The sequence below is a fragment of the Gossypium hirsutum genome, chromosome A01, assembly GCF_007990345.1.
Source record: "Gossypium hirsutum isolate 1008001.06 chromosome A01, Gossypium_hirsutum_v2.1, whole genome shotgun sequence".
In the NCBI taxonomy this organism is placed as follows: Eukaryota; Viridiplantae; Streptophyta; class Magnoliopsida; order Malvales; family Malvaceae; genus Gossypium; species Gossypium hirsutum.
The window spans coordinates 107,583,728-107,655,816 of NC_053424.1; the positions used below are offsets into that span (position 1 = coordinate 107,583,728).

At 33.4% G+C, this 72,089-nt stretch overlaps 2 protein-coding genes and 2 non-coding genes across 4 annotated transcripts; 2 read left to right on the forward strand and 2 right to left on the reverse strand.

Moving 5' to 3' along the window:
* Nucleotides 1-7,542: 7,542 nt before the first annotated feature.
* On the reverse strand, nucleotides 7,543-9,565 carry LOC107947209 (monooxygenase 2). Its single transcript, XM_016881791.2, has 5 exons — nucleotides 9,240-9,565; nucleotides 8,982-9,128; nucleotides 8,673-8,889; nucleotides 8,360-8,588; nucleotides 7,543-8,277 (listed from the first exon to the last, which is right to left on the reverse strand). The coding sequence occupies exons 1-5, from the start codon at nucleotides 9,311-9,313 to the stop codon at nucleotides 7,724-7,726; spliced, it is 1,221 nt and encodes a 406-aa protein (XP_016737280.2). The 5' UTR covers nucleotides 9,314-9,565; the 3' UTR covers nucleotides 7,543-7,723.
* A 4,732-nt stretch (nucleotides 9,566-14,297) lies between these two features.
* Nucleotides 14,298-16,708, reverse strand: LOC107958301 (monooxygenase 2). The gene is made up of 5 exons (XM_016894063.2): nucleotides 16,367-16,708; nucleotides 16,115-16,261; nucleotides 15,808-16,024; nucleotides 15,067-15,295; nucleotides 14,298-14,977 (listed from the first exon to the last, which is right to left on the reverse strand). Exons 1-5 carry the CDS (start codon nucleotides 16,438-16,440, stop codon nucleotides 14,424-14,426), a joined length of 1,221 nt encoding a protein of 406 aa, XP_016749552.1. The 5' UTR covers nucleotides 16,441-16,708; the 3' UTR covers nucleotides 14,298-14,423.
* Nucleotides 16,709-40,042: 23,334 nt separating this feature from the next.
* Nucleotides 40,043-40,149, forward strand: LOC121206409 (small nucleolar RNA R71). Its single transcript, XR_005901463.1, has one exon. It is a non-coding gene; the product is annotated as a small nucleolar RNA R71 (small nucleolar RNA).
* A 4,231-nt stretch (nucleotides 40,150-44,380) lies between these two features.
* LOC121207823 (small nucleolar RNA R71) lies at nucleotides 44,381-44,487 on the forward strand. The gene has a single exon (XR_005902938.1). It is a non-coding gene; the product is annotated as a small nucleolar RNA R71 (small nucleolar RNA).
* Nucleotides 44,488-72,089: the final 27,602 nt, after the last annotated feature.

A 72,089-nucleotide genomic window follows, 5' to 3' on the forward strand; every position in this document is an offset into this window, starting at 1 on the left:
TAAGACAAAACCTTGGTTAAGGGAAAAAGAGTACAACGTGTATTTACTCCCCTTCATAAAAAACATCACATACTTTCTTATATTCTATGTATTCAATCTTGAATACTAGTTTTTCAAATGACTATTTGAATGTATTGCTAAGCATTTATATCATCATTCTTTTGAAAATCATGAGTGATGGAAAATTTTGGGGAAATATATTTTAATCTCTTCAGGAGTTTCAACAATAATCATAACAAACTTTAATCATGATCCTTCTATAAAAATACAAATTGGTATTTTGGATCATTTTATAATCCTCTTTCAACTACTATCGACTATGTCAAATTTACCACATATGTTCAATTATTTCAATTCATATAAATGAATAATTTCCCGAGAATTTCAATATACTTCTAGCATTCTAAATCCTTCAAGAATTTTAATATAAACTTTACTATATAGTGATTTATAAAGGTTGTAACAACAACCATTAGACGCAAGTTAAATCTTTTATGAATTGTCAAAATAATATGTCTAAAGGTTATTGCATCCACCACAAAAGAATATTATATCTTTTCATAATCAATACAAGTACTTTGCGAAAAAATTCATATTTTTATTCCGCTTTTTCAAAACTACTTCATTTGCACCCTCACTGGCTTTATACCTTTAGATATTTTTGAATACTAGTCCAAGAATTCCACGAATTTAATTGTACTTGAGTTGCATCTTTCTATTTTGATCAATTTATTCTATATCTATATTTCTCAATAGATTTATTCAAGATATTCCTTTTATTTCATTATTTCAATAATAATATTGCATGCAAAATCATTTTCGACTATTTTTATTATTCCGTTCCACATTTTCTCGAATTGACATAACTTATCAAGATCTCTTATTTTCATTATTTAAAAATTTAGTTTTAGGTACCTGAATCTCTTCTAGAATTTTACTTATTAGTATGTTTTGGGTCTCTTCTAGAGCACCTATCTTCACTATATGACCATCTAGAAGAATTTTCATCTTTGGAACCGATCAAACTATTATTTATTATACCTGATTGTCCTACTAGGACTTTTTGTTCAAATTAAAATATTAACTTTTTTATTCGCATTAATTTTGTAAATATATCTTATAGTTAACTTGTAATGAGTTATCATTGTTGAACTTCTGGTTCAAATTACTCTCCTCTAACTAATTACAAGTTATTATTTCTCTCCCCCTAATGTCGGGAAAACTATCAAATCAAAATTATAATCACAAATAATGTCATAATTGAATATCCAATGCATTCAAAACATCTAATAATACAAAAAAAAACTTGTAATTAATATATATTCCCAACTTTCTTCGAGGATTCACTCAATTTTTGTGTGTTATGGTGAAGCAATTGGAACATATACGCACATACAAAATTCAAAGATGAGATGTAATGGCCTAAATTCAAGGTTATCGGAACAATGGTTTCGTAACCATAGATCCGATTTAAAGAGAAATTTATTTCAATATTTTTGCTTGAAAATTGATATGATAGGAAAATCGTATGAAAATATTGATAGGAAAATTTTATCGATTTAGTGATTAGTTGGAAAAAGAAATTATTGAAGAAATTGGGTAAAATAAGGTATCGGGACCTCTATTTCGTAAAACCGAGTCGAAAATAATTTTATAAATATTTATGAAATGTTTTTAATGTGTTATTAAAATTTCGTTAGGAAATTTTAATGTTTGGGTAGTCAATTAAATGAAAAGGACTAAATTGTAATAGGTGTAAAAGTTGCTAGAATGATTAAATAGCTTAAGAGAGTCTAATGAGAAAGGATTTAAAAGGAAATTAGACCCAAAAGTTATTTGGGCTGGACGGCAAGGGTATGAAATCAGCAGAAAAATTGATAAATTAAGGGTAAAATTGGAATATTGCAAAATTAACTAAATAAAACTAGGACTAAATAGGAAATATCTAGATTTCTCTTCATTTCTCTTCAATTCCAGCAGCTAAAAACGCCATAGGAGGGTTCTCTAAGATTTTATTTCATAATTTTTGCACCAAGTGAGTTAATTCTTGCCTTTTTCTTGTAATTTTTGTGTTTCTAAGACTTTTACAACTAGGTCCTACTATTAAATTCATTAGTTTTTGATTTCATGGATGAAATTGAAAGTCACCATGGTTGAGTGCTGTAATTTTATGATGAAATAGAATTAAATTAAAGCTTTAATTTGTTTATGAGATGATTTTATTAGGTAATTTCAATAGAAATTGATTTTTAGGACCTAATTGTGAAAATGCTTGGAATTAAAGTCTATTGCTGAAATTCTGATTCCTAAAGGTTGTAAACTAGTTTAAGGTGATAGAATAAAATGTTAATTGAGAAAAATCAGCTCAATTGAGAGGCTAATTGAGTAGGGACGAAATTATCATTTATTAAAAGCTTAGGGGAAAAATGGTAATAAACAGCTTGCACTAAAACAGTTTGGACAGCAGCAGTAAACTAACTTTGAAAAATCACCAAAAATTATAGGAATCGAATTAGAAGATGAAAAAAATATGGAATTAAAGCTTATTGAGTCTACTTTCTCATAGAAGAAATATTGTAAGCAATGGATTTGTAAATTTTGAGATATAATGAATTTTGTGAGACAAGGTCAGAATGAATTCGGGTTCCCCTGTTCTGACTTTGAAAACTTATAAAAAATTGAATAAAAAATAATTATGGGCTTAAATTTATATGTATAGAATCCTTAATGAGTCTATTTTTAATAGAAACAAACGATAACATTATGTGAATTCTGTATGAAGAGATAATTAATTTTTAGCGAAGAAGGGTCAGAACTATCAATAGCAGAATAGGGGTGACTTTAAAGAATAAACTGTACTTATTGGCTAAACCAAAAATTCTGAAAATTTTATGGTAAAAAGATATATGAGTCTAGCTTCAGGGAAAGTTAACGGATCTTAATTTGGAGTTTCTTAGCTCAATTTATAAATAATTTAGTGACTATGACTCAAGTAGACAGCTTTGAATGAACTATAAATAATAGTTGAATTATAGAGAATGTTGCATATGAACATGAAATGTATTAAATTGATAATTAAATTTATTTATTTAGATCTGGAAGATTCAAATACGAAGCTAGATCTAGGAAAGGAAAAAGTTCGGGATTAGTAGATTTTTACTGTTTACAAACAAGTATCAAGGTAAGTTCATGTAACTTGAATTATATTCTTAAATGCTTGAGATTGTATGTTATTGATGTGAATATGATTTGAGTGTTCATTGTATGAAAATTAATGAAACATTGATATATTTGATAAAATGGGAAGAAATCTCGGTTGAATGAAACGAAAATTCGATGGATCTTTGAAAAGGAATTGACGGTAAAAAGGATCTAGCCCGGACGGGTGATCCTATCCTGATATAGCCCTCCCGAAGAATATGTGTAAAATGGATTTAGCCCGGATGGGTAATCCGAATTAGGGTTTGAATTTAGCCTGGACTGGTAATTCAGATCCAAGCTCATTAGAGTAATTGTCGTTGCAGGGGATTTAGCCTGGACTGGTAATCCCGACAATACTCTATGAGTTTATATTGCAGGGGATTTAGCCTGGACTGGTAATCCCACTGCAAGGTTGAGGTTCGCGGGAGTGTGCTCTCTGAAATGGAAATGTGCGCACATGAATATGAATTGACAGACCCGGAATTGTACACTAAAAGTGTACCTCTGAAAATCTATCGAAAATTCCGATAAATTCAACGGGATAAATATGGAAAAATAACAAGGAAATGGAAATCATGGTATTGACGAGCTCATCAATCATAGTATATATTAAATATATGGAAATTATTGTACTAACTTGAATGTTGAGTTTGTGCATATTAGGGTAATAATGCATTGAATGGATATATGAATGTTTATTGTATTGTATTGAAAATATTAGGTAAGTATAATTCTTGTTACATGAGCTTACTAAGCACAAAGTGCTTACCCCATTTCCTTTTTCCCTATTTTGTAGTGTTAAGAGCTCGGAGGTCGGATTTGGTCGGAGACACATCACACTGTCAACCTCAGGATTTCGATATATAAAGAAACTTTATTTTGGAAATCAATGGCATGTATAAGCTAACAAAGTAAATGTTAACATGAAATGAATGTAAAGTTAGCCATTAGTATGGTTAACAAACCTGGCTATAGATATGTGATGACGTTATCTTATATAAATGCATGAATCTATCATGAAAATATGTTGAATTGATTTGGTTGATGTGGATTGGTCTCGATTTAATATTGCAGGGAAGGTTAGATATTTATAAAGGGGCTATATTGAATATAAAAAAAATTAATTCGTTAACTCCGGTAATGCCTCGTACCCTATTCCGGCAATGAATACGGGTAGGGGTATTACATGAGAAATATTTAGATATTGATCAAAAACCAATTGTAATGGGGAGTATTTATAATTTATTGGCTTGATGCGTACAACACGTAAATCAACATAATCTCTTGTTGAAATAGGAAATTTAGTTCTCATAAGTAATGGTTTAGACATTAATCAGAGGCGTTTAATCAATAATTTCTCTAAACCATTATGTGCAAACTTTTACAAAAGTTTTTCAAACTCAATCAATAAAAGATTAAGATATAAACTCATCAATATTAGGAAGATGAATTGTCTTAATTTCATGATCTGAAATTAATTATTTAAACAAGCAATCTTGCAAAAGGCAGATTGCAACACATATGTAATTATTTTGTAAATGCATCTACCAAAATCATATAATATCAAAACCATCTATATGGTGGATGAATGGGCCCATATTTGTTTCAGAAATGTAAGATATTAAATCTCAACTTTAGCTAGTAAGTTTCTAATAATAAATTTTCATTGACAACAAGCAACATATGAGAATTCTTTTAAATTAAAGAATCTTTTGGTTCTGTAATGAATGTCCATATCAATTCTTAATTAATTTTTGCATTATATATGATCTAGGATGGTCTAATTGGTCACGCCAAGTAGCAAATATAGTGGTATCAGTAAACTTCTGGTTTACTTTAATATGTGTTTCAATTGTACTAAATTATAACAAATTAATAATTTTACTATAATTCCTTTTACTTTGTATCCACATATAAGTGCTATTGTGACATTTACTACTGGAAATGTCTAAATCAATGTGAATATTATAATGTTACTAAGTCAACAAAATAAATATAATTTCCAGACAATTATATACAATATTTGCTTCAAGGAATATGCCAAAATCTTCAAATATCTAAAAAAAATGCAACTTCAAGTGCATCCAAACATAACGAGTTTTAGATATAATTATTATATTTTATTGCTCATAAATAGATCTTTCACAATCAAATATTTTGCTTTCAACCCCTTAATGGGGATGATGACAAAAGAAGATCACAAATATTATAAATTAATTATAAATTAATAACTCAATCCTCTTTTTTTATCCTTTCAAAATAGATATTTATATCAATAGTGATTCATATGAAATATAATATTTTCATCATTCACAATCTCAATATAAGATCCATTATAAATATCTTTTAAAACCAATGGATTAACTATCACAAGATATTAATATATTAGCTTTTCTAGAGCTTTCAACTAGTTTTGTATTGTCAAATATTTAGAATACTATTTGTTTGTTTTAGTACCAAATAAGATAAATAATTTCTATCTATAATGATAGAATTTATCACTACATTCTCATATCATTCCTCAACAAATATTAACAAAAACAAAATATTTAGGCATATGCCATATATGTGGCTAATAATCTTTCATATCACATTGATAACATAAGTTATTTTTACCTTTTGAAGAGTTCTTGAGAACTCTCATTGTTCTATTATTTATTACCATGTTCCCACTTTTACTGGTCCATGATTATATATGTTATTTTCTTTATTTTTACATTCACTTCAGGGAATGCAATAAATTTAATGGGATAGACTTCTAAATGTCTCTATTAATTCTTTATTTCATAATCACCATCGCAAAACATGCGTAGATTTCAAATCAAAATCTATTTATTCATGTTGTCATGATTAGTCTCCAATCACGTTCTCAATTACAACAACAATCATGATCTTTATATTTTCATTTTTCATGATTGTTATGTACTGTTACATTCACTTCAGGGAATGAAGCAAAACTAGTAAGAACAATTTTATAGTTTTTTATTAGTAACTTATTATTTTTCTTAATCACTAGAAGGTATGAGATAGTTCGAAAATATTGTTAAAGTCATTTTCAAAATATTGTTACTACAGGAGCACATTAGATATTTCAATCATATAGTGTAATGTATTCCTTCGGGGAATATATATAATACAAATACATGAATATCTCATGTTATTTCTATATGTGGTTTTAATGTAAAACACATGAAGATTTTATTCAACATATATCTTCTTGATCTGAAAAGCAATATTATATTTATAAAATTTTGCATCACAAAGAGGTAAAATATTAGCTCTTAAAGATTTTTTTACAGTTTGATGCAATATTAGCTCTTCAAGAGCATATAATCATTTTATTTTAAATAATATACAATTTTGCAATTCTTCTTAACATGAATGATAAAAAAAATTTGATCTTCTAAAATTTTATTTATTCATATAAAAATAAAATAAATAGGTACAAATAAAACATATATTAAACGTAACAAATAATAAATTTATGTCACTAATAAATCATTGTGGTTAGATAATATATATATTTTATATATCATACCACAACCAAATACAAAATATTGTAATGTCAAATTAAAATAACTTTACAGATATAAAAGTTTAAACATAAACATTTTCTAACATCCACATCTTATGACAGAAATTTTGTCTCAAATTTTACAATGATATGAAATTATCACAGACAGGGTGAATATCCAAAAGTTCATGACAAGTAAGCATTTTTACTCACATCCCGCAATAATCATAAATCTTAATCAAAGTCAAAATTAAACCAATCAATTCTATTAAAAATGAAAAATTATTTATCTCCACATAAAAATCTCAATAATTAAATGCGTGAAGAGTTTTATAAATTCATAGAGACACTGATAGTGAATTATATAAATTGAACTTTTTGATAGAAATCAAATCAAATTTCAAAAGAATTTGATTAGATTAACTTATGTTACCATGGATGAGAAGTAGTAACTATAAACATCCTTTGTAATGAAGAAAAAAAGATCATCCCCAAACAAATATCAAAAGCAAACGTTGAGAGTGAATCTTACTTCTTGATTTCATATAGATAATGGTATCACACCATCCTTAAGAACAAAAAGTAAAATAAGTTAATCAAAACAATGATAACATATAATGAAATAAGAATGAAAAATAATAATTAAACATAAAACATTAAATAAAAGAATATTCCAGTAAAAACTTTGTATTTTGCCGTTAAAGATATTGGAAATCATGGAGGATAAATTTGATCGTTAGTAAAAGGAATTATCACTTTGAGCAAGATTATGCTAATAACGTGTTATAAAATAAAGAGAGATGAAGAGAATAAAGAATAAAAAAATATGAAAGTAACAGAGAATATACTTTATTGATCAAAAGGGATGATTTATCTTGATCATCATGGACATACACTCAATAAGATATTCATAAAAAAAATAATACACAAAATTATTCAATCAACAAATGCTAATCAAATTTTCATAAAAAAAATAAAAAAATTAAATAAAGAGGAAAGAAATGCTAATCAATATTTGAGCGTGCCGCAATCAAAACTAGCCTTTCTTAACAGCATCCCAGGTAAGAATCTGGAAAGGAATTTATCTCTGAGGAAGTTAATAATCTTGCCGCTGTTTTGTTGTATATAACCCACCATAAAAGCTGTGCTAACTAGATCAATACTTCTCCATCTTCTCTCTTGAGCGTAGTTTTTCAACCCCATTTCAATCCTTTTGTATTCCTCTTCTTCATCAACTATTTTTCCTTTGTTTTCTTCCCCACCTGGTTTCAATAACGCTTCAGCAATACACCTTGCTAGAACAACCCCATCTTCCAAAGCTGCACATCCACCTTGCCCAAGGTCTGGTGTCATGGGATGAAGGGCATCACCGGCTACACAAACGTTGCCTTTGCTTATACTGCCCCATAGAAGCTCCCAAGGTCTTCTGTATCTTAACGGGGATGATGCAATGGCATCTAGCTCAGTTTTTCCTACAACAGATTTCATCTCATTGGGTATATCTTGAAGCTTGCTCATTACAAATTGCTTCAGTTTAACTGGGTCGTCTTCTAATTCTTCATCTAAAAAGTATAACAGTAGAATTTTAGGGAAGATGGTACTCGATTTAAGCACAACCAGGAAAAAAGGGTGGGGGTTAGGTACCTTTGGTGGATGGAGTCCAAGTCAAAAACCAATAAACATTCTCATCATTACAAGGGAGGAAGCCTGATCGAAGACCCTTGCCAATGAACTGCCTGAATTTTAGTCCAAAGCCATGGCCACCTTTGAAATTTGCGGAACCCCTAATTGCTGATCGACCTGTGAATACAGGCTTGCCGAAACCAAGCCATTTTGCCACCACTGAGTTCACTCCATCACATCCAATCAATACCTGTCATCATTTACAATCAAGAATTGAACTCTTGAACAATAAATTTTGGTTTTCTTGAAAATTATACACAATACCCGATTTTACCTTAGTTTTGAGGATGGTTCCATCAGACAGATGCAGTCGTTTGAAGAAGCCAGATTCCTCAATGGAAACCACTTTAGAAGAGAACCTGATGGTATCACTGGGGAGTTCCTTTGCTAAAGTTTCCAACAACAATCTCCTTTGAAGACACCGAATTTCATGACCCTTATATGATATCTCTGATGCTGGCTGGTCTAAAAATGTAGAGGCAACGAGTATGCTGCATTCATGTTCAACCACCATCGACGTCAGTTTATAGCAAATGAAGCTTGGGACTTCAAAAACAAGGTTCAATGTAGTTAAATACAGTACCTTGGCGTAAGGTAATGTTGACGCCGAAGAGAGTCACCGATGCCAACAGCATCCAAGGCTTTCCAGGCATTGCTCCATGTCGTGAACGCAAAGCCGGTGATCCTTAACTCGTCTGATGATTCCAATACTAAACTACGAATTCCAAGCCTGTAATAGTTTAGATTTAGAACCAGTTACTACTATGTATTTACATTTAGAGATTCTGAATTTTAAGCTAATATGATCGTATGAAAGAACTGTTGGTGCGGGTTGATGTACCTGTGAAGTCCCAAGGATGTGGTCAGACCAGCAATTCCAGCTCCCACAATCACAACGTCTTCAACTATTTCCATCACCACGTTTTTGATTTACAGAGGCCAAGACTATAGTTGCAAAACGCTCTTTATTCTTGACAAGCCTGGTAAACAAATGATGGTGTGGGGATTTATCCAGATCCAGGTGCAATTCTATATATAATATTTTAGTCAAATTTGTGTGGTCTGGTCAGAAAATGGCCGTCAAATGTATTGTTGCGAAAGCTGGCTTCAAAATCATTGTGTGGGCTCAAATAGTGTGTTCATCAGCTTCAACTTGTAGGGAAGCAATTGGGATAAGATTTTCTTTGTTATATACTAAAGTATTTAATAAGTTTTTTTATTTTATTCTGACATTTATCCAAGAATGTAGATGTCATTTAGAGGATTTCAGGTTAAAATACATGATCTTAAAGCAAATAAAGAATAATAACAAGACACCTTACTCTGCGTGTAAGATGAAAAAACATTGAAGCCATGATGGGTAACATGCGGAAACCTAAAAAGAAGACAAGTATTCTAAGTTGCATACATGTTACCCCTCTCTCTCCTCTATCTCACTTCTTTTAATTCTTTGTTTAACATCAACTAGTTTCTTTATAATTCAATTCATATAAATATAATTCAAATATATAACAATTAATCATGATACTAGTATTACAAGTTGAGTCCTTTATTTTAGTATTTTAGTGAAAAGCAGATTTGCTCATCATTAAGTCACCTGCTTAAGTTTAAAAGTATGCTAAAAATAGGAAAATTTAAATAAAATAAATTTGGGTAAAATTTAAGGTCTATTTTCTATATGGATCGGACCTTGAGCAAAACTTTTACCTAAGTTTGAATATATTATATTATAAAAATATTATATTAATTATATATGTTAAATAATTATTATATATATTTATGTTAAACTACTAGCCTAATAAGAATTAAACCCATCACTCAAACTCTCATCAAAAAAAATTATTCAACTAAATAGCTTAACCTAAAATATAAATTTTAAAAACTATATTTAATATAATAAAATATTTATTATATTTATTTTTACTTTTTAATGTAAATAAATTTTAATTTATTTTTAATGTGTTGAAAAAAATTATTTTAACGCCTTTTAAATACATTTAGTGTATTATTTTTAAAAATATATATATTTAAATATAAAGTTATCTAAAAAGATCAAATATAAGTGGACTGAATCTAGTCCAAATTCACCTTTCTTAAATTTTAATTGAGATTGAAAAAAAACTCACTTTTTAGACAGCCGACCTAAATTTAAAAATAGAAAAAACAGCTCAAATCAACTCAATCGAAACTGGGTCCGAATTGTGAGCAAAAAGTAGTCAAGTAAGGCCTACCGATGAGGCAAATAAAGTGTTAACTACCCAATCATGTAGCAGCAGGTATCACTTGGCGGCCAAGAAATGATTAAACTATAACATTAAAAAAAGTTTTGGGACTAATTCTAAAAGGTGGAGGTTTGAATCAGGACTGTATGCAGAGTATGTGTGGTCATAGGTAGGAAATTTCGAGGTGTCCCCAAGGTCCAAATTAATATCAGTTGGTGTAATAAAGAAATTCAACGACGCCAAATGATTGAACATTGAGTTTCATGACGAGCACAGAAAATTTGAGCATTATTGAGATTCATTAAAAAAAGTCCATTATCTACAATTAAAATCTGTTCAAGCTTAATTAATGACTTATTTTTAATGTGTTCAAGCTTGGTTTGGCATACACTATGAACAACATTTTATGACACGAAGCTTGGCCGAATTACAAAACTAATATTTCCAAAATATGTGAATTTCGCACCAGATTTAAAGAGTTTTTATATGGTTCCCCAAAAATTTGTACACAAATTTAATTATTTTAAATCAATTTTTTAATATTTCATATAGTAAAAGATGTTTTTCATTTTTAATTGATTTATCATATATAGAGATATAATTAAGCTTAATTGAATAATAAACCTTCAAATTATATTTTTTGTATAACATCCCTATACCCGACTCCACTATCGAGTCAAATATAGGAATGCCACATTTGAGTGCCAGAGAATTCTTGGCTAAATCATTTAATTTGATTCCTTGTCTGTTCATATTTTAAACTTATTAATGGGCTATCTCCATAATACAACAATATTGGACTACACCGGGTGGAATTTTTCCATAAAAATTTGTTTCAGAATCATATTTTATACCAAACAGGGCCCAAGTATCAATACCACCACTAAGATATTGATACTATAGTTTAGGTATCGATACCCTATAATGTATCAATACCGTTTTGAGCTTCAAAATTAAAAAATTCAAAATAAATACCCAATGTATCAATATATAACACAAGGTATCGATGCTTACCTTAAAGTATCAATACTTTTGGCTTGGTATCGATACCAAAGTGTCATTCTTTGTTTCATTTTCAGCCTGGATTAATTTGGCACTTTAATCCTTCATATTTTACCCTTTTTCTTTTCAGCCTTAAAATATACTAAATTTATTATCCAAAATCATTACTCGACCACTTATTCTTAAACATATGATATTCTGTAATTGAACCTTATGATCATGCCATTAATTCCAAATTTGTGAAATTAACACAATTATTAATATTTTACAATTAAGTCCTTTAGAAAGCTTGCTTTAAATTAGTTTATCCTCTCTACCTATCATTATTATTAGTAATATTTGACAACCAATTTGTCAATTAGGGCCTCCTTAATTCATTTTATACCAATCACTTACTTAGTGTTTCAATAAAACATTTGCACTTCCTTTACGAATTAACAAAACTATCCTTTGTAACAATTTCTTAGTATTATAATTCTCCAAATATTTTCTTCCTCATCCACTCCAATCCACATCCTTTATATATATATATATATATGAATCTTTGACTCTTAACATATCATGTCTATGTGTTACATTAATTAAGGTTTCTTTAATCACACATATACTCTTATGAAAGTTGTCCCTTGAGTGGCAGTCACTAAAATATTTATATCTCGACCTATAGAATTCAAAATTAAGTTTCACCTTTTGTTCTTGAAACTAGACTCGATAATAGCATAAAATTTTCAGAATTTTTATTTAAGTCAATTGATACAATTTATTCTTTAAATCATCCTTAGTTTTGCTGCTAGGCAGCACTAACCATTCTTCACTAGAAACCTGCTATCTTTCAATACAAATCTTGTATTAAGATAATGTTTGCTTCCCTTGAAAATAGAGTAATTAAGGTTTTATCCATATAAATTTCATCTCTTAAACATTTTTTTACAATTTATAATGATTTTTCAAAATTAGAACAAGGAAACTCAAAATCATTCTTACCTTGTCTCACATAAATTATTATATCTCACAATATAAAATTTCATTGCTTATACCGTTTCTTCTATGTGAAACTAGACTTAATAATCTTTAATTTCATATTTTATTTATCCTCTAATTCAAACTCTACAATTTTTGGTGAATTTTCAAAGTGAAACTACAGTTGCTGTCCAAGACTATTTGGTGCTAATATTTAATTTTTCAAAATTCTTTGCATTAATTTCCATTTAGTTACACATAACCATTATACTTTTAATTATCATCCAATTTAATCTTTATATCTCACTTATCAACAACATATAGCTTCTAAATAACTTCTCTTATTTCAATTATAAATTTCACAACTTTTACAATTTAATTTCATTCATATTATTTGCACATTCACAATTAATTAGATCAATTTAGTATACTCTAAACTTGGTTTAAATCAAATAAAGTAGAAATATTGAAATACTTACCTCAATTACTTGTATTCTTTACAATCCATTATTTTCTCTCTCCTCTAAGACAACCATAGATGTTTATTTTATGGAATTTATATAGCTACTACTCCTTTCTATTAATTTCATCTACTATTTATGAACAAATTTTGAAGGTTGGAGCTCAATTAATTAAAAAATAGTAAAAAAAAAAGAAGAGAGAGACTAAATTGAAAGAAAAACAAAACTTAACTTAATAGCCATAGAAGATGACGTGAGAACCATAGGGGGTGATGGCTGATTTATAATCATTTCCCCTTCATTTCTCTCAATTTCTCTAGACTTTTCTATCATTAAAATATCTTTTTATGTTTGTTTTTTTTTCCCATTTTGCTCCTCTAGTTTCATTTAGTTACAAGTGAGACATTGCTTTTCCAAAAATATCTTTTCTTTTAGTAAATTTTCACCTCTAATCCCCCTCCTTTCTTCTCTAATTCAATTTAATCACTTTAACTCTTAATTTTCTCACATTAGCTCCAACACTTTTCACTTTTCTGTAAATTTAGTCGATACCCCTAATTAGTTTCTCTCAATATACATATTTTTCTATTACCTTCAATACTTTTGTTTACTATCTTATAACACTGATAATTCTTATTTTTTGATTTTGTCAAATTCTGACTAGTTTATTATTTATTTCTCACTATTTTAAACTCTAAAAATTTTATAAATATTACATTTTATTTAAATACAGTACCTAACCTTTTTTTTTATTTTATCAAACTAAGTATTAAACTATAATTCTGTAACTATTATGAGCCTCAACCATGATTTCCATGTAGAACTCTCGTGTATCACTAGCTCACCATCCTCAACTCCACCATCACCCTTACAAATTGCTTTTTCCATGCTATCACAGCAATAGTCATCACCTTCAAAAAAAATAAAATTAAACACCTTAAAATATTTAAATAAATTAAAACATGTTTTTGAATATATTGATGTTTGGTAAAATTTTAAATTATACTTTCACTAAATGATTTAGGGACTATAATACATATAAAATTTATCTTAAATATTATTATATAAAAAAATTTGAGACATTAAACTTAACATTATTAATACAATTACTGATATAGCATTATTTTATATTTATATATTGTAAACACAAATAACTATATTGCCTTTTTTTAACATTTTTTATTTGAGACATATTATTTAATCTAAACATATATTTAAAAAAATAGATAAAAATACACAATAGCATTATTATTTATACAAAGTTACATAACTTTAATAAAACAATTTCTCTATTGGAACACTCTAGTTATAATGTCCACTCTGTAACATATTTCTATGTTATATAAACTTAGAAATTATACATAGCTCAACAAATATTAATTAATATTTAAGCTTGCGACAATCAAAATCACCCTTTCTTAATAGCATCCCAGGTAAGAATTTGGAGAGAAAATTATCTCTTAAGAAGTTAATAATTGTCCCATTGTTTTGTTGTATATAACCCACCATATAAGCTGTGCTAATGAGATCAATGCTTCTCCATCTTCTCTTTTGAGCAAATATTTTCAACCCTATTTCAATCCTCCTGTATTCCTCTTCTTCATCAACTATTTTACCATTGGTTTCTTCCCCACCTGGTTTCAATAATGCTTCAGCAATACACCTTGCTAGAACAACCCCATCTTCCAAGGCTGCACATCCACCTTGGCCAAGTTCTGGTGTCATGGGATGAAGGGCATCACCAGCTACACAAACGTTGCCTTTACTGATATTTCCCCATAGAAGCTCCCAAGGTCTTCTGTATTTTAATGGAGATGAGAAAATGGCATCTAGTTGAGTTTTCTCTACAACAGATTTCATTTCATTGGGTATATCTTCAAGCTTGCTCATTACAAATTGCTTCAGCTTAACTGGGTCGTCTTCTAATTCTTCATCTACAAAGTGTAACAGTAGAATTTTAGGGAACATGGTATTCCATTTAAGCACAAATTTGCAATAGAAAAATAAAGGGGGGGTTAAGTACCTTTGGTGGATGGAGTCCAAGTCAAAAACCAATGAAAATCCTCATCATTACAAGGGAGGAAACCAAATCGAAGACCTTTGCCAACGAACTGCCTAAATTTTGGTCCCAAACCATGGCCATCGTTGAATTTTGTGTAACCCCTAATTGCTAATCGACCTGTGAAAACAGGCGCCTTGAAACCAAGCCATTTTGCCACCACTGAGTTCACTCCATCACAACCAATCAGTACCTGTTGTCAGGTACAATCAACATTGACAGTTCAACTCAATGTTACATAGGTATGATACATTTAATGTTGTAACGTGAGTAATACATATCTAATTGATCATATTTATTTGTATATTTTTTGAACTTTGAAATAGGCAGCAAATTCAACATTAATTTGTAAAAAAAATTAAATAAATTTGTGAATTGAGTATTAGTTCAATTAGTATAGGTATTATTGTTAATGTAAGAAGATGAATGTTCGAATATGAGTTGGGGAGGCACTATGGATGATTCTAGACATTGTTTTAAAAAAGAACAAATATGATCAAAATTTATAATAAATTTGTTAAAAATAAATAAATAAACTTGCACAAAATTCTTTATAATCCAGATCTCATTTTACACTTTAATTACTTTGTTATACTGTTCACAGTTATGTGAAAACAATTATCACTTTTTCAAAATTCTAAGAAAAATAAAGTTTGGTTTTCATGTGACAACCATAAAAAATTTCATAAATTAACTCGATTTTACCTTGGTTTTGAGGATAGTTCCATCAGATAGGTGCACTCGTTTGAAGAAGCCAGATTCTTCAATGGAAACCACTTTAGACGAAAACCTGATGGTATCGCTGGGGAGTTCATTTGCTAGAGTTTCCAACAGCAATCTCCTTTGAAGACAACGAACTTCATGGCCCTTATACGATATCTCTGACACTGGCTGGTCTAAATTTGTAGAGGCAAAAAGTATGCTGCACTCATATTCAACCATTCACGTTAGTTTAGAGCAAAATGAAGCTTGGGACTTCAAAAAGACGGTACAACGTAGTTAAATACAGTACCTTGGCGTAAGGTGATGTTGATGCCGGAGAGATTCACCAATGCCAATAGCATCCAAGGCTTTCCAGGCATTGTTCCATGTCGACAATGCAAAGCCAGTGATCCTTAATCTGTCCGATGATTCCAATACTAAACTACGAATTCCAAGCCTGCAATAGTTTAGAACCAGTTACTACTATGTATATTACGTTTACAGATTCTCAATTTCAGCTAATATGATCGTATTGAAGGACTGTTGGTGCGGGTTGATGTACCTGTGAAGTCCCACGGATGTGGTTAGACCAGCAATTCCAGCCCCCACGATCACAATGTCTTCAACTATTTCCATCGGCACGCTTTTGGTTAATAAAGGCTAAACTATAGTTGCAAAATGCTCTTAATTCTTTACAAGGCTGGTAAACATGAAGGAAGATATTTATAGTGCAAGAAAGACAAGGACAAATGATGGTGTCCGGAATCCAAATCCAGGTCCAATTTTGTATATGGTCAATTTGTCTGGCCGTCAGCAGATTAAACTTCGTCCACAATATTGAATTGGATTATGTTGTCTTTTCTAGTAAAACCAACCATTCATACGATGTAAAAAGTATTGCATATTTGAGATAAAAAGAGGGGTTATCACAAGTTATGTAGCTTGTTTTAGTATCAAACACGAGGTGTGGTTGCAGGAATTGAAGAGTAGCAGTCAAGTAAGGCCTGCCGATGAGTGTTTATTACCCAATCATGTAGCAGCAGGTATCATATGGCGGCCAAGAAAGAACTAAACTGTAACATTGGAGAAGTTTAAACGAGACTTAATCTTTTCTTCTGACTAATTTTCAAAGGTCAGGACGTTTCCTTGTCTCCAAGAATGAAGATTCTAGATTACTTAATTCTCATGCAGATGCAGGGTATGGAAGGATGTTCCCAAGGTCCAAATTAATCAGTTTTGATATTATATGCTTTTTTATATATATATATATTTTCTAAATTCACTCCTAACATTCGAATGTCATCTTACCCTTATTTTTTAAAGCATTTAAGTCCTTAAATCTTTCAATTTTTGTTAAATAAATAATTTTTGAATGAAAAAGCTGACATAACCATTAGTTAACTAACGGTCAACCTTAACAATTGTTATAGTATTTCATGTATACTTAATTACTCACATTTCGTATATGTAAAATTATTAAAATTATTAGAATTTAAAAGAAAGAAAATTTGAAAAAATATATATAATTTTTCTTGTCAAATGTTGATTCCGTCTACAGAAGAAAATTATAAAAAATCTAGTAAATGGACCTAACCAGAAACCCAATAATTTTACAAAATGGTTCTTAAAACAATTAGTTGGAAATGAAGAACAAAAGTGATTCGATCTGATTGCTTTGAAAGGAAAATTTTATAAAGGGGAAAATAAGAGCCCTAAATCGAATGTTACGGGAAGATTATTCAACAGGCTGCTATAATCTTTGTGGGTTAAACGCTACGTTTTGATGTTTTAGCGTTAAGTAAATAAAACAGTGCGTTTTGGTCGAGTTGTTTAGTGGCCAAAACCACACGTTTTAAGTCCGTATCCATTAAATGAAACGATGCGTTTCATAAGCACAGCTATCAACTAACAGCTTAACTGATTTTCGAAATCGTTAATTCTTTCTTTCTTAAGCAGTTGTGGCCTGGGAGGGGAAAATGGTTATGGAATTTCAAAACTGAATTCTGCTTCTCTGATTTTCTTCTCTTTCCCTGATTTCTTTCTGTTATTCCTCACTTATTCTACTGTTATTCTGCTTCAGTTGCGTCCATATCATCGAAATCCAAACAAAAATTTATAAGAGCCCTAAATTGAAATTGGAACATTTAACCTATGCAAAAAAAAAAAAACAGGGGGAAAATAAGAGCCTAATTCGAAATCAGAAATAAAAAATTATTATTTTAGTCCCTAATCTTTTAATAAAAATGAGATTTAACCCTAAAATTGAGGACATTTACATTGCTAGCCCCTTTTCTCTGGTGTAAGAAATCAGAAAGTAGCATGGAACTGCTAATCTTGAAGCTTCCAGATTGATGAGGGAAATTGCTCAAGATTTCAAGACAGATTTGAGGTGAAAAGATATAATTATAATACATATATATATTAAATTTATTTAGACATGCAAAATCTAAATTGCCGTAAAGATCAAATAGTAAAAATATAAAATATTATTGCAACCTTCATAAATTTAGTAATTAATAATAAAGAAAAAAACATAACCGGTAAGTAACATTTAATCTAATTAAATACAATTGAAACTCCTCTTATAACCAAAAAGAAAAAAAAATTAGAAGCATTTAAAACTAATTATTTCATGGAAAAAAAAAGTAAAAGAAGGGAAAGGTCTATTTTCATCCCATTTAGTTCTATAGACCCTTAGGAGTTGAAAAATATAATATATAGATCAGTATTTTATGTCAAATTCTACTATATTAAATAATTTAAATTCTGAAAATAACATGATTACATCAATATTTTGACTAAAGTTATGAAAAATATTGATGGTTAAACAAAAAAATTTTAAATTGGATTATAACAACATTTAATTTTTAAATATAAAAAATTAAATTTCAAACTTCATTAGAAAAAGGAAATTGCTCACGATACTTATTACATTGTTTTTATTGCAAAATATGTGTGGATGTTGATGGAAAGACCCATAACAAACTCATTTCATTACATCACAATTCCTATTTATGTTGAAATTCATCATAATTTTGAAGGATATTTTTCAACTAAATCCTATCATCTTTAGTGATCTAAAAGTATTTTTTTCCCATTGCACCTGTAAAATAAGTATACTTCGAACGCGGCATGATTGTTGTTAGACGTCATGTAACACTAGAAAAATGTATTCATGATAATCTTTAGTTTGAATTTCTACATGAAATCATCATCAACGGTGAGATTATAAATGCTCAAATCGTTGTCCCCAAATTTGTATGAGCATACCATGTCCTATAAATCTCGGCACTATTGATATCATGATTTTCATTATGATGAAGCTATTAACGAGGTTAAGGCTATTGAATCAACAAGTATGAATAACAAAACATACTTACAAAAACAACTTATGTTTAGTTTAGTTATGTAATATGTTGTCTTTTTTATGTTTGAGTACCATTGTTATATATAGTCAAAATGTATGTGAAAGTGGAAAGAGATAAAAAATTTATAAGGAAACAAATTAATTATAACTAGATAATGATGGACACACTATATTAATGAAAAAAATTATGTAATTTTATAAAATAAAATTATATAAAAATTAAATACAACTTTCATTTAAATGAAAAAGTTAGCTGGTAAATATAGTAATGTTTAGGGTGAAAAATATATATGTAATGAATTTATAAAAAAATTATATAAAATTTAAGTATGGTTTTCGTTGAAATGGTAAATTTAAGAACTTAAAATTTATGATTTATCAGGTTCAAATCTTATGATTTTCATTATGTGTTTATATTTTTTTCTAAATTTATCCAAATATAAAAAGATAAAATATCCTCAAATTTGTATTTGTTGCTTTGTAAACTAATTAGACTTATGGTAATTTCACAATTGGATTGGGACCCGGTTAGATTTATCAAAATATAAAAAGGACATAAATACTTTTAAATTAATATTTTTTATTTATAAAACGAATTAGAATTAAAAATTGATTGATGGTAATACTAACTCAATTAAACTCTTTATTATTATTATTATTAAATATATAGATTTTTGAGTTAATATTTGATAATTTTATGTACAATCAGTAAATCTTAAAAAAGAAAATCTACTTACCTTCCTTTCTAGTGATGTGTTATTATTCACTAATAGCTTAGAGGCAGTTAAAGCTATTCAAGATAGGCAATTGACAGTTTTAAATTCTGCTTTGGTGGGGAGAATCCTTCAAGTTTTAGAGCATATTGGACATTGGAGGTTAAGGTATGTTCCTAGAGAAGAAAATAAAGCTGTAAATTTCTTAATTAAGATGGGTTCAAACAGGAAGGAATGTGTTCAAGTTTTCGACGAAGTCTCTAGTGGTCGCTAAATTGACTAAAAATTCGACTAAGGCAAGCGCACCTATCAAACAGTAGTATAGTTATGGTGAGACCGGAAATATCGTATCCACAAGGACTAAAAGTACTAGTAATTACTATCTTTTTATTATCTAGCCTAAGAATTAAAGGGATATTTTTAAACTAAGATTAACTATCTAATTAACTAAGAACATGACAGAGATAAAAGTTGGAAAGTACTTTTGGAAAACTGATGAAGAAGACAATACCCAAGGAAGAATCCACCTAGACTTCACTTATTACTTCTGAATTAGACGATTTATTCACTTGACTTAATCTGTAGAAATCCCTAGCTTATGTTAATATCTCTCTCGAGACTAAAAACAACTGACTCTAGGTTGATTAATTAAAATCTCTTTCTAATTAAAACTCCTATTGTTGCATTAGCTCGATCTATGGATTTCCTTATTAGATTTGACTCTAATCCGATAGATTTATGTCGTCCTATCTCTAGGATTGCAATCAACTCCGCTTAATTATGGAAGATCTTCTCTTATACAGGGACTTTTGATCCACTGAATAAGCACATCAAAACCTGAATTAATATCTTGAAATATTAAAGCAAGAATTAAAAATCATAATTAAGAATAAGAACAAGTATTTATCATATAATTCAAAAGATAATAAGATTCATCTCAGGTTTCATATTCCCTAGGTATTTAGGGAATTTAGTTCATAACAATGGGGGAAAACATCTCAAAATTGAGAAAATAACAAAACATAAAGAAACCCAAAAACTTCGGTAGAAATTGAATAGAGATCTTCAGTCTTGAGGTAAATCCTGCTTCTGAGCTAATTCCAATGGCTGTCTTCGAGTATTTTCTGCCTTCTACTCTATCCCCCCTTTTGATCCTCTTCTTATGTGTTTAAATAGACTTTGGAATGCCCAAAATAGCCCAAAATTAGCCTTTTCCAAGTAAAATTAAAATAGGTCTCGATAGGGACACGGCCGTGTAGCACGCCTGTGTGATGGTGCTCAGGCCATGTGTAATTCTGACATGGTTTTAAGTCGACACAGCCATGACACACGGGCGTGTGGCCTACCCGTGTGTCTCACACGGGCGTGTGGATTACCCGTATGGAAGTGTCTAGGCCATGTAAAGTACTAAAATAAACCCATTTTGTCCATTTTTGGCCTTTTTCTTGCACTTTTCTCTTTCCTATGATCGTCTAGATATAAAACATGAAATTAAAGGATTAGGAGCATCAAATCAACTAAATCTTATGATAAATCATCCAAAAATATGCCAAGCATAGGATTAAAATATGTTACTTTTGAAGTTTATCAAATATCCCCACACTTAAGCATTTGCTTGTCCTCAAGCAAAATCCTCAACTCACAATTAAAATTAATTCTTCTCAACTTATAATTCTTATCAAATAATGTTTCAAAATAATCCACAAATAATCATTCATTCAGAATTCAACTAAAAGAATATCAAAGTTTCAAACAATCCAAGTTGAGCATTTTAATCATAAAATCATAAGTATTTCTCTTTATCTAAATAATTACCTTTAATTCCAAATCGACAAGAGTTGACATCCTCACTAAAGATTCACTCAAATCACTCAAAGTTTTTAAGGTTCAACAATTAAGTACTCAATAGTCAAACATGAAAAGTTATTACTATAGGCTTGCATGAAAATCAAATCTTCACCACTATAAATGAGATGATACACAAATCAAAAGGTCTTTAGCAGAGTTGTAATGGGGCTTAGGTTAAAGGTGTGAATAAAGGCTGAAAAAGAGGGTTAGAATCGAGATCAATTTAATAGATTACCAAACTTAGAAAAATAAAACTAATTACTGAAATACAAACAAGTGCCAAAATTGAAACTATCCAAAACTAATGAAGTGAACTTTTTCTCAAAATAGTAACTTTAACTTATCCAAGCTTGTTATGAAAGAATAACAATATGTAATTACATGAATATATAAATATATATATTTTTAAGAATAAGAACAGAAAGTATATAATAAGAAATAATTTAGCAACTGAAATGAATGAACATAGTTAGGTAACTAATCAAATCAAATCTCGATAAAAAGGGAGTCAATAAATAGGGAGAAATTCTTAACGAATCAAAAAAGGTTAAGTTGTGGGTTATCATTAAAGGGAAATCAAGAAATGATGTTCAAGGCTCAAAAGGGTTCACTAAAGGTTAATTATGTGGGTAGGCTTTTTATGGAGTAAGTGGGTTAAAACCTAAGTGCCTTCATCATCTTAGTATATCAAATCAAAGGTGTGGTCTCGATATGTATAATCAATGCAAGTTCTAGAATAACAAATCAGTATTGACCCACTCATAACCATCAATAAAAGTGTGCAAGAAAGATATATGCTCTAAAAGGCTCAAAATCTCACAAAAATTATGGGTTTTTGATGTCAATCCTGTAAATTTAGAACTTCAAGATAATACCTCATTTCAGGGAAACAACCTAACAATTTTAATTCTTAAAAATTCAACTTATCATGCTTAATTCTCAATTGTCCTAAAGTTTAAATAATCAATGCACAATTACCTATGTTTTAATCCAAAACATATCAATAAAAATTATAAATCAATTAAAATTCATTCTAATAATAATATGAGAAAATTATTTGAGAACAACTTATAATTTAGGGTTTTTTTATAATCATATAAATAACCTCCTCACACTTAAGATGTACATTATCCTCAATGTACAAAGATAGATAATAACAATATAAGCATAATAGCATAAATGAGGGGGAGAAGCGAAACTACCCTGAATTTGGATGTAATCCATGGAATAACGAAAGCGTATTTATAGACATTGGAAATGAAGTGCATGCATAATTAGGTAGAGTGAAGGTGGGGCAGGATACTCTAGTGGTGGTAGAGGTTGGGTTCCACAATTACAGCGCCAAGCGAAGAGGTTATCGTGGTGGTCGGTGTCGTGGTGGCTATGGTTGTGGTCGAGCAGAACATGGCAATCATAGATTATCTTTCCCCAGAGGGTTGTTTGTATATTCCTGAGTAGCACCAATCGACTGAACCTTTTGAAACTGCGATATCACTAGTAATGTTGTAGGGAGTTATATCAATAGGGTTGTTATGGTTACTCATAAAAGAATAGCCATATAATTAAGGGGTTCAAAATATACTAATAAAAGTCTTTTAGAACATGAAAAATAAAAATAAAAATAAAAACAAAAGGAAAGGAAAGGAAAAACAAAGTGAAAATAAAAGGACTCAAAAGTCCTCATCGGCAGCTGGATCATGAGGTGGTGGTGCTGGAGGCGAAATGTAAAAATGCTAGCAAATCTGCTGTAGAGTCGCCTCTATACTGTCGAATCGCTGAGCGGAGCTGTTGAACTGCTGAGTGCAATATTGCTCGAATCGAGTCAGGTGGTCAGAAATTTCTGTCAATGAAGTAGCCGCATGAACTGGTCTGTGACTCGACGGTGGCTGAGAAGGTGAGTTCTCATGAAAGGAAGGGATATCGTCAGTAATATCCTCGGGGTCATCCTGATCGGTGGCTCGTGTTAATCGGTATTGAGGAGGATCAAACCTACGACGACGCTCTATCACCCTCATGTGGAGCATACTTGAGATGCCCTGTTGGGACATCTAACCGATGAATGTGAGTGATGAGGATTGCGCCAGTGTGTTCAGGAGCCCAAAGTGTCGAGCTAGACGAGTCACGTAAGGGCCGATGCAGATGACTCTTTTTCTGTGTCGTTTGGTCTGATGGCGAAAGGCGAGGGTGATGAAGTATGCGAGATCAAAAACATGCCCTTACCTCATACTCCATAAGAAGTATACGTTGTGAGTATTAACGACGCCAGTACTCTCTCGTCGCCCTGTTAAAGTCTGGGCAAGTAGTGCATGAACGTATTGTAGGGCTGGGGGGAGAGCTAATGCCTTCGAACAACTGGGATCATAGGCTCCTACTATAGGTAAGAGACTGTCCCAACAGGATGAGGGTGAATAATGAATCTGACGGTGAAGACGGGGAAAATTTTTAGCCTCCATAAATTCGTCAGTATAAAGTCCCAAGGCCACTCCTAATTCTAGGACACTCAATTAACACACTAGACCGCCAAGACAGAAATGGACTGTGCATGGGTCGTTGAACTCTGACATAACCGTCTGCAACTGAAATGTCGAACAAATTTCCAAAGTGAACTCCAAGTATGTCGGCTCAATAATGTCGAAGAAACGGTCCCAATAAGTAGTAGTGAGGAGGGCGCGAACTGAGTCAGCAAGATGGACTGGTTCCAATGCAACCTAGTTGATGCACCGACCCACGCCAAGGGGTCTTGTACGAAGAATCTGGAAAAGGTCCTTTTGAGGTCCTGGTGGGAACTGTAGAAAGGGATGGCTTATCTCAATGGTCGCACTTGAGGATGTCGCTCCTGGACCCTTCTGCTTTTTAGAAGCGGGGACTGGAACTTTGGTTTTTCCGCATGAATTTGCCATAATAATCCTGTAGAAGGGAGTAAGGAAATCAATTTTGAAAAATCGTCCATAGGCAACAAAGTAGATATCTAGGTGTAACTCCAAATCGGACTGAATGGGATGTGAAGGAAATTAAAATAGCTAGAATCCATGTAATTATTAATGAAAAAAGGGAAGTATGAAAATAATAGCCGAATGAAAAATACTAGTAAGAATAATATGCATAATAAGATTTATAGGTAAAATGTAGAAAACTAATATATGAAACACGATATTTAAAAGACTTCATGGGAATGTCAAAATAAATCATATATGAGTAAGTATGAGAATACTAGTGACTAAAATTGTGCGAATGAAGAAATTAATATCATCAAAGAATGAAAACTAAAAGTTAAGAAATAACAATGATCAGAAGCCAAATAGTGGCAAAAAATAATAAGTAAAAATAAACAAATAATAATAGAAGAGAAGAAAAAGAAGAATAATAACTGTAAAAGAAAGTGAGAGAAATAATAAACAAGTTTAACCAATGGCGATAAGGGCTGTGGCTGGGTGGTGATAGCCGAATGGTTGATACAACGAAATAGGGAGTCAGTTGGTAGGGGTGTATACGGGTGGTATTGGAGAAGGAGTATTGGCCGGAAGGGTTTTGGGAAAGGAAAAGAAAGGTAGAGGAAGGGGGAAAAGAAGGGTGGTTTTAGTGTGGTGGCTCATCAGAAAATGGTGGCCAGAGTAGGAGGTTGTTGACTGTGGCGGCTAGGGGACGTGAATAGTAAATGGGGTGAAAGGGTGAATAGTGGGGTTTAAATAAGAAGGATTTAGGGTTTGGGTTGAAAATGAGGGGGCCACGGTCGTGGCCCATGCCAGTGTGCCTCACTCCTAGCCCGTGTTTTTCGTGAAATTTAAGTCAGTATTGCACACGACCTTTAGACACGCCCATGGACACACGGCTGCATCGCACGGTCGTGTGCTCTTTCATTCGCTTCTCCCATGTCTATGGGAGTTCCAACACGCCCGGGTCTTAATTTGTGCTCATGGTCGATGATTTAAGTCAGTGTCACCCACGGCCCGTGGACACACCTGTGCGTCACGGTCGCATCGCACGGTCGTGTGCTCTTTCGTTCGCTTCTCCCACGCCCGTGGAAGTTCCAACACGCCCGGGTCTTAATTTGTAGTCAGGATTGCCCACAACTTTTGGACACGGCCGTGGGATCTACCCATTTTCCATTTTGACTTGTTGAAAATTTCAAAGTGTGTACTCAGGTTCCCACAAGACTCAGGCACGCCCGTGTTTTATGACCGTGTGGGTTATACGGTCGCATCGCACGGCCGTGCTAATTTAACGCATTCTGTGCCTCTGGCGATTTTTGGGAAATTGAAGTGCAGTTTCACCACGGTCTGAGACACACTCGTGTTTCATGACCTTGTGGTTCGCAAGGCCGTATCGTACTGCCGTGGCTAGTTATCGCAGCCCGTGTATCACTTTGACTTGAGAAAATGTGTGTCCTATTTTAACACAGCCATGGGCATGCCCGTGTGTCCGGCCGAGTGTGTCAAAAATACATGCATTTAAACTATAAAAAATGAAAGAAAAATAAACTTATTTAATGGGGTTAGCGCTCAGGTTGCCTCCCGAGGAGCGCTTATTTAAAGTCTAAGCTCGACTTTACCTTGTGGGCATATTTAGGCAGGTTCACAGAGCCATAGCTCCTCTCTATTATCTCTAAAATCCTCACCGTTATAAAGTTTAAGACGATGTTCATTTACCTTGAAAGTGTCGTGGGTTGGATGACTTACCTCTACTGTGCCATATGGAAAAACGGTTTGGACTATGAATGGACTTGACCATCGTGATTTTAGCTTCCTAGGAAACAATTTGAGCCTTGAGTTGTATAGCAGGACAAGATCTCCAACTTTAAATTGCTTGTGTTGCTTTAAACGAGCATCATGGTGACGCTTCATTGCTTTCTTGTATAATCGCAAATTCTCATATGCATTAGCTCGCCACTCATTTAGCTCATTCAACTGCATCAACCTTTTATCACTTGCAAGTTTGAGATCAAAGTTTAGAAACTTTATAGCCCAGAATGCCTTGTGTTCTAGTTCAAACAGTAAATGACAACTTTTCCCATAAACAAGTCTTTAAGGAGATGTTCCTATGGGGGTCTTAAAAGCAGTTCTATAGGCCCATAAAGCATCATATACTTTCATTGCCCAATCCTTCCTATTTGACTCTACAGTCTTTTCTAAGATACTTTTAAGCTTTTGGTTTGCTACTTCGACTTGTCCACTAGTTTGAGGATGGTAAGGGGTAGTTGTTCTGTGGTAAACTCCATATTTCTTAAGGGTTTTATCAAATTAAGCATTACAAAAATGAGTACACCTATCACTGATAATTGCTCTAGGTGTCCCAAATCGAGAGAAGAGTTTCTTAAGGAACCTCACCACCACTCTAGCATCATTAATAGGTAAAGCTTGGGCTTCCACCTATTTGGATATATAATCAACGGCTACTAAGATGTATTTATTCCCAAATGAGCGAGGGAATGAACCCATAAAATTAATACCCTATACATCAAATATTTCACATGAAAGCATATACGTTTGAGGCATTTCATCATGTTTGGAGATATTACATGTTCGTTGACATTTATCACAAGAAGTAACATACCTGTTGGCGTCTTTGAATAGTGTGGGCCAATAAAAACTTGATTCGAGCTTTTTATGTGCAGTCCTAATCCCACTGTAATGTCCTCTAGTCGGTCCTGAATGGAAATGTTCCAAGATTTTAATTGCTTCTTACTTTGTAACGCATCTTCTAATAACTTGATCTGTACATATACGGAAAAGAAAAGGATCTTCCCAAAAGTAGTTTTTCACATCAATAAAAAATCGCTTCTTTTGCTGATGTGTCAACCCTTTTGGTGTAACGTTAGCAACTAAATAATTTGCAATGTCTGCAAACCAAGGTACTCAGAGTCAGTTATAACTATAACCAGGAGTTGTTCTTTAGGAAACGAGTCATTTATCTCATGTTCATCAAGCTCCTTAAGATGTGGATTTTCTAATCTGGACAGATGATCTGTTGCAAGATTTTCTACTCCCTTCTTATCTTGAATTTATAAATCGAATTCCTACAACAATAAAATCCATCTTATTAGTCAAGGCTTTGCATCTGCTTTAGTAAGGAAGTATCGAAGAGCTGAATGGTTAGTGTAAACGACAACTTTAGATAAAATTAAATATGGTCTAAATTTATCGAATGCAAAAACCATAGCCAACAACTCTTTCTCAGTCATCGTATAATTTTCTTGTGCAGCTGTCAATATCTTGCTAGCATAATAGATCGATTGAAAATGCTTGTCTTTTCGCTGTCCAAGAACCGCACCTACTGCAAAATCACTCGCATCATACATTAGTTCAAAGGGTAAATTCCAATTAGGTGCCAATACAATCGGAGCATTAATTAATTTGTCTTTCAAAGTATAAAATGCTTCTAAACATTCCTTATTAAAATCGAAAGGCACATCCTTTTCTAGTAAATTCGTTAAATGCTTAGCTATTTTAGAAAAATCATTAATAAATCTTCTATAAAATCCAGCATGTCCTAAAAAGCTTGGAATAGCCTTAACTGAACTAGGGGGAGGTAATTTCTCAATAGTTTCAATTTTCGCTTTGTCAACCTCAATCCCTTTACTAGAAATTCTGTGGCCTAACACAATCCCTTCATGAACCATGAAATGACATTTTTCCCAGTTCAGTATAAGGTTCGTTTCCTCACATCTCATTATAACTTGTTTTAAATTTTTAAAGCAAAGATGAAAATAGTTACTGATACCGAGAAGTCATCCATAAATACCTCCATAAAGTCTTCTACGAGTTCATCAAAAATAGCCAATATGCATTGCTGAAAAGTAGCAGGAGCATTACATAATCCAGAAGGCATTTGTCGATAAGCAAACGTACTGTATGGACATGTAAATGTTGTTTTCTCTTGATCTTCAAGAGCTATTGGGATTTGGAAGTAACTAGAGAGTCCATCTAGGAAGCAATAATACATGTGCTCAGATAATCTTTTCAACATCTGATCAATGAATGGTAAGGGAAAATGATCTTTTCTCGTGGCATCGTTCAACTTCCTATAGTCAATGCAAACTCTCCATCCCATGACTGTACGTGTTGGGATTAATTCATTCTTCTCATTAGCCACAACAATCATGCCTCCTTTCTTAGGGACAACATGCACAAGACTCACCCAAGAATTGTCAGAAATAGGATAAATAACTCCAGTATCTAGAAGTTTAATTACCTCAGCTTTTACGACTTCTTTCATGTTAGGATTCAGTCGTTTTTGAGCTTGGACACAAAGTTTATATTCATCTTCTATTAAAATTTTATGTGTGCAAAAAGAAGGACTGATCCCTCTTATGTCAGAAATCTTCCAAGCTATAGCTCTTTTATGCTCTTTCAATACTTGAAGTAATTCGTCCTTTTTGGTTGGCTGTAAATCTGAAGCAATAATCACTGGTAATGTGGAATTATTTCCAAGAAATGCATATTCTAGGTGATTTGGTAGTTGCTTCAATTCCAATTTAGGAGGTTCTTCAACAGAGGGTTTTAATTTTAATTCATTGTTTACTTTAATTCTTCTGTCTCAGTGAAGACTCATTAGAATTTAATTCAGGTTTTGTCTTATCTGACACAGAATCATTGTCATTTACCTACTCTCCTTGTGTAAGACTGGAACGGTGGAAATGTGCAAGTGTACACAATCATAACAAGTAATAAAGTGACAAGTAAATGTCGAGTTATCGTACCCACAGGGACTGTAAAAAGCGATATTTATGAAATTAATTAAAACACTTTGGTGAGGTAAAAATGATTTTGGTTTGAAAAGAGTGATTTATAAACTAAGATTTTAAAACTAAGCAAACAATTTAAATAAATTAAAAGAGTTCTAGTGCACGATTTCAATTAAGATTTAATCAAGATGATATAATTTTGTTGGATTAATTATACCTTTTTAACTTAGAAATATTAAATTCGTGCTTACGCTGTTATGAATAAATTCACGGCAACCCAGTAATTTGCTAACTTATGAACATATTTACTAATTAAAAAAATTCCATTTATCTCTTGAACATATCCCTATGCCAATTCAACCGACTAAACAGATTTAATAAAGTAAACATGCTATTGCACATACATACTTATTGAATTAAATGATCTCTCGCATATTCCTATGTCGATTCAACCGATTAATTCAACTTAATAAACATGTAAAAGATTATGTGAAGTAACAAAGTAGCCATACCTTGAAACAATTTAATCACAACAATCTTGCAAGTTATGCAAGGCATATGTATCGCCAAATACAATGCTAATTTAATTTTTAGTTACCTTAGAAGAATTAAACATGCACTGATTAAGTACTGAGTCCATTAATTGCAATTTCAATTCGTTTAAAAAATTAATTCTTTAGTTATCTAAACAATTACAATGCCAGATAACCTAAACATGATTTTACTTAATCAAGCATTTCACTGAGGCCTATAACAGCATAAACACTATTTTAATAATTCAAGTAGGCAAAATATAATCAACCCAACACGAATTAAATTCAAGCTAAATTGATTAAAATAACCATTTCAACAATAATATTTTTCATAGATATGTTCATCATAAAAACAATAGAAATTAAAAAGAAAGGGAACAGAAAGCAAATCCAGTGTTTCTCTGCGGCTTGACTGTTGCTCCGTTCTTAGTCTCCGTTGTCTTCGCCGAGCAAGGCTTCTATGAATCCTTGATCGCTGCCCAAGATGGCTGAAGCACACCTCTTTCTCAAGAGAGGAAATCAGCACAAGAGGAAGGGAAAATGGGATGGAGAAATGGAGAGGAAACTTTGAGAGAAATGAAGAGAGGATGAAGAATGTTGTGGAATGAGGGATGTTGAGGGATGCTTTAAAATGGGCAGCATAGGGTGGCTTTTATAGCTGAAGAGGGCTGCTAAAAATAGCAAATTCAGTAGCCAAGAGAGCCCTCCCATGGCCGGCCACACACATGGCAAGGTTGAAGCTTTCAACCTTGCTAAAAATAGGCTGGGCCAAATCTACAAAGCCTAAAATAAAGGTGGGGTTTGAACGTAATTTGGAGGTTTTTCAAGGGCCTTTTTGCAAGAATATTTTATCAGCTAATTTTCTGATTTGGGTCAGCCAATGGACGGTTCTGGTCAGCCCAATTAGTGGCTGGTTCGGCTCACTTCATTCGGTTCAACCAGTGCGGTTCACTAGGCCCTTTCTTTATAATTAATTAAAATTAATTCATTTAACCTAAATTAAATAGGAAATAAATTAAAATTAATTTAATTATGAATTAATACACATTTTTGGACCGTCTTGGGCTGGAAATTAATTGGCCTCGATACTTCAAATTGCTCTCAGTTTTGTTCTTCTCGCAGTGTTCACAGGACCCTTTTTCTCCAATTGTGTAATTCTGTCAAAATAACCAAATTTAATCAAAATTAACTACAAAATTAATTAAAATTCATAATTTTTATATTTTTAACATAAGGTAATTATTTTATAATATTTAATTATTTTTTTGACAAGAATTTAACTAAATTTGCATGAATTTAAGTAGAATTGGGTATGAAAAAGTATATAAATTTTTGTGTTTCCACACCCCCAAGTTACTTCATTGCTCGTCCCGAGTAATGCGCAAATTTTGAAAAGAATCTCTCAGAAACACCTTTGAAAGATTCTTTCAGAACAACATTTTTTTCAAAATTATGAACTTAAAATACTTATGCTCAAAGACAAGAAATCTGTTAGTTATGCTACTTAAGTATGCATATTGTTCAACTTAAATTCAACCACTTATTATTATAGCAAAATTTAGACTAAATCCTTTTGTAATAAAGACATGTTAATCCTTACCAATTTGATTTTTATTCCTTTATTAGAGACTAAGCTGCAATCATTAAGCTTAACATATGTCTTCATATGTTGATCGTAGCAATTTCTCTCCACTAATGTAGGTAGCATGAGGACTTTGAATCAATAGGTCTTTATCAGGGTTGTAAAGTGGCTAGGCTAGGGGTAAGTGAAAGATGGATAAATTTTGGTTTTAAAAAAAACCCTAGACTCAGCATCAATTGAACCTTCGGAGTTTTTACCTTCGATACACCAACTTGACTTTCATACGCTCTTTTTCAAATATATCTGCTTTTTTTTTTCAATTAACACGAGCACTTATTTTGTGTACTGCAATTCTCGAGCAATTGATACTTCTTGTCAACTCCCTCAAACTTATTTTCGAACAATATCTAGAATATTACCGAGTCTAGTGTTTGGGACAATTTTAAGATTATTAAGCGAAAAGTAATGGCTAATTATTATAAGGGTCGGAATAAAATCAGGCCATATAGTCTCAAAGTTGGGTTTCAATGGATAAAAATATACCATGGTGGGCTTGAAAAGCTCAAACGGTCCAAACAATAGTTGCCTAAATCATTTCCAACGTTTCATGCTCCCTAGGATTGCACCTCAAGAAACTTACTAAGTCAATTCTAAAGACTTAAACTTTCATGCATACCTAACTTTCCTAAAGAACTAAAAATTTTATGGTACGAATTTACATGCTTTTTTTAAAAACACATTCATGTCATTATTAAGCTAACATAATAATTTATTGAAATAATAGATCTTTATTCATACTTAAATTGAGCATACTTAACAGAATTCAAATTTCTGAACAAAATATATCCTAATCATAATTAAAAGAAAATTTTTATCTTGAGTGGAAATAATTCAATTTCTCGGTCCCCCCAACTTAAAATGAACAATGTCCTCATTGTTTAAAGTGAATAGATACTATACACCAGGTAGGATTTTAGAAAAGAGGAGGTGAGTCAATTTGACTGCTTAAGTACCAAGCTCTTTCTAAATCCAATCCTAGACATGTATATATCTATTGCCACACTTTAAGTTTTGTGACTTGCTCACATTTTATTAGTGATTTTCCTCTCTTATTTTATTATGAAAAAAATAGAAATAAATTCCCAATTAAACTTAATCCTAAAATGACCTAAGAACAGAGATAAAATAAAGTCAAGATCCTCCTTTTATTTATTTGCAGACCCTTCCGTATTTGACTCATCTTTTGCTCCATCACTATTGCCTTTGCATGAATCGCTTCGCTCCTTTTTCGAGAGTGGAGTCCATGGCTCGAATATGAAATCTGGAAATTCAGGCACAAAAATAAATGGGTCATTGTATATTTTCCTAAAAGCACTTCTCATCGAGTCATCCATTATTTTTGAGTATCTCCAGTAGTCTTGTTGCTGCCACTGCATATGTTGCATTAAGTCCATCAGTTTTGATAGCTCATCTCGAAGGTCTGGGCTCAACGATTTAGCTCGAAACATTGAAGTTCCAGCATCCGATTCATCTTTTGGCTCTACTGGGTCCACTTTATCAAGGATTTCAAATGATTGCATCGTGGGATCTTCTTCTTCATCAAGTTCCTCAGGCTCTTCACTTTCTTCAACTCGTTGTTGTAAAACTGAGTCTTCGGCTACTCGGTAGAGGTCCCAATCTGTACTTGTGCCTTGGGTGTACCCTGTTTTCTTGACATTAGTAAGAATTTCTGCTTTCAAGCGCAGAATAATTATTGTAAAGGGGAAGTAAGCAGGGCCAGAACGTCTAGCAGCACAGTTTCGAATTTCTTTCAGGATGATCTTTCCCACATCAATGGTCTTACCCGTTAAGATTGAGTATAGTAAGACCATTCACTCCAATGAAATTGTTGTCCCATGTGAGCTAGGCAGAAGGCTGAAACGGATAAAATAAAACCATACATTTGCAATAGGTGTTAAGTATTCCCTTCGACACGTGTGGGTTCCTTGTTTCAACACAGTCCAACTGGAACCTTCAACTGTAAGCTCCTCGAGAATTTCTCGTAGATTTTCAGGCTTGATATTGCTCATCAATGTGGAATATTCATCGTTTTAGAGATCTGGTAATTCAAAGAATTCATTAATAGCATTTGAATTTATCGGTACCTTAATTCCGTGAACTGGAACTTCTATCATCTCGCCTGAAGTTAAATTTGCATAAAACTCACGAACTAGTTCCTCATCCACACTTGGTCTCTTTTCACAAAACAACTCCTAATTTAGGGTTTCAACAACTTGACGAATACGAGCCATAAAGTCTCGGTAGTTGCTCTCCTTTAAAGTGAAGCCTTTTTCTGGATGCATCTGTTGGTTTTTTAAGATACTTTCATATTTTACTTTGGCTTCTTCACAGTGGAATTTGTTTTGTGCTTCATCAATTTGAGCGGAAGCACGAGTTTTTTTGCGAGGCATGTTTAACCTGATCATAAAATGAAAAAATTAGTTTCTCAATAAATTTTAATAAAAATTATTAGTAATTCAATGATTTGAAAAATTAATTAATTAAAATTAAAATTAAGAAAAACTAGGTCTTACCACTTTTTTTTGTAAAAATATAAAAAATCTAGGAATTAATAATAATAATGAAAAAAAAGATGGGAATTTAAAAGAAGGGTTGGAGGTTTGTGGCTTAGGATGGATAGGAATGGAATGCCGCGCAAGTAGCTAGGGCGTGCGAGCGTGTGGGAGCCGCGGTGCGCAGTAGGGCTGGTAGCAACACGGGCGTTCGGCACCAGGTGGGACTCGGGCGCGCGCAGGATGGTGCGGAGGGTAGGTACTGCGCGCGGGGTTAAGGCCTGGTGCGAGTTGAGGCTGGGGCCGCTCGAGGCAACGCGCGTGTTGTGCGCAAGACGTGCGTGCGATGGAGCTGGGCGTGTGCTGGCCGACTGCTTGGAGCTACTGCTGCTTGGGGTTTCGACACTTGGGTATTTTGGTGCTTTAGGTTTTAAGTGTTAAGTGAATGGGAAGATGGGTAGTATTTATAGGGGGAGAAATAGGAATTAGAGTAGAATTCTTAAAACAAATTAATTAATAAAAATTCTAAATTCTAATCCGATAAAAAGATAACAACAATTAATAATTAGATATATGCATATATTAAACTATTAATTGCTATTTAATTTATTAAAACAAAGATAAAATCCTAATTTTATGCTAAATTGATAAAGATTAATATATAAATAGATATAATTATATATTAAAGATTATCATCTTATTATCAAAACTTATCAAACAAAATCCAAAAATTGATAATAATTAATATATATTATAATGGGTATAATTATTTATTAATAATTATCATTTTTTTAACTAAAATCATTTATTCTAGAAGCCCTTTAAAAAATATTTACAAAAAGAGGCATTTAGATTTTATTATTTATGAAAAGAGCAATCAAATTTTAAAAATAATTCAATTTAAGTCCCTAGACTTAATGAAAATTAAAAATTGAGTTGCAAATTAAAAATTGGATCAAGTTGACCCTTTTATTTGAAAAACAAAAATTTATTTTATTGATTAGGGAAAAATTTCTTGGAAAATTATCTTAAAATAAATTCCCAGGAAAGATTGGAGGGGTCACAAATAGTCCCGCTTAAGTTCCAACCTTCTAGACAGAATTTATTTAAACATACTAAACCCGAAAAATAGACCCTAAATTATTTATTAAACAAAACACGAAAATTATTAAATATCTGACAAAATGAACGAGACGTTATCCCGTTCGGTTTTATTCCCCCAATAGTGTTTCAAACGCTGAGCATTAACTTTACCTCCCTTACCTTGGAGTTCAACAACTCCGTATGGATAGACTCTGTAAATTGTAAATGGACCGGACCAACGTGATTTTAGCTTACCTGGAAAGAACTTCAATCTCGAGTTGAACAACAATACTTGCTGACCTACTTCAAATTCTCGAACCCGGATGTGTTTGTCATGCCATTTCTTGAGTCTCTCTTTGAGTAATTTGGCATTTTCATATGAGAACATTCGGAATTCTTCTAACTCGTTGAGTTGGAACATCCGTCTTTCTTTTGCGAGCTTAGGATCTAAGTTGAGTCGTCGAAGAGCCCAGTAAGCTTTATGCTCTAACTCCAAAGGTAGATGACATGCTTTACCGAAAACTAGCCTATAGGGTGACATCCCTAAAGGTGTCTTGTACGTTGTCCTGTAGGCCCATAAAGCGTCATCTAGTCTTTTGGACCAGTCTTGTCGGTTCGGGCAAACTACCTTCTCCAATATGCCCTTCATTTCTTTATTTGCCAGTTCAGCTTGCCCATTCGTCTGCGGATGGTAAGCCGTTGCAACCTTGTGTTTCACCCCGTGCTTGTCTAGTAACCATTTTAACCACTTGTTCACAAAGTGGGACCCTTCATCACTAATGATGGCTCTCGGGGTTCTAAACCTCGTGAACACGTGTTTCTGCAAAAACTTCATCACAACCCTAGCATCATTTGTCGGATATTCCTCTGCCTCGACCCACTTGGACACATAATCTACTGCGACTAGTATATACTTGTGACTAAAAGACGAAGGAAAGGGCCCAAGAAAATCAATACCCCAAACATTGAATAATTCGACCTCAATGATGTTTGTTCGAGGCATTTCATTTCTGTTGGTGACATTTCCAACTCTTTGACATCGACACAACTTTTTACATATGCATATGCATCTTTGAATAGTGTTGGCCAAAAGAATCCGGCTTGCAATACTTTGGCTGCAGTACGAGTTCCTCCGAAATGACCCCCACTTGGGGCTGAGTGACAGTGGTATAGAATATTCGGTATTTCTTCTTCTGCCACGCATCTCTTAATCATCTGATCTGCATACTTTTTAAACATATATGGTTCCTCCCAGAAATAGTACTTCACATCGTGAAGAAACTTTCTCCTTTGTTGATATGTCTTATCATACGACATTAAACCACAAGCTAAAAAGTTAGCAATATCAGCAAACCAAGGGGTATTATGGACATGACTTACCTTCAGTATATGTTCATCTGGAAATGTTTCTTGAATCGGTACAAGTGAAGAATTCCCTTCTTGCGGCTCTAATCTGGACAAGTGATCTGCTACTTGGTTTTCTACTCCCTTTCGATCTTGAATTTCCAAATCGAACTCTTGAAGTAGTAGTACCCATCGGATCAACCTCGGCTTAGTGTCTTTCTTGGCAAGTAAATATTTAATTGCCGAGTGGTCTGTATAGACAGTTACCTTTGGTACCTACAAGATAAGATCGAAACTTGTTGAAAGCAAATACGATAGAAAGTAACTCTTTTTCTGTTACTGTATAGTTTAACTGAGCTCCTGTCAGAGTTCGGCTTGCATAGTAGATGGGATGAAAATTTTTTTCCTTCGTTGGCCCATGACAGCTCCTATTGCAAAGTCACTAGCGTCACACATCAATTCAAATGGCAAGTCCCAGCCTGGTGTGACAATTATGGGTGCCGTGACTAATCGATTCTTTAAGTCATTGAAAGCTTTTAAGCATTCTTCATTAAATTTGAATATCGTGCCCTTTTCCAAGAATTTGCATAAAGGTTTAATAACTTTGGAGAAGTCATTGATAAATCTTCGATAGAACCCGGCATGGCCCAAAAAGCTCCTAACACCCTTTACAGATGTTGGCGGTGGGAGTTTCTCAGTAACATCTACTTTTGCTCTGTCTACCTCGATCCCATGTCTTGTTATCCGATACCCCAGAACGATACCTTCTCGTATCATAAAATGACACTTTTTCCAGTTAAGGACTAGGTTTGTCTCTTCGCATCGCCTAAGTACCTTAGCCAGATTGGCTAAGCAATCATCGTACGTATCTCCAAACACTGAAAAGTCGTCCATGAAAACTTCCAAAAATTTCTCAACCATGCCAGTGAAAATAGACATCATACATTTTTGAAATGTAGCAGGTGCATTACATAAACCAAATGGCATGCGTCTAAATACAAATGTACCGTACGGGCAGGTGAATATGGTCTTGTGTTGATCTTCTGGTGCTACCGTAATCTGGTTGTACCCTGAGTATCCATCGAGAAAACAGTAGCAATCTCGCCCCGCAAGTCTATCCAGTATCTGGTCTAAGAATGGCAAAGGGAAGTGATCCTTCCTAGTTTCCTTGTTTAGCTTCTAGTAATCGATGTAGATTCTCTATCCCGTAACTATTTTAGTCGGTATCAACTCGTTATTCTCGTTCTCTATGACCGTGATACCTTCTTTCTTTGGTACACACCGGACCGGACTTACCCATGAACTGTCTGAGATAGGGTAAATGATACCCGTATCTAACCATTTGATAATCTCTTTTTTCACTACGTCCTTCATGATGGGGTTCAGCCTTCATTTTCCATCGATCATCCCTTTTTCACCATCTTCCAGGATGATCTTGTGCATGCATACAGATGGACTAATACCGCGAATATCGGCTATGGTCCATCCGGTAGCCTTCTTAAATTGTTTTAGAACTAAGATAATTTTCTCTTCTTACTCAGTAGTTAACTCTGCTGAAACAATCACAGGCAGAGTAGAAGCGTCACCTAAATAAACATATTTTAAATGAGAAGGTAATACCTTTAGTTCTAGTTTATGTGGCTCATTGATTGACGCTTTTGGCTGTATGCAATCTCTCTCCTCTAAATCTAAAGATTCAAAACAGGATTGTGGATTAAATCCCTATTGATTAGCTTCTAGCAAAGCTAAGTTTCCATCCTCCTCTTCATCACTTGGAGGGTCTGATGTCAAAATTCTTTCCAGAGGATCTTCAACAGAGTTGAGTTCCTTCTCCACTATTAAATCCTCTAAGTTGGATACTGCAAAATAATCATCTATTGTTTCAGGAAATCGCATTAACTTGAAAACGTTAAATGTTACCTGATCATCCTGAACGCGCATAGTAAGTTCACCCTTCTGCACATCAATAAGTGTCCTTCCAGTTGCTAAGAACGGTCTCCCCAGGATAATTGGTACTTCTTTGTCTGCTTCGAAATCTAAAATTACAAAAGTAATAGGAAAGATAAACTTATCTACACGTACCAATACATCCTCGATTTTTCGTTCTGGATATGCTAAGGATCGATCTGCTAGCTGAAGTGTAACCGTTGCAGATCGAACTTCACCTATCCCCAACTTCTTAAATATCGACAAAGGCATCAAGTTGATACTTGCGCCCAAGTCACATAGTGCCTTACCACAATAAGTTGCTCCAATGTTGCATGGAATGGTAAAACACCCAGGATCCTTCAGCTTAGGGGGTAATTTATCTTGAAGATATGCACTGCATTCCTTCGTCAAAGCTACCGTCTCAAATTCTCCAAGTCTTCTCTTCTTGGACAGGATATCTTTCATGAATTTTACTTAATTTGGCATTTGTTCAAGTGCTTCAACCAATGGGATATTGATATGAAGTTGCTTGAGTACGTCAAGGAACTTCTTAAATTGGACCTCTTGTTTTTTCTTCTGGAGTCTTTGAGGGTAAGGTGGTGGAGGTTTATATACTGGAGTTGGTACTGGTTGATTTGTCTTTGGCGGTAATTCTGCTGCTAACGGAATGGTTGGCTGATCAAAATTGGCTGGTTCTGAGGTTACCTTTTTAGGTATTGCAGGTTCTGGTTCTAGTGGAACAGGAACTTCAACACTCGGTTGAACTTCTTCCGAATCTTGAGCTTCAGCATGCTCCTTTTCAGCTTCAATGATGTTAGGCTCTACCGTTTTTCTGCTCCTCAATGTTAGTGCTTTACAATGCTCTTGCCCTGGATTTCTCGAATTTTCCGTATCACTAGGTAAAGCACCTTGTAGACAGTTCCTAAGTTCAGTAGCAAGCTAGCCCACTTGATTCTCCAAATTCCTTAGAGTGGCATCATTCTTCGCCATGTATGCCTTCAATAAATTCTCTAAGCTATTGGACGATTCAGCCTGAACTAGTTTCTGAACTTGCTATGAAAAACTAGGCGGCTGGGTTAGTCTAGGTTGGTCATAGTTGTTACTGCCTCCAGCCCTTTGGTTACTCTAGGAAAGATTGGGGTGATTTCGCCACGATGGGTTGTAAAAGTTGGATTGCAGCCCTTGCCTTCCTCGGTTCTGGTTCTGATTACCTATGTAGTACATGGATTCTGGGTTTGACGGACATTCTTCAAACACATGTCCTTCCCTACAATAGACACAGGCTATATTCTCATATTGGTTAGGTGGTTGAGCTACAAAACTGTTAGACCCATTAGTGGTAAGATTCTTTAACATTGAAGATATCGAAGATACCTGGGATGCAAGTGAAGTGAGAGCGTCCACTTCATGGATTCCAACAACTCGTCTTCCTAACATTGCTCGATTGGTTGGCCACTGAAAATTGTTATTGACAATCCTCTCGATGATTTCATAAGCCTCATTGTAAGACTTAATTAAGATAGCACCATTAGCAGAAGCATCTACTACCATCCTTGTGTGAGCGTTGAGACCATTGTAAAATGTCTCAAGTTGGATGCAATGCGGAATTCCGTGATGAGGGCACTTTTGTAATAACTCTTTGAATCTTTCCCATGCCTCATACAAGGACTCATCATCCATTTGTTGGAAAGCAGTAATCTCATTTCTCAGCTTAGCAATCTTGCTAGGCGGGAAATACTTCAAAAGAAATCTCTCTGCTAACTCTTGCCATGTAGAAATCGAGTTTGGTGGTAGTAAGTTTAACCAGGCTCGAGCTCTATCCCTCAGCAAGTACGGGAATAGTTTTAATCATAATGCATCTTCGGGTACTCTGGCTAGCTTGAAAGAGTCGCTCACATTCATAAACAGTCTTAAATGAAGATGAGGATCTTCAGTAGGCATTCCATTTAACTGGCCCACTATCTGAACCATCTGGAACATGACTGGCTTCAACTCGAATTGTTGTGCCTCAATCTCAGGTCTTCCAATACCTGGATTAATGTCATTAAAAACTGGCACGGCATATTGTTGTAAAGGTCTATCCCTATCATCAGCAATAAGGATAGGATTTTGTGCAAGGTTTGCTCCGTTTCTTTGATTGATATTCTCGAAATTCATCTCTTCGGTCCTTCTCTGGTTCGCTTGTCTTCTTCGTTGGTGAAAGGTTCGTTCTATTTCAGGGTCCACTGGGAGTAAGTCGATAATTCAGTCAATACTCATAAACACCTGAAATAATCAGAGAAGAATTAATTAAGTAAGTAAAATTGAATAGGAAAATAAAAGAACCAAAATGTAAAAATAAATTCACAAATAATGCTTTTTTTAAAACAGTCCCCGGCGACGACGCTAAAAACTTGGAACGGTGGAAATGTGCAAGTGTACACAATCGTAACAAGTAATAAAGTGACAAGTAAATGTCGAGTTATCGTACCCACAGGGACTGTAAAAAGTGATATTTATGAAATTAATTAAAACACTTTGGTGAGGTAAAAATGATTTTGGTTTGAAAAGAGTGATTTATAAACTAAGATTTTAAAACTAAGCAAACAATTTAAATAAATTAAAAGAGTTCTAGTGCACGATTTCAATTAAGATTTAATCAAGATGATATAATTGTGTTGGATTAATTATACCTTTTTAACTTAGAAATATTAACTTCGTGCTTATGCTGTTATGAATAAATTCACGGCAACCCAGTAATTTGCTAACTTATAAACATATTTACTAATTAAAAAAATTCCATTTATCTCTTGAACATATCCCTATGCCAATTCAACCGACTAAACATATTTAATAAAGTAAACATGCTATTGCACATACATACTTATTGAATTAAATTATCTCTCGCATATTCCTATGTCGATTCAACCAATTAATTCAACTTAATAAACATGTAAAAGATTATGTGAAGTAACAAAGTAGCCATACCTTGAAACAATTTAATCACAACAATCTTACAAGTTATGCAAGGCATATGTATCGCCAAATACAATGCTAATTTAATTTTCAGTTACCTTAGAAGAATTAAACATGCACTGATTAAGTACTGAGTCCATTAATTGCAATTTCAATTCGTTTTAACAATTAATTCTTTAGTTATCTAAACAATTATAATGCCAGATAACCTAAACATGATTTTACTTAATCAAGCATTTCACTGAGGCCTATAACAGCATAAACACTATTTTAATAATTCAAGTAGGCAAAATATAATCAACCCAACACGAATTAAATTCAAGCTAAATTGATTAAAATAACCATTTCAACAACAATATTTTTCATAGATATGTTCATCATAAAAACAACAGAAATTAAAAAGAAAGGGAACAGAAAGCAAATCCAGTGTTTCTCTGCGGCTTGACTGTTGCTCCGTTCTTAGTCTCCGTTGTCTTCGTCGAGCAAGGCTTCTATGAATCCTTTATTGCTGCCCAAGATGGCTTAAAAACACCTCTTTCTCAAGAGAGGAAATCGGCACAAGAGAAAGGGAAAATGGGATGGAGAAATGGAGAGGAAACTTTGAGAGAAGTGAAGAGAGGATGAGAGAATGTTGTGGAATGAGGGATGTTGAGGGATGCTTTGAAATGGGAAGCATAGGGTGGATTTTATAGCTGAAGAGGGCCGCTAAAAATAGAAAATTCAGCAGCCAAGAGAGCCCTCGCATGGCCGGCCACACACATGGCAAGGTTGAAGCTTTCAACCTTGCTAAAAATAGGCTGGGGGAAATCTACAAAGCCTAAAATAAAGGTGGGGTTTGAACGTAATTTGGAGGTTTTTCAAGGGCCTTTTTGCAAGAATATTTTATCAGCTAATTTTCTGATTTGGGTCAGCCAATGGACGGTTCTGGTCAGCCCAATTAGTGGCTTGTTCGGCTCACTTCATTCGGTTCAACCAATACGGTTCACTAGGCCCTTTCTTCATAATTAATTAAAATTAATTCATTTAGCCTAAATTAAATAGGAAATAAATTAAAATTAATTTAATTATGAATTAATACACATTTCTGGACCGTCTTGGGCTAGAAATTAATTGGCCTCTATACTTCAAATTGCTCTCGATTTTGTTCTTCTCGCAGTGCTCACCGGGCCCTTTTTCTCCAATTATGTAATTCTGTCAAAAATAACCAAATTTAATCAAAATTAACTACAAAATTAATTAAAGTTCATAATGTTTATATTTTTAACATAAGTTAATTATTTTTATAATATTTAATGATTTTTTGACAAGAATTTAACCGAATTTGCATAAATTTAAATAAAATTGGGTATGAAAAAGTATATAATTTTTTCTGTTTCTAAAGACATAGTTCCAATGTATCCTTATGAACGATTTCCTGTAAAGAATCTTGAGTAGCATGATCAATAGAATCAATAAAATAGCAGGAGTCATTTTGTTCTCTAGAAAATCTCATGGCATCATAAATTTTAAAGATAATCTCTTCGTCACCTCCCTAAGCTCAAGTTTACCGTCACCCACATCAATAATAGCCCTAGCAGTGGCTAAAAATGGGCGAACCAAAATTAAAGGCACCTCAACATCTTCATCCATGTCAAGCACAACAAAATCAATAGGGAATATAAATTTATCTACTTTTACTAGTACATCTTTAATAACATCCCCAGGATATTTAACAGATCTATCAGTTAGTTGAATACTCATCCTAGTAGGTTTTGGTTCCCCAAGGCCAAGTTGCTTGAACGTTTTGTAAGACATCAAATAAATGCTAGCGCCTAAATCAGCTAGTGCCTTCTCAACATTTAAACTACCAATTAAGCAGGGAATAGAAAAACTTCCTGGATATTTCAGTTTGGTTGGAAATTTATTTTGGAGTATGGCCAAGCACTCCTCATTGAGTTCTACTGTAGACAACTCTTCAAACTTCCTTTTATTTGTTAGAAGCTCCTTCAAAAATTTTACATATGTAGGCATCTACGAGATAGCTTCAACAAAAGGTAAATTAATATGCAGCTGTTTAAAAAGTTCAAGAAATTTACCGAATTGTGCATCCATGCAGTCTTTCTTTAACTTTACTGGATATGGGATTGATGGTTTATATTCCCTCAACACCGATTTTTCATTGATTTCGGGTTTTACCTCCTCATCCTCTTTCCTATCAGCTTCTTGTGGTAACTTCTTTTTAGATTCAGTTAACACTTTCCCACTCCTTAGGGTAACTACTTTCACGTGCTCTTTTGGGTTGGGTTCAGTGTTACTAGGTAGGCTCCCTTGTGGTCTCTCTGAAATCATCTTAGCCAGCTATCCTATTTGATTCTCGAGCCCTTGAATCGATGCTTGTTGATTTTAAGTGCAGTTTCAGTGTTTTGAAAATGGGTTTCTGCCACTGAAATAAACTTCGTCATCATCTCTTCAAGGTTTGGCTTTTTCTCTTGCTAGTAAGGTTGTTGTTGGAAGCATGGAGGGGGTGGTAGTCTCTGATTTCCTTGGCCTTCCCATGAGAAGTTTGGGTGGTTCCTCCAACCTGCATTGTAAATGTTACTGTAAAGATTATTTTGAGGTCGAGGATTATTACCCATATAATTTATTTGCTCGTTCTCCATGCTGGGGCCGAAGGGTAAAAATTTTGAATTGCCTATTCCACCTCCACTCGTGTCACACTATATCACCGGATGTACATGAGTAGAACCACTTAGACCGTCAATCTTTTTATTCAAGAGTTCTACCTAGTTTGATAACATGGAGACTGCATCTAAGTTGAAAACACCGGCTGATTTCGTAGGCTTTGTTCTCATAACTTGCCATTAATAATTATTCAGTGACATCTCTTCAATGAAATCATAAGCCTCCTCAGGTTTTTTTTATTTATGGTTCCACCGAAGCTGCATCGATAGTTTGCTTAGTTGAGTGGTTCAAACCGTTGTGAAAAGTTTGAACCTGTAGCAATAAAGGTAACCCATGGTGAGGGCATATTCTTAGTAAGTCTTTATACCTCTCCTATGCGTCGTATAAAGTTTCTAAATCCATCTGCACAAAAGAAGAGATATTGTTCCTCAATTTAGCTATCTTAGCTGGTGGAAAGCACTTTAGTAGAAACTTCTCGGTCATCTCTTCCCAAGTAGTGATTGAACCTCGTGGTATGGAGTTCAACCACTGCTTAGCCTTATTTCTTAACGAGAAGGGAAATAGCCTTAGGCGAATGGCATCGTAAGAAACACCGTTGATCTTGAAAGTGTCGCAAGATTCCAGAAAGTTGGCCAAATGAGTGTTTGGATCCTCATCTTACAAACCATCGAATTGAATAAACTGTTGGATCATCTGAATTGTATTTGACTTTAGTTCAAAATTGTTTGCAACAACGGTACGTCGAACAATACTTGATTCAGCCTCAGTGAGATTAGACTTAGCATAATCGTACATAGTAGAGGAGCAGGATTCTGATTTGCAGGGACTGCGGCAATCATAAGAGGTAGTGGATTATTTCGATTTTCATCCATCTCCTCAGTAGTATTAGTATTGTCCTCATGCTCTCCCTCTATATACTGTAAGCTCTGCCTTATTTCTCTACGATTTCTACGAGCTGTACTTTCAATTTCACTATCGAATAGTAATGGTCCTGATGGATTCCTTCTAGTCATAAACTACAGAAACCTGCTAGAAGCAAATAAAAGAAAAACTAGTAAATTAAAATAATAAAAAAAGTAAATTGCAATAAAAATAAAAATGGCTAAAGTAACAAAAATCAAACGTTCCTAATATCTTAGTCCCCAGCAACGGCGCCAAAAACTTGGTGGTCACTAAACTGACTAAAAATTTGACTAAGGCAAGGCACCTATCAAACAGTAGTATAGTTATGGTGAGACCAAAAATATCGTATCTACAAGGACTAAAAGTACTAGTAATTACTATCTTTTTATTATCTAGCCTAAGAATTAAAGAGATATTTTTAAACTAAGATTAACTATCTAATTAACTAAGAACACGACAGAGATAAAAGTTGGAAAATACTTTTGGAAAACTGATGAAGAAGACAATACCCAAGGAAGAATCCACCTAGACTTCACTTATTACTTCTGAATTAGATAATTAATTCACTTGACTTAATTTGTAGAAATCCCTAACTTATGTTAATTTATCTCTCGAGACTAAAAACAACTAACTCTAGGTTGATTAACTGATATCTCTTTCTAATTAAAACTCCTATTGTCGAATTAACTCGATTTATGGATTCCCTTACTAGATTTGACTCTAATCTGGCAGATTTATGTTGTCCTATCTCTAGGATTGCAATCAACTCCGCTTAATTATGGAAGATCTTCTCTTAAACAGGGATTTTTGCTCCACTGAATAAGCATATCAAAACTTGAATTAATATCCTGAAATATTAAAGCAAGGATTAAAACTCATAATTAAGAATAAAAAACAAGTTTTTATCATATAATTCAAAAGATAATAAGATTCATCTTAGGTTTCATCTTCCCTAGGTATTTAGGGAATTTAGTTCATAACAACGGGGGAAAACATCTCAAAATTGGGAAAACAACAAACATAAAGAAACCCAAAAACTTTGGTAGAAATTGAATGGAGATCTTTAGTTTTGAGGTAAATCTTTCTTCCGAGCTGATTCCAATAGCTGTCTTCGAGTATTGTCTGCCTTCTACTCTATCCCAATTTTGATCCTCTTCTCGTGTGTTTAAATAGACTCTGGAATGTCCAAAATAGCCCAAAATTAACACTTTCCAAGTAGAATTAAAATAGGTCTCGACAGGGATATGGCCGTGTGGCACACATGTGTGGCACGCCCGTGTGATGGTGCTCAGGCCGTGTGTAATTCTGACATGGTTTTAAGTCGACACTGCCATGACACACGGGCGTATGGCCTACCCGTGTATCTCACATGGGCGTGTAGATTACCCGTGTGGAAGTGTCTAGGCCGTGTGAAGCACTGAAATAAACCCATTTTGTCTGTTTTTTGCCTTTTTCTTGCACTTTTCTCTTTCCTATGCTCATCTGGATATAAAACATGAAATTAAAAGATTAGGAGCATCAAATCCACTAAATCTTATGATAAATCATCCAAAAATATGCCAAGCATGGGATTAAAATATGTTACTTTTGAGGTTTATCAGTCCCTAGGGAGCTTATAGGTAGCTTTCAAAGTTTGATATAGCCATGTAATAGTATCGTCTGCTTAATTTTTCTATGTAAGCGTTTGTTTATTTTATTCACCAAAGAAAAAAAATCTATTTTCTAAGTGATGTGTTATTATTCTATTGAATACATCAAATAGTTTTTGTTTTGGTATTTTGTTGGTGATGAGGAATGTAAATTAAAATTTAAGTTAATACCAAAAAAGGAAAACAAAAGGGATACAATTACTTAAAGGACTGATTGTTTTACATTTGAGTCATAGATGGCAAAAGACTCATATCATTTGGTGGTTATTTGGTAGTATCTTTGATTTTTTTTTTAAATTAAATCGAATATGAATCAAATTTTACCGGTTCAAATTGATTTCATTCATTGATTTTTATTTTTTTAAAATTTATTTCTATATACGTTTAAAATTTAATTTCAATAATTTATATATAAATTATTTAAATAATTTTCTATCCTTAGTTAATTTAGTATACTTATTTTATCCCTATTTATTTAGGTGGGAGCTGAAAATATATTATATATTTATGTACTAATGTTTTAAATTAAATTATTATAATATTGACCATAAATATATAATGTAAAAATTTCAAATGTTGATATGACCATAAATATATAATGAAAATTTCAAATGTTGATATGAGGTTCATATGTTTTGGTATTTATACTTAACTCTTATAATTTTAATTTCATAGGTAAGAAATTGACAATAACACATAATGAAATAAGTTACAAAAATGATAACTGTTATAAAAAAAATAGAGAGTAAAGAACAAAGAGAATGAGGGAGTAAAGAGAGAACGTATTTTATTGATAAATCTAAATATTTACAAAGTTTCTCCAAAGTCTCTATTTATAGACATAAGAAGTATAAATAAAGTAGAGATCTACCTCTAATGATTATTAGAATTAGAGATCTACTTTTAATGACTATTAGAATTTAAAATACATCAAAATTTATCTTCATCTTGATGGACATCCACTTAATAAGATATTCATAACACTCCCCTTAGATGCCTATTGATAGATAATGTGCCTCGTTAAAACCTTACTAGGAAAAAAGAATTCCTATTGAAGGAGTACACATATCTATAATACACATAATATGATGCCTCATTAAAAACCTTATTAAGAAAATTCAATGAGACAAAACCTCAGTTAAGGGAAAAAAAATACAACGCATATTTACTCCCCAACATGAAAATATCACATACTTTCTCATATTTTACGTATTCAATCTTGAATACTAGTATTTTAAATGACTATATGAATATTTTTGATAAGCATTTATATAACCATTCTTTTGAAAGTTATGAGTGAGGGAAATTTTGGGGGAAATATATTTTGATCTCTTTAGAAGTTTCAACAACAATAATAACAAACTCTAATCATGATCCCTCTATAAAAATACAAATAGGTATTTTCAATCATTTTATAATCCTCTTTCAACTACTATTGACTAAGTCAATTTACCACATATGTTCAATTATTTCAAGTTATATAAATGAACAATTTCCTGATAATTTCAATATGCTTCTGGCATTCTAAATCTTTCAAGGATTTTAATATAAACTTTACTATATAGTGATTCATAAAAGCTTGAAACAAAAACCATTAGACGCAAGTTAAATCTTTTATGAATTACCAGTTTAATAATATATCTAAAGGTTATTGCATCCACCACAAAAGAATATTATATTTTTTCATAATCAATGTCAGGGCTTAGCGAAAAACTTCATATTTTTATTCCGCTTTTGCAAAACTACTTCATTTGTACCCTCACTGGCTTTATACCTTTAGATATTTGGACTATTGGTCTAAAAACTCCACGAATTTGAGTTGCATCTTTGTATTTTGACCATCTATTCCATATCTATATTTCTCAATATTTTTATTCAAAATTCTCCTTTCATTTCAACAATAATATTGCATACAAAACCATTGTCGACCACTTTTATTATTTGGTTCCACATTTTCTCAAATTGTCATAATTGAATCTCCAACACATTTAAAATATATAATAATAAAAGAATACTTGTAATTAATATATATTCCCAACTTTCTTTGAGGATTCACTCATCTTTGTGCATTATAGTGGAGCAATTGGAATATATACACACATACAAAAGTTCAAAGATGGGAAATATTTAGCTCTTGATTAAAAATCAACTGTAATGGAAAGTATTTATAACTTATTGGCTTGATACTTATAAAAGTAAATCAATATAATCTCATGTTAAAATAGGAAGATGTGATGAATGTGAAAGGGTATATATATGTGATAAGGCCTAATGGCCGATGTGATGAATGTGAAAGTGTATATATGTGATAAGGCCTAATGGCCGATGTGATGAATGTGAAAGTGTATATATATGTGATAAGGCCTAATGGCCGATGTGATGAATGTGAAAGTGTATATATGTGATAAGGCCTAATAGCCGATGTGATGAATGTGAAAGTGTATATATGTGATGAGGCCTAATGGCCGATGTGATGAATGTGAAAGTGTATATATGTGACAGGGCCGAGTGGCCAACGTGATGGATGTGAAAGTGTATAAATGTGATAAGTCCCGAAGGGCAATTGTGTCAGTACTATATCCGGGTTAAAACCCCGCAGGCTTTATGCGAGAGTATTATCCTGATTAATGTCCGTAGGCTTCGTGCTCGTACTATATCCGAGCTTTAAAGACCCGACGGCTAAATGCTAGGATTCAAGTAAGACTTTGATATTGAGTATTTGCATTAAGTTACCATCAATTAAGTATTATGTATTCAAGATGTTCAGGTACGTATTACTTACTCATCGGTGGAGTGATTTCGAGGTGAATTATCAGTATCAAAGAGGTAGGTAAATGTGATTAATATTATAACTCCAAATGTGAGAATATGCTTTGGAAATATTTGACCATCTAGGTCATTATTATTCGAAAGTATATATGTGGCAGCCAAGTGTTGCGTTTAATGATATTATATATCGAGATGAAGCTCTAGATTAACTTCATCGAACAGTTGAAATGAATGACCAATAATAGTGATTGAGAACACTTTGTCTTGCTTAAAACTTACTAAGCATTAAATGCTTACTCCGTTTCTTTGATTTTCTGTTTTATAGATTTTGGTTCTTCAGCTATCGGACTCGGGATTTTGAAGTCGAAGTCGCCCCCACTATCAAAGCCCCCTTTTGGTACAATTTTGGTTGAACTTCGAAATGGCATGTATAGGACTACCCTTTTTGTTGTGGGTCATGGACCCTTTGGATTTGTATAATATTGGATAGCCATGCGAAAATGGCTTATATATGTTTGAGCATAATGTTATACTCATTTGGTATGGATATGCTTAACAAGGATTGGCCATGGGAATGGTTAATCACTATCATAATTTGTGCTATTTATGCTAAAAGGGCTAGTTGAATCATGGAAACTATGAAATAGGTAAAGTCTACCTTAAAGGCAGATGCTGACAGCAGCAGTGATGTAGATTTGGAAAATCACTAAAAATAGTAGGAATGGAATTAAATAGTGAATAAATTATGCAAACTAACCTTGATGAATCTATTTTCATAGGAAAGTAACGAAACGTTCATATGAACAGTATATTATGATATGCTAAAGTTTTTGTGAGACAGGGCCAGAACGGTTTCTGGATTCCCTGTTCCAACTTTGGAAATTCATTATAAATTAACCAGAGATAATTAGAAGTCATTCCATATATGAATAGATTCCTTTTTGAGTCTAGTTTCTATAGAAACAAACGACATCAGTATTGAAGCCCTGTACAGGGAGATATCCAAGTCGTAATGCGCAAAGGTTAGTGTAGTCGATCCCTGTAACGTGGGACACTTTGACTAATAAAATGTACTAATTGGCCCGACCAAAAATTCTAGAAAAAATTTTTAGATGTATATATGAGTCTAGTTTCAGGAAAAAATCACGAAGCTGATTTTCGAGTTGTGAAACTCAAGATATGATTTTTAAGGTGACAGTGACGCAGTTAGCCAGCTTGCCTGGAAAATTTAAAATGGACTGCAATAGTAAGCGAATTTAGTCTGTGAACCCCTCGTGTCCGACTCCGGCAACGGTCTCGGGTATGGGGTGTTACAGAAGCTCTTTTACAGATGCCAAACGCAGTCAAATTCTTAAAGGAGCTTTTAACAAATAAACAAAAGTTGGATGAGGCGTCGTATGTGGAGTTGACTGCAATTTGCTTAACCATTCTACAGAATAAGCTACCCAACAAATTGAAAGACCCAGGGAGTTTTACGATTCCTTGTTTAATTGGTAGTTTAGATGTTCATAATGCATTGGCTGACTTAGGGGCAAGCATTAATGTTATGCCTTATAAAATGTTTAAACAACTAGGTCTTGGGAAACCCAAACAAACTAGGATGAGTATTCAATTGGCTGAAAAAACCATTAGATTTCCTAGGGGTATCATTGAAGATGTTCTTGTTAAGATCGATAAATTTATATACCCAGTAGACTTTGTTATTCTAGACATGGAAGAGGACAGTAACGCACCTCTGATTTTAGGACGACCCTTTTTAGTGAATGCTAGGACCATTATTGATGTTGGCACAAGTGAACTCACACTTCGTGTGGGAGACGAAACAATAACCCTTCAAGCTCATAATTCGAGTAACCTATCGAAAATTGAAGGTGGTTGTATAAACCATTCTGCTAAAACTGACCATGTGGTGCAACCTACTTTTCAGGAAATAAGTTCGAAGAACCTACACGAGCAATGTTCAAGCAACATCAAAGGACCTATCTATGAAAAACGAAGGCTATAAATCGAGGAGCTAGATGAATGGTAGACACAGAAACTGAGAACACCCGATAAACCGAAACCACACCATGACGAGCTCAATCACGCACCAAATCAACTTAAGGTTAGAGACAAAGTACTACTAGATGCAGTAGACCCTCGCATTGCCACTTCTGAACCTAATGAAGAAATTCTTCTCACAGTACTCAGTATTTTCCATATGGTACAGTCGAGGTAATTCATCCCAAATTTGACACTTTTAAGGTAAACAATACAGTCTTAAACCTTATGTTGATAAAGTTGATAGCAGGGATGAAGAGTATAAACTCCTCGCACCACCTTGACCATGTAGAAGAGAGGTAAGTCAGGCTTAAGACTATAAATAAGCGCTTCTCAGAAGGCAACCTGAGCACTAACAGTAATGATCTATTTAAATCCTAGTTTTTCACATCTAACCTACTAACTGAGTCTTGAAACATAGGGTTTTCCCATCCACACGGCTAGGTACATGGGTGTGCCTTAGGCCGTGCTCACACCACAGGAGGAGACACGGCTGTTGGATACGGCCATGTGAAAACATGGTAAAATTTTTCCCCAATACGGGATGCGATAAGTCACCACGGCCGTGGGATAAGACCGTGGGTGAAACTGTGGGGAGAAGCGAAACACGGGTTGACACTGTTATACTAACACAGGCATGGACCTATGTACACAGGCGTGGGAGAAGCGAACAAAGCAAGACACGATCGTGTGACACGGTCGTGTACACCAACACGCCTAAGAAACACAGGCGTAGGTCGAATGTTAGAAGAGCCCAAATTTAAAAATCGCGAAACACACAAGCAAAAATTAGGGCACACAGGTGTGTCCCACGGCCATGTGCCCCAAAATCTATATAAACCCCTCACTATTCATCATCCCCCTCCCCAAAAATCCCTAACCCTAGCCGCTGCAACTCCACACACCCTGCCTGCCACGCTCGTGCGCCGCCTACAACACTGTTTTCGACGACTCAAGCTTCTCCCTTTTGCGTTTGTTTACTCTTTTCTCTCTATTTTCTTTAAATTTTTTGCCTATTTCATGATTTCTCTGATCTATTTGACTATCTTAAGTGAATATTAATAGTAGAATAATAGAAATACTCATGCTTGTCATTAGAGAATATTGCCATTTTTTGTACTACATTCATCCTTTTTTTTTGTTTCCTTGGATTTTATGTTTACCCACATACATTCATGCATTAGATTTTCCCATCGTATTATTCTCATAGTCCTATTTTAATGACTTGATATATTTTCTTTAGTTGTTTTAGTTTTGTTCTCTTCATTTAGTACGCGAGTCTCATGAAATATTCCTATTTAGTTTTATTTTTCCATGCTATTTTTGGGACGTATTGGTTGAACTTCGACTCTTCAATGCAGGTATAATGTCATCCTCATGTGGTAAGAAGACCGTTGTTCCCGCCTCAAAGAAGAGGAAAGGAACAGCGTCATCCTCGAGTCCTACCACAGAGATTAGGCACCCGTTCCTCCAGGTTCCCTTAGGACCCCAAGAGGAAATAGATCAGATATTACAAGCCCGAACCCTAGGTGTGGGCCGCTGCATTAACTGGGCTGCACTTGAACAGATTCATTTGGCTGATGCAGTCCGAGCCCTCCTAACGAATGACCCATGGGGGCTCTTTTTTGAGATCGTCGAGCCGACGTATCTCGAGTTCACATTGGAACTCTGCTCGACGTTCCATCTTCAAACCGTCATGACCAACTTCGACGATCCTGAGATGGTCCAGTTTCACCTTGGTGGTCTAGTGCACCAGTTGAGCGTACCCGAGTTCGAGATTGCACTAGGGCTGTACACGGAAGAGTTCCTAGACGACAATGAACTCGACACCCTACTCTCTCTCAAAGTACTGGAAGGACCTTGTCCCTGCCTCAGCCACCTATGATCCTAGCCGCTCCAAGGCATCGGCTCTCCCTCCATCATTAAGGTACCTACACGCCATCTTGGCTCACACTCTGACAGGAAGACAAGAGAGCATCGGCGTCGTCAACACTCACAATGCTTACTTTCTATGGTGCAAGGCAAATAAGCACATCATCGACCTCACCTACTCCATCGCCCTCGCCATCCGTCATCAGATGGAGCGACATCGGAGGGGGTTATCTCTATCGAGCCCTATGTGACTTGACTGGCTCGGCACTTCAGGCTCCTCAACACAGCAGCACAATCATCCTCCCTCACTCTCGTCAGCCAGATGTCCCCACAGGGTATCTTGAGCATGCTAAGTATGAGGGTGATCGAGAAATTACGTGACACCTACCCTCCTCAGTACCGCCTCGTCCAGTCCACCGAGGAGGAGGACCCAGAGGACATTACTGATTATGTCCCTCCACGTTATGAGGACCCACCGTCTGAGCCACCACCCATCCATCGTCCAGTTCATGTGGTGGCTTCATATTCTCACATCTCTGAGCGCCTTACACGATTTGATCAGCAATGTTTTCAGCGCTTTGATCACATTGATGAGACTCTACATCAGATTTGTCAGCACTTTCACATCTCATCGCCACCACCACATCGCAAACCATCTGGCGATGACGATGTTTAACAACTTTTTATTTATTTATTTATTTTACTTTTATCTTTATTTATTTTAATTAAGTACTTTTTTATTTCATTTTTCTTTAATATTATTTTAATTTTAGTTTTTATAATTTTTGTTAAATAATTCATAGTTTTGGCTATTTCATTACGAGTAATTATGCTTCATTATATTCCCTAAAAAGTTCCTGATTCTATCACAGTTATAAAGAGCTCCAAAGCTCATCATCGCATAGGAACTAAAAACTCCACTGGGAAAGGTTCTCTACGATTGCCATGTCCTGCTCGACCACGACCATAGCTACCACCAGATATAATATTCTTTTGGCGCAGGACTTATTGACTAATGAACCTCTACCACCACTGGAGTATCCTCTTCCACTCTCATCATTGCTTCGGCCGATTATTCTCCATAACTCCAATTCAAGGAGTTCATTCATCATTCAAGAAGTTTCACTTCTCTCCCTATCTTATGATTATATATCTATCTCTTTCAATATATCTATCTTTGTACATTGAGGGCAATGTACATCTTACGTGTGGGGGGTCTTTTATATCATCATTAGAAATCCATGAATTTTGTCTTATTCTCAAGTGAATCACTCATATCACCATTAGAATGAATTTTAATTAATTTATGATTTTTATTGATATGTCCTGAATTAAAACATAGGCATTTATGCATTGATTGTTTAAACTTTAAGACATTAAGGATAAGTTGATTTTTGAAGAATTAAAAAAACTTTTGGGTTGCTTCCCTAAGTTTAGGTATTATCTTGAGTTGAAATTCACAAGTTTAAACATCAAAAAGCCATAATTTTTGTGAGACCTTGAGCCTTTAGAGCATATTTTATTCCTTTCATGCTCACTTTTATTATGAGTGCATCAGTATTGATTTGTTATTTTAGAACTTGCTTGATTATGCATGTCAAGACCACACCATTTGATTTGATATGTCAAGATGATAAAGGCACTTAGGTTTAACCCACTCACTCCACAAAAGCCTACCTTCATAATTAACCCTTAGTGAACCCCTTTGAGCCTAGCAAGCCATTAATTGATTTACCCTCAATTTTAACCCATAACCTATTATTGTTGAAATCTCCTGATTTGATCCCTATTTTTGTCAAGATTTGATTTGAACTACTTGCTTAGCTATGTTTTATTCTTCATTGTGATAATTAAGTTCTATGTATTTGACTTGTTCTTAAAAAAATAAAGCACATACTTACATACATATTAGTAGTAATTCGTCATTTTTGAGCTTGAGTGTTAATTCCATATTCTGAGAAGAAGCTCACTTGTTTTCAACTTATGACTAGTTATTTTTCCAGCTAGGTAATTTTTCAATTCAATCTCAATTCTAACCTTTTCCTTCAGCTTGTGACCACACCCCCTAACCAAAGCCATGTTACAACCCTATAAAAGACCTTTTTGATTGATGTATCAGCTCAATATATAGTGGTGGAGATTTGATTTCAAGCAAGCCTTTGGTAATAACTTTTCATATTGACTAATGAGTGCTTCAATTGATGTCTTTAAACACCTTGAGTGATTTAAGTGAATCTTTAGTGAGGATGTCAAACTCTATGATATTTTGATCAAAGGTAATCACTTAGATGAGGGGAGACACCTATGTTTTCGTGATAAAATGTTCAACTTGGAATGTTTGAAACTTGAATGTACTTTCAGTTGAATTTTCAATGTATGAATACTTATGGATTATTCTGAGATAATATTGATAAGGATTATAAATTGAGAAGAATTTATTTTGATTGTGAGTTAAGGATTTTGCTTGAGGACAAGCAAATGCTTAAGTGTGGGGGTATTTGATAAACCATAATTTATACATATTTTTATCCTATGCTTAGCGCATTTATGGATGATTTATCCTTAGATTTGGTGAATTCTATGCTCCTAATCCTTTAATTTCATGTTTTATACTTAGGTGAGCATAGGAGAGTAAAAAGAGCGAGAAATGAGCTGAAAACGGAGAAAATTGACCCACGTGGGAAATCAACATGGCCTGGACTTCCTCACACGGGCGTGTCACAGGGCCGTGTCCCTTTGGCAGGATAGAAACACAACTTACACGGGTAGACTACACGCCCGTGCCTATTCAACAACCTTGACCACGGGCTGGAGTAATCGCACACGGGCGTGTCACACGGGCGTGTCCCTGCCGAGTCCAAGTATAACCCTATTTGGAAAAGGCCAATTTTGAGGGCTCTTAGGCATTCTAAAGCCTATTTAAACACCTGATGAGGTACTTAGGAACGGGACACAGAGTAGGAAGCAAGGAATTACTCAAGGAAAGCCGATTGATCCATCTCAAGAGCCGGATTCATTATCAAGACTAAAGATCTCCCTTCAAGTTCCTTCAGGAGTTTTGGGTTTTCTTATGTTTTGTTATCTTTATGCTTTCAAGATGTTTTCTTTCATAAGTATGAACTAAACCCCTAAATACCTAAGGGGAATGAAACCTAAGACAGATCTTGCTATTATTATCTAAATTGTATGATAAATATTTGACTTGTTCTTAATTATGTGTTCTTAATTCTTGTTTTAATATTTTAGGATATAGATTCAAGTTAATGCTCTTAATCAGAGAAGGAATAGACCTTGTCTAAGAGTAAAATTGTCATAATTAAGCGGAGTTGATTGCGTGCCTAGAGATAGGGTGACAAGATTTTACCGGATTAGGGTGAAACCTAATAAGGGGATCCATAGATCGAGTTAATGCAATTCTAGGGTGTTAATTAGGAATAGATTTCAATTATACAACCTAGGGTTAGACGTTATTAGTCTCGAGAGAAATAATATTATAACTTAGGGATCTCTACCGATCAAGTCAAATGAATAAATCGTTTGATTCATAGTTGAATAACAAGTGAAGTCTAGGTGGATTTTTCTTTAGGTATTGTCTGAATCAATCGAATTTCCCCAAAAGTATTCTCCTAAATTTTCTTTCTATTCATTCTTAGTTTAGTAATTAGTTTAGATAACCAAACCTCTTATTTTTTAGGCTAGATAATAAAAAGGAAGTAAATACTAGTACTCGTGGTTCCTTTGGGTTCAACAATCCGGTCTTGTTGAACTATACTATTGTTCGATAGGTACACTTGCCTTAATCGTGATAATAAGTTAGTCTCAAGAACAATTCATTCATAAATCTTTAAAACCTGTCGCTAATATCACGTATCACTAAGTACACCACAACACCTTGATTCCTCCCAACTACCCTATCAGCATTGAATTCATCAATCTTTCGTTCGAAGGTGACCATTGAATTCTTTCAGTACTCTAAGCCTTCTTTGGAACATTTACGAGACTACATCTTGAATCTTCTCAGCCATAAAAATAATTAAACCTATGAAGGATTTTTTAAACTCCAGACTTTGTCAAAACTAAAATAAGGATCTTGCACTTCAATATTATCCAATAGAGCTGAAAGTTTTTTAACTGAAAAAAGATTTACGTTGTTATGAATCCATACAATACTATCTTTAATATCAAGATTCAATCATATTCCTTCAACAAGAACCTATAAATGATGAAGCTTAATCTTTTCTCTTTCCATTAGTGGCCTAAAGAACAATATTTCCCACTGAACATCAATAAAACCATCACAACATACATAACCAACAACCATAACCCATTTATTAATAGCCAATCTAAACAAGGTTTATCCTCTCCCCAAAAGTCAATCTAGAACAAATATACTTCGACCATTACACAATCGGCTTTTTTAAGAAATAAAAACCTAAGACTGTTACGAGTGCCATATTTTATGGCAATGACACATCTCCAAAGAGCATGCCTCTAGGTTGCCTAGCACCACTCCAAAGAGCATCCTGAGACCACTTTTTCTTTTTGGTAAGTACACTTTTTTACACTTCACGCTGACATCTTATTGTATTCAAAACCTTCCCACAAAAAGTCCCTTCTAGCCTTATCACTTTTTCAAATAACACTCTTCAACATCTCAAAAATGGACATGTAATACACTGGAAATGCTGAAAGCACAAAGTTAATTAACACTAAACGACGAACAAGAAAAGTGATTACGCCCTAACGTGCGAGCGTCGAGGCTATGAATCAACACAAATACAAACAATAAACTTGCGGTGTACTGCAAGTTTGACAGTTCAGTTGTAATATTTATAGTGTTACAATGGAACACAATGAATATTCCAGGGATCGAACCCAAGAGAGTTCAAGGACAATGTGATCAATGTGAAACAAGCATACAAATAGGAAGGCCATCTAACTACTTGCTAAATATCATATTACAACAAATCATATCAAATAGGTAATTACACTAATTGCACAATTTACAATTCAATTAACACAAGCGGTTGGTTGACTTTCATGTTGCTAATTAGCTTTTGGATTAGGGATATAAAAAGATTAAACTTTTAATTGGTTAAATTTTACCTCTCGGTCACCATTTTACCAAATTAGACGATTTATCCGGTTTATCTCTCAACCTTACCGAACTAACTCGAGACAATGAAAGTGGTTCTTGATAGGTTCACCTTTTGATCTCACCTACTTAAGTATTCACATAGAGTTGTCAATTCTAGGTTTTGAAGTTTATTCAATTTAGTCCAATTTTTATAATTTAGTCCCTATACGAAAAATTAACCAAACAACATTTCCATCAACCAACCATCATAGATTTAGCTACCCAACATAATTTTTATGTAAATAACAATCCAACACATACTCAAATAACTCATTAAAATAAACACAAGAGTAAGGTTAGAAAAAGCTTAGGAATTTCTTGGATGGTTGCTTGGAGAAGATGACGTCAACAACAATGAAGAAGAAAATACAAATGAAGTTCTGATTTTTTATGCTTTGTAAAGTAAATAAACTAAAATATTTTGAAGGCTTTTAAAGAAAATCAAATACAAAGTAAGTTCAAGACTAGATTGCAAAGAAGAAAAAAAGCTATAGTAAAAACTAACTAAACTAACAACCAAATTAACTAAGCTCAAAAAAGTAATGACCTAAACCTAACAATGATGAAGAAGACAACTACTTAAGCTAAAAATATGAAAAATAAAGTTGGCTTCTTTAGTTTTCAGCCAAAAGTGGCTTTTATCAATTGAGTTCAATTCCAAAATCTTGACAAAAATACTCCTAAAAGTTATGTCTTGGCTTAGGTTGGTGTTGGACAAAAGACTACCCTGCTGCATTTTTCACTTTGTCAGGCATCAGTGTCACAATGCCCTCGATAGTGGTGCACTAGTAGTTTTAAGTGTTCTCAATGTCGCGTAGGGGTTCTTGATGTTGCGGCATCCATTAGTTGGTGTTATGACATCACTGATGGTGACCATAATTTCTTCACTTCAACACCTTCAGGGATATCATGACCTTGGAGGCTCAATGTCGCAACTCTCTCGACAGTAGGCTCCAGGTTGATTTTTAGTTGAAGTTTTACATCCTCAAGGTAAAGGGGTTCGGTGTCACGGCTTCAATAGCATTAGTGTTGTGATACCTATGTTGAATGTTGTTTTCCTCAAAGTTGGACCATTTTTGTCTCCCTACACCAGCTCAAACACCTTGTTAGGTCTCTCATGGCACCATTTTGTCAATTTGAGTCTTAAAAGGAACAAAACTAATCAAAAACATTTATTAATAGTGAAAACTAAAAATCAACAAAACTTTAGAAAAGACACCTAAATTGCTTGAGAATAAGCTCCTTGAGTGTTTTGGAAAGCCTAATTTGACGTATCAAATTACGAAAAATAAAAAAGGGATCTATTTTACCACATCATGATCTTTTTGGGGTCTTTTCCCCTACGAGATCCCAATTACTAATTCATCTTGAATCTACTCCCAACAGTACACCTAAATATATAAACAGCAACTCATTTTTTTTTAATTTACATAAAGTTTTTGTTCTTAAATGGAACCCTTCTTCAATCACAATGGCAACCATATCTTAAATAGAACCCTTCTTCAATCCCAATGGCAACCATATCTTAAATAGAACCCTTCTTCAATCCCAATGGCAACCATATTCAATTTTTGAAAATTGACACTCAACCTAGAATAAATTTCAAAACATCCCAGAATACCTTTCATGTTTAGCACCATCTCTGTTGGGATCTAATGCCCTTAGTGTAGTGATTATGCTTATCTATTTGTAATTTTTTAAACAAATTAGTTTAATAAAACCCCACCACCATCATTAATATCTTTTGTATATTATCCCCAAACAGTTTTTTTGCATGCAAAGCAAAATGCAAGAAAACATTAACTCATTTATTGTCTATTATAGAGATCAATTTTTTTATAATTAGAGAAAAGAAAAAGCTACAGAATAGTCCTTACATTTCAATTCGTTAGCTGGTTGTGTTAGGTAAGTTTATACAATTTAAAATTATTATAAATGCTGATTAATTGTGTTATAAATACTTATATATATACACACTGAATGAATCTTGAATGAAATAGCACTGGTATAAAAGTTGAGTTTGGACTCAACTGAAAGGTAAATAGACATGTATGTGATAAATATATTCTGCGTAAAGTAACACATGATATTAAGATGATGTTGATATATGCTTTGGTGCTTGGGAATATTATAGTAACATGAAAGTTCAAAATCAAGTATAATTGCCCGTTTGAACCTAGTAAACATTTAGGATACAACCGGCATGCCATTAGGTTAGATGTGCACTTATCTTGTTAGCACTATGGTGATCTTGATAGTACTTTTGTACTCATGTTAGCACTACGGTGCTCTTGATAGCACATTTGTGCCCTATTATGCAATTTGGTGCCTTGTTTGCACTTCGGTGCTTCTGTATGCACATTTGTGCCCTATTTAGCACCTTAGTGCTCCTTGATACTATGACCGTATATCTTAATCCTTTTACTATTATTCACCTAGATGTCTTGATTAAATAAGAGAAGTGATTAACTTGTTGATTGGAATAAACATTGAATATTTGGATTGAATTGATTGAAATGTTTTAATGATTTTCTTGTTACATGAATATATGAAAAACTTACCTGTTTCTTTTGAAATGAAATGTCAAGATTGATTATGCCATGAATACTTAGTTATATAACTGTATTTTTGGTTTACAAGGTAAGTTAGTCCATATGTTTTATATGAACTTACTAAGCTTTCATAAAGCTTAAGTAGGTTTTGTTTCTTATTTCTTGTAGTTGACATTTTGCGGAACACGACTATTGTAACACCCCTAACCTATATTCGTCGCAGGAATAGGGTTACGAGGCATTACCGGATAATACACATCATTCACAAACTTTTGCGCATTCATAATCTAAATCCATTCAACTCATTCACATTGTCCCTTATAAGATCTTATGAGGCCTTAAAACATGCTTAAAAGAGGCTCAGGATTAAACCGATAACATTTAAAAACTTTGGGAAAATTAGAAAAATTTCATGCATTCAGGGGTCACACGCTCGTGTGAACAGGCTGTGTGCCTCACACAGCTACCAGACACACCCGTGTCACAGACCATGTGAAAACAGGGCATACATACTGACTTGCACTATACGGCCGAGGACACGCCCATGTGCCAGGCCGTGTGAAATCTAGAGGGGTTACTGACTTGGGTCACACGGTCAACCACATGCCCATGTGCCAACCCGTGTGCCACACACAGCTAGTAGACACGCCCGTGTGTCTAGGTCATGCCAAACCTATAAGGTATACTGACTTAATTCAAAAGGGTACCCTACGGGACACACGGCCGTGTATCAAGGCAATGTGTCACACACGGTCAAGCCACACGCTAGTGTTCTCAGCCGTGTGGAAAGAAAATAGGCTTAGTTAAAGCCACATTTCTCACCCTCCTCATACCTTCCTACAACAATATATTTTATACCATTTCAACATATTTATAGGCATCCAAAACATCATCAACTCATGCACAATTCATGCTATAATAACACTAGCCAACTTAATACACATTTACTACTCTAATCATATAGATTTCATATGCCAAATTCATCCATTCCACCTAATTTCAATATGCATTTATTCATATTTAAAAATAACTAACTTAAAACTCAAAATAACACCAATTCTATACCTTAATCTCATATCATACTATGCCAAATTTACAAGGCAAATCATTTATATCACATAGGATATATAAACACATTCTATAAGCAAAATTCACATCCCACAACTTTACCAAATACAAGCCAAATCACGTAGCTATAATTCCATAACACAAAATGTACCATACATGCCATATACCATATATACAAGGCTTCAAAAGTACCAAAAAATAATCGATAGTGTGATGACAGTTCTTGACGATCCCTGAGTCCAAGCTAGCTTTGATTATCTATAAAATATAGACAAATAACACACAATAAGCTTCATAGCTTAGTAAGTTCGTAAGTAAACATCTCAATTCATCAAATAAATGTAATTTAACTATTTTCACATTACCAAAACAAAATCACAAACCTTTAAACATGATCAAATACCATCTCACTAAACTTGCTCAATCTAATACTCGAGTAAGTTCCGGATGTACCTGTATCACCTCGTACTAACCTCTTTCTCAACCACATCATTTCTTATACTCGTTGAGCCATTTGAAATAGAATCGGATACTCAAGGATCACAATCGATAAGTACCTATACCATGGCCCGTAGCCAAATCAAGGTAACTTATCCTGGAGTACCTATACCATGGCCCGTAACCAAATCAAGGTAACTCCTCTCTGAATACCTATACTATGGCCCATAGCCAAATCAAGGTATTATTTGCACCCAAAGTGCTGATATCATGGCTTGAAGCCAATACATTAACCTAATGACATGTCATTAGCATCCTAACTATTCTTAAGGTTCAACAGGAAAGTTTCACTTGTTGATTTCATCGTCGAACACATCCATATAGTCGTATTCACCATTCAAACATTATTCGTAATCTCATAATAACATTTTATGCAATACAAAAGCATATAACATACATTTATAATGAAATTACAACATACGAACTTACATCGTACTCGGAATTGACGAATTGGATCAATTACTCAATAACTTTCGATTTCCTTGGATCTAAATCTGAATTCTTTCTTTCTTGATCTTAATCAAGGCTTCAAAGGCCCGAACCCTAAAACATATTCTAAGCTTCCATTTCTTTTGATTTCCGGTGAAGAAGATGATAATTTAGGCTTATTTTAACTTTGTTTTATTTAATATTAACTTAATAACCTAATTACCATTTTAACCTTAATATAAAACATTTAATATCATCCATTTAATTCCCATTTATATAAAATTCCACTATCAATGGTCTAATTACAACATAAGGACCTTTCATTTAATAATCCATGGTAATTAAGCACTTTAAACAAGTAGAATGCAACTTTTGCATTTTACGCGATTAAGTCTTTTTTCTCAAATTGAGCTATTAAACGATAAAGTTAGCTCACGAAATTTTCACACATATATTCACATGCTGTAAACACCAAAATTAATATTAAAATAATTTTCCAATCTCAGATTTATGGTTCCGAAACTACTGTTCCGATTTAAGCTAAAACCAGGCTGTTAGAATAATCGAATCTCTTTAAAGCTCACACTATCCTGCATAAACTCAGTAGCTCTTTTGAAAGGCTCTTTATTGGTTATATGTCCTGTATATAGGTTAAATGTTTAAGTTTTATTTTGGAAAGAAATGATGTGAGACATGTGAACATTTTTTTTATTTCTATGGTTCATAAATGTTTATATATGTATGTGCTTTATGTGGGTATACAAAAGTTTGGATGAAGAACTATTATTGACCATTTGTGTTAAATGTGATTTTGGAAGTTGGTAAGTTTCATCAAGGTTGAGATGAATGTTTTGGAATGTATGCATATTGGTGATGAAATGTTTAGATGAAGTATGTTATATGTACAACATATTGTTGTGAAAAGGTGCCTATGAGTCATATTGGTTAGAAGACTATGAAATGTTTATGTATGATATGTTTTGAGATGTATTGAAAATGATATCATGGATGAGTAAGACTTGTTTTTTAAATGTTGATTGCTTAGGTCATTAAGCTTGTTAAAAAGAAAGGTCTATGTCATATGAATGAATGGCCATAAGAATGGTTAGTTACATGTTTGATATGATCGTTGATTAGTTTTTGTACATGTTGTTTTGCCATTTATACATTACATGAATCATAGGCTTGCTTTATATATGATGAACACTTAAAATGACATATATTTGTCCCGCACGGCCTAGCATACGGGTGTGTGTCTCACACGGGCTGGCCACACGCCCATGTGGATACTACAGGTTTAATCGTATTCAGATCATACAGTCACAGTTAGTTACACGACTTTAACACTTGGCCATATAACATATGTACACACGGGCACAACCTTTCACAGAGCCTGGCCATATGGTAGTATGACTCATGTTTTCATGTTTGCCCTATTTTGTTGCAAAATTTTTAATTTGATCCTTATTTAATCCCGAACTTGTTTTAGAGCTTTCAAAAGCTTGATTGAGACCCGAATTATTTTATCAATAATGTTTTACATGGATTATGAAATGTAAAATTGATTTTTAAGCCAGAATTGTATGTGATTATCTTTGTTTACTATAGTGACATCTCGTGGCTCGAGTTTGGTGACCGGACCAGGTACAGGGTGTTACAACTAGGGATGCAAAACCCTAGTTTATTTAATTAGGGCTGTCGCCCCATCTAATCCTAGTTAGACTAGGAGTTTGTTTTTCTATTGAAATAGACTTCTACAATTCAATAAGAGTTTCACATCTTCTCTCTATAAATAGATGACATCGATAAGGATAAATACAGAACTTTAAGATATTTTTATTTTGCCCGAAAATAGTGATAATTTATTTTCTAAGTATAAATAATATTTTCCAGAAAAACAATTCTGTTGGTTTCTATTGAGAAAGATTTTGCTTTCACACTAAAAGTAAAATAAACAATTTCCAGTTCTGTGTTTGATTTGAATCGTTCCAGCCAATACTCAAAGTAATTCATGGTATGATAATAGTGAAAAAGGTCGTTCGGTTGAAAACCAGGAATGATAAGGATTCGTCTGGCCGAAAACAAATGTGTGATTTCGGTAAAGAGTTTATTGCTATAAATATCACAAATCGACTCAGTTTTCAAATTTTTTATTTTTCGCTATGCAAAAAAACTATTTTCGAACTGGATTTTTTCCAACAAGCTCCACTTCTACTATGATTTCTAACTTATCTCCACTATTGCTCACTCTTCCCATTAACTCTTTTTCTTTTCCTTCCAAATTAACCTTTGGGCCACCCTTACTCAATTTTAAGACTTATTTATTTCCATCACCTTCATTCTTCCTCCCATTCAGCATACTTCTATCAATTTTCCTCCAATAAGTCATTCTTCTATTGAAACAACCTTTCAAAACACTTATTTTGAAGCCAAATGTTCAAAACCAATTTTTCTAATAATATAACAACCTAAAATTTACGGGTATCAGAAAAGTGCATTTTTGAGTCACTGTTTTCGTAAAACGGATTCGTAAATATTTATTAAAAATATTTGCGAAGTTTATTGTGTGGTTAATTAGGTTTTGGTTAGGTGAATTAGTTTGAATTAAGGTTAATTAGATATAATGATTAAATTGAATAAAGTGTGAAAGCTTAATTATAGAACAGAGAAAAGTTAAGGGACTAAATAAATAAATAAACCAAATTGTGACAATTGTGTGGTAAAAATAAAGTACATGTGTAATAATATACATACATACATTTGTAATACATATATATTTACTTATTATTTAAGAAAATAATATTATATTATTATAATTAAAATAAATAAATAAAAGAAACAAAAATAATTAAAACAACAGAATGGAAAACGAAACAGAGAAGGTGAAAGGAGAAAGAAAAGAAAAAGGAAAAACTAGGGTTTTAAGGTTCAAGCCTAATTTGGTAAGTCAATTTAGTACATTTTCTTGTAATTTTGATGTTTTTAGAATCCTAGAACAAAATATTACTTGATTTAAGTTGAAATTTTAAAAGTTAGTGAATTTTTAGATGTTGTTCATGTTGAATAATTTGAAGTATTAGGGATTAAATTGATAGAATTTTAAGTTAGAAGTGAAAGGGATTAAATTGTGAAATAAATTATAGGTTTTGAAGTAATATGGACTAAATTGAAAAAATTTTGAAATTAGATATTTATGGTGAAATTAGATAGTTGAATTTAGTTTTAAGTGTTAATTGAATGAAAATAAAGAATAAATTGTGAAGAAAATAAAGTTAGTTTTGGTTAGGGACTAAATTGGAATTTAGGAAAAAGTTGTGTATAAATTAAAATCAATGTTAAATTGTAGTGTATTGATAAATTTTAATTGTTTGATTTTCGTAGCTAACGTTGAGTCAGAGACCTCGGTTAAGAAAGGAAAAGACAAGATTATCGAGGAGTAACTCGAGAATTACGGTTTGTATTTCTATAATCCGAATCTAATTATTATTAATTGTTGTATTTTGATTAATAAGTATGGTAAGTGAAATGAGGTAAGTATTGATTTTATGATGTTGAAATTGAATGCTTGAAAATATGTGAATGTTAATTAGTAAGGGATATTGATTGAAATGGAAAAAGTGATTATTTGAAATGTGTATTGATGGGAAATTGAAAAGTGATGTAAAACCCTATTAGCTGTATCGGGCTAAGTCGAATATAGTTGGCACATAGGATTGGAAGTGTTCAGAGATACTTCGACCATGAGTCGATGAGACACTAGGTGTCATATTATTACTTCGGATAAGTTCGATGAGGTACTGGGTACCACTTTACTTTGGCATGGCCAATAAGACACTAGGTGTCAACTTATTGCTTCAATTATCCAATGAGGCACTAGGTGCCACACTTGTGTGTTTTGGTTGGATCCGTGTATCCGCCAAAGTCCAAGTTGTGTTAATAGGGATAAATAAATGAATTGGCAAAAAGATTGATATTGAATAATATTGAATGTGAATTTGAATTTGAAATTGGACATTGAATTGAATTGTACAAATGAAATGCACGTACTAAGAGTTCCTGAAAAGAATATTGTTATTGCTAAATGATATGTGAATCAAAGTGAGAAAAGCTATTTGAATTAGCTATTGATGATAAATGAAGGTTAAATGTAGAAAATGAATTATTGATTGACTAATGTTTATATTTGGTTTAAAGTGTATGTTTTATAATGTTATTTCCTTTAAAGTATTTAGATTATAAAAATACCACTGAGTTTTATACTCAGTGTCTGGTTTGTTTCTGTGCGCAATTTAGGTTAAAGTTGAATTGCCGAATCAGCATCCAGAGCCAATCCCAAACTCAAGTGGTGAAGTTTATTTCCTTTTAGTAATAGCATGTACCTATGATGTTATACTGGTCATTTTGGGAAATGATTGTAAATAACTTATAAAATGATATTAGTTACTTATATATATGAATTAATATATGTATGTCATATCAGGGTTATAAATGGTGGGTTTAAGTTAATGCAAAATGAGTATGAAATAGGCTAAAATTTAAGTTGAATTGGCATGTATTTAGATATGGTTTGAATGAAGTAATATTGAGTAATTTTGATTAAATTATGTAATGTATTTATGTTGGTATGTTGGTTAGATCATTAGATTGATTATTTGGCATGTTTTGGATGTATATGAATGTGTTTTGGATTGGTTGAATAATTTAATTTTGAGTTGCTTGTTATTTAAGATTTGCAGCGTTGATAAACTTGATGTATAAAGTTCATTTTGAGTCCACACGGCCTGGCACACGGGTGTGTGACCAGACCGTGTGAGACACACAGCTTATACACGGGCATGTGGTTAGGCCGTGTGTTCCCGGTAACTTAAATTTTCAAAACAGAATGCTTAGGTAAAACCACACGGGAAGAGACAAAGGCGTGTGTCTCAGCCGTGTGAAGAACACGGCCTAGCACACGAGCATGTGGCTTAGCCGTGTGAGGTAAGTCAAGGAGTTACACGGGGTAGGACACGGCCTGAAGCACGGGCATGTCACAGGGCCACACAGGATTGTCCCTTAACTACACGGGCGTGTGTGCCCTACACTTAGAAAAAATTTTTTAAATTTCGCGAAAAATTTTCTAAACTTCAATTAAGTCCCGATTTATTTCCAACACATGATTTGAGCCTCGATGGCTCAATAAAGGGACATTATGATTAAATTATGATGTATATGATAAATTATTATATGATTTTAAAAAATCTGGTAAACGGATAAGGGTTAGGGGGTGTTACAAATAACACGTCTAGCATCCACCTTCTGTGCAAACATTATAAATCTGAACCTAACACCCTTTTTATTATGTTTTGCTAGATTGAAAAAACCCACCACTTTCCCATGGAGTTCAAAGACTTTCCACAATCCTTTCTAATGGAATTGAAGAGGGATACTAAAAACATACAACATTGTCGCCATGCTTTTTTTGCAAGTTTTTTACCAATTGCACCTTAAAGAAAGGATGATGGAGTGTCTATCTTATTTTGATTGGCAATTTTTTTACTAAATCTGTTTGGACCTTAATTTGGTGAATGTTGGTGCTTGTTAGCAACCCATTATTGAAGACTAAATATGTTAGAATCAAGTCAAGGGTCGAATTGAAGACTTTCAATACAATCAAAGTTCCCTTAAATAAAAGATTTGATCTTCAAAGGAGTTTGGCTACTAGAAAACCTCTTCCATTATTGAATATTGAAAACCTTTTAAAGTGGTTATTTATAAGAATATGTTATTGTAATTCAACAAGCCTGTTTACTTGTATATATATTGAAAGACTTGTTTAGGTTAAAAGCATGAATTGAGAAAGGATTATACCTGTTCAATTAGAAAGTGTTTTATTGTGTGCAAATTTTGTAAGTAAACTGAATTAAGTCAATCAGTTTACATCTAAACTTGAAGGAGGAAAGCCTTAAAGGGAGAATATCTAACTTGAAGTATAGGAGTGAGATTGCCCTTAGAGGGAGAATTATCTAAGTTGCTACTTGATGGGTGGATTGAACTTCAATCATACTTACTTGTTGAATATAATGAATTAACTATTTAGATAAAACTTATTAGTTGTAAAATAAAATCAAACTATATAAACTATTTTTTAGTATTCATCTCTATTTATTTTTTTTTTTTGCAGTTAGAACTTAACAAATATCTAATTTTTTTTTAAAGATAACACAATCAACTATATAAAAATTTCTTGCCTTTTTAACTTCAATTATTTACCAAATCTATTTTGCTAATAGTTTAATATACTCATATAAACCAAACATTTGGATTTGTCTTTTTAGATTCATGGCGCTATTTTTGAACATGAGATTCGAAATGTGTCATGTAATACGTTTAAATAAATTTGACTCTAGTTGTTTAATGTTCATATTCATAGAAATAGGAATTTGGAGCCCTATTTTAGGCATCTGGATCTTAGAACGTCATTTCCAAATCTGGGGTTCGAAATATGTCATGCAATACGTTCAAGTGAAATGACTATTAATCATATATACATATAAATTAAGGTAATGATGGTCTGATCATATAATATATTAAATCAATTCCACAAAATAAAATTCGAGTATATATATTCGTGCATTGATCATAGCATACCTCACCAACAGCATTGACGACAGGCTGTTAATCATTCACATGGAAAGGTCCCAAAAACATTGCTTTCACCAACAATGTTCATATTCATGGAGATGTACCCTTTTGGGGCTATAAAAAAAAACGGGTTCATATGTCAGTTGTCAAGCAAAAAATCAGAAATAAAAAGGCACCCAATACTTTAACTAGTCACGTTGAATTGATTACTTGTAAAATATTTTACAAATTCATAACCATTCAAAAAAATATAAATAAATTTTAATTTTTGAATAACTTAAACTCATTAAATTATGAGTAAATTTTTATATTGGTTTTTTCTATTAATATCAATCGAAAGTTTTTTGTTCCCTTCTTTTCTACAATCAGTTTTTTCATGAATTTACAAACAAAATTCAAATAATTTTTTTCGTCGATCTTCGACACTGACTATCAGATAAACTTGAGTCTAAAGTATGCTATTCTACTCATTGATGGGTACTAATCCACCATACCAATCGTCGAATCATCACTTGAAACTTGCTGGCGGAACTTTTAAAAAAAATAGACTTAACAACCTAAATAAAAACTTTTAAATAGTTTAGTGGCTTAAATGAATACTTTCGAATAGTTTAATGATCAAATTGTAACTTCTTTTAATTAAATGATCAAAACAAAAATTTACCCATAATTTAATACTTAATAATATAATTTATCCTTATTTTTAAAACACAATCGAAAATCAAATTCAGAAACCGTTTCGACATTGACCAACGCTAATGGTAAAAAATTTCAACTACGTAAACAGACCGCAAGCAATCAAAAACTAACTTTAGAATAAATAGCTTTCAGCATGCATATATATAATGATATATATATATATTATCATATGTATATATATTATCATATCTTTGCAGTTAGGCAATGGTCAACCTAGCAATTTGTTTTTACAAAAAATAGAAAAATTCAAAGGTCGATGCTCTTCTGAGGAAGGCTTTCACTATATTTGAAACCCTAAAGGGATAAAAAATGAATAATTTAATCAGTTTCCGACATATTGGTGTATAAGAGTTTTTATTTTCCAAGTTTGCTTGTCAAAGAAGGGATGGTCCACTGCATTAAAGGTTACAGAACCTAGACTAAGTACATTGTTTTCAACTGTAAGAGTTGAAAGACATGACTTTTTAACGTAGATTTGATGGAGTTTGAACAACATTATCCGAATTGTCCATCTCTTTGATAAATTTCTAGTGGTTGAGATAAGGGTTTAGTGAACATGATTGCATGATCTGCTTTCCTTTCTATCATTTTTTTCCCTTTGATAAACATGGACCCGTCACCCGTGGGATCTATCTCTTATCTTGAGATTGTGACATTTGGTTTCTGGTTTATTTGACTTTGGATACCATGTACAGTGAATGTCACCTTGAACACTAAGTTTAAAGCTTTAAAATGGTGATCAGAATCGCATGCACCAGATAAATGCAACCCTAAGGAGCTTATAATCCAAAACAAACTTAAATTTTGAAAAAAATTCTTCTTTGTAGTCTCATTGTTTGTTACTATATATCCCTCAAAGTTACATCATGGTTCCAACTTGCTTGATTAATAATGGAAGGAGCAGCAGGAAGCTTATGTAGGACCCCATAAATAGAACTGAACTTCTATTTCATTCCAAGCTGTTGGGCTTTCTTTTCCATTGATTTGTATTTTTCTTTCATCTTTTTCATAATTTGTACAATGATCTGTTTATTTGGATCTGTCTAATCTTTCTTACTTCCGAGTCAAATGAAGGGTGCAAAATCGCGTAGATTTCATCTGTATGTATGTCCTGCAATGTGTTTTCATATCCTTTTAAATATATTATCAATCTTTTTTTTTCTTTTTTTTTTGGACTTGGTATCCAAAAGTCATAAAAATCCCGATTAAATATAGAGTTAAACCAAATCGAATTTTATATACTGATAACTCCTTCCCAATTCATAAATATAAGGACGATGCGCTTAAACACACTTAAACTCATATTTTTTAATATTGATAACAATAATCATTCCAATTGATTTAAAACTCATTCAACACTAAAAGAAATATTTATAATATTATAACTTACCAAACATATCTTCTATACCAAAAGTAAGTTATTTTGATTAAAAATATCAGTTTCATCAAACCCTATTTGATCAGTTTCATCAACCCTCGTTGTACGTCTAGAAGTAGCTAGAAATATCTATCAATCGAGCCGAGCTTTTTTCCAAATCTAGGCTCAAGCTCAATCTAATTTAACCCGTCCAAATTACCTATTTTACAATTTTAATATTAATATTAATTTTTGAGATTGAAAAATCTAAACTCAAGCTTTTAACTCAAAACGGACAGCTCCTCCAACCATGAATTCCTCTAAAAGATTTTTTATATATATATATTTTTTTTTATTTTTTGAGAAATGTTTATATTTTATAAAATAAAATAAAAAAAAGTGTATGGCTACGGGGCCAGATAGGGATTCCTGAAATTAAA

What these genes read in the sequence shown, in the direction of transcription:
- LOC107947209 (XM_016881791.2), bottom strand. Translation starts at nt 9,313, where the DNA reads ATGGAAATAGTTGAAGACGTTGTGATTGTGGGAGCTGGAATTGCTGGT. An exon ending in GAACCATCCTCAAAACTAAG is followed by an intron (nt 8,589 to 8,672) that starts GTAAAATCGGGT and finishes AAATGATGACAG; the next exon opens with GTATTGATTGGATGTGATGG. An exon ending in TTGGACTCCATCCACCAAAG is followed by an intron (nt 8,278 to 8,359) that starts GTACCTAACCCC and finishes TATACTTTTTAG; the next exon opens with ATGAAGAATTAGAAGACGAC.
- LOC107958301 (XM_016894063.2), bottom strand. Translation starts at nt 16,440, where the DNA reads ATGGAAATAGTTGAAGACATTGTGATCGTGGGGGCTGGAATTGCTGGT. An exon ending in ACATCCGTGGGACTTCACAG is followed by an intron (nt 16,262 to 16,366) that starts GTACATCAACCC and finishes AAACTATTGCAG; the next exon opens with GCTTGGAATTCGTAGTTTAG. An exon ending in CAACATCACCTTACGCCAAG is followed by an intron (nt 16,025 to 16,114) that starts GTACTGTATTTA and finishes ATATGAGTGCAG; the next exon opens with CATACTTTTTGCCTCTACAA.